This window comes from Odocoileus virginianus, chromosome 17, assembly GCF_023699985.2.
Source record: "Odocoileus virginianus isolate 20LAN1187 ecotype Illinois chromosome 17, Ovbor_1.2, whole genome shotgun sequence".
NCBI lineage: Eukaryota > Metazoa > Chordata > Mammalia > Artiodactyla > Cervidae > Odocoileus > Odocoileus virginianus.
In genome coordinates, this window is record NC_069690.1 from 4,924,940 (window position 1) to 4,997,028 (window position 72,089).

General features: G+C 44.3%; 1 protein-coding gene across 5 annotated transcripts; it reads right to left on the bottom strand.

The window, feature by feature from the left end:
• Nucleotides 1-29,767: 29,767 nt before the first annotated feature.
• MMD (monocyte to macrophage differentiation associated) lies at nucleotides 29,768-57,226 on the bottom strand. 5 transcript variants are annotated; one of them, XR_011492082.1, is made up of 8 exons: nucleotides 56,896-57,226; nucleotides 49,619-49,700; nucleotides 44,534-44,694; nucleotides 41,325-41,399; nucleotides 39,616-39,717; nucleotides 37,416-37,485; nucleotides 34,695-35,752; nucleotides 31,643-31,731 (listed from the first exon to the last, which is right to left on the bottom strand). XR_011492082.1 is itself a non-coding variant. In XM_020908557.2 (7 exons), exons 1-7 carry the CDS (start codon nucleotides 56,919-56,921, stop codon nucleotides 31,531-31,533), a joined length of 717 nt encoding a protein of 238 aa, XP_020764216.1. In that variant the 5' UTR covers nucleotides 56,922-57,221; the 3' UTR covers nucleotides 29,768-31,530. The 5 variants fall into 5 exon arrangements, 4 of the variants coding, with proteins under 4 accessions (XP_020764216.1, XP_070334579.1, XP_070334580.1 ...); XM_020908557.2 differs by lacking the exon at nucleotides 34,695-35,752 and having other exon boundaries at nucleotides 29,768-31,731; nucleotides 56,896-57,221; XM_070478478.1 differs by lacking the exons at nucleotides 34,695-35,752; nucleotides 41,325-41,399 and having other exon boundaries at nucleotides 29,768-31,731; nucleotides 56,896-57,222.
• Nucleotides 57,227-72,089: the final 14,863 nt, after the last annotated feature.

Consider the following 72,089-nt stretch of genomic DNA (forward strand, 5'->3'; position numbering starts at 1 on the left):
CCAGAAGTCTAATCGAGAGAACCAGCGAGAGAGAAGCCCAGCAGAGCATCCCACCGGTCAGTCACAGCCAGCTCTGGGGGTCATGCGGCCCACCTCGGAACCGTCAGGGCAGGGTGGGGACGGAGGAGTCACCGGGATCCGGAGAGGAGCCGTTCCGAGGTGCTGAGTCGGGGAGCGGGGCCGGAGGGGAGGTCCGCACGTGGAAAGGAGACCTGGAGACCGACTCTCCTCTGAGAGAGGGGGGAAGGAAGGGGGCGGAGCTCGGGGGCGTGGTGTCACTCGTTTGTAAGGTCTTTAAAGTGGGGGCTCTTCCATCATTTGTGTGTGGACAGGATTGCGTGTGACCCAGGTAAGAAGGGGCAATTCGTGATGTGTGATGTAGAAGTGGTGAGGCCTTGGAGTGAGGGAAGCCGGCACATGGAGAGGAAGGCCTTTCAGAGAATGAAGCAGAGGACGAGAAGGAGGAGGGGGAGGGTCCTGCTCTCCTGGACCAGACAGGAAAGAAGCTGGATGCAGACACAGGACGATGTCCCGTGTGGTCCAGGAAAGACGGGCGCACTTCCACGTGATGCCCTGGGTTTTAACCAGGAGAACATAGAGATGAGCTGGGAAAATCTGAGGAGTGAACAGAAGGGGTGGGATCAAACTGATCGAGAGAGAGAGTGGGACTCCCCGGCAGCACAGTGTACCCAGCTGAAGTCAGTTACTCAGCTCTCCATTTAAAGTGACAACAATTGGCTTCATTTCATGGCTTTCTGTGGCTATTCCTGGGAAACTTGGTATATAGAAACTGCTCCACCTGTGAGGTGCATGTGATGAGAGGAAAGAAGGGTAAGAGAGACAGCGGCAGGGGAGTGATGGAGCGATCCATGAACCCTAAGAGAGGGAGATGGAAGTGATCTCAAGAAAAGGCAGATGAACAAAAGAAAAAATAAGTCAGTTCAGTTCAGTTCAGTTGCTCAGTCATGTCTGACTCTTTGTGACCCCATGGACTGCAGCACGCCAGGCCTCCCTGTCCATCACCAACTCCTGGAGTCTACTCAAACTCATGTCCATCGAGTCAGTGATGCCATCCAACCATCTCATCCTCTGTCGTCCCCTTCTCCTCCTGCTCTCAATCTTTCCCAGCATCAGGGTCTTTTCCAATGAGTTGGTTCTTCCCATCAGGGGGCCAAAAGATTGGAGTTTCAGCTTCAGCATCAGTCCCTCCAATGAATACCCAGGACTGATCTCCTTGAGGACTGGTTGGATCTCCTTGCAGTCCAAGTTACTCTCAAGAGTCTTCTCCAACACCACAGTTCAAGAGCATCAATTCTTCAGTGCTCAGCTTTCTTTTTCTTTTTTTTTTTTTTTTTGGTGCTCAGCTTTCTTTATAGTCCAACTCTCACATCAACACATGACTACTGGAAAAACCATAGCTTTGACTAGATGGACCTTTGTTGGCAAAGTAATGTCTCTGCTTTTTAATATGCTATCTAGGTTGGTCATAACTTTTCTTCCAAGGAGCAAGCGTCTTTTAATTTCATGGCTGCAGTCACCATCTGCAGTGATTTTGGAGCCCAAGAAAAGAAAGTGTCACTATTTCCATTGTTTCCCCATCTACTTGCCATGAAGTGATGGGACTGGATGCCATGATCTTTGTTGTTTGAATGTTGAGTTTTAAGCCAACTTTTTCAGTCTCCTCTTTCACTTTCATCAAGAGGCTCTTTAGTTCTTCTTTACTTTCTGCCATAAGGGTGTTGTCATCTGCATATCTGAAGTTATTGATATTTCTCCCATAATCTTGATTCCAGCTTGTGCGTCATCCAGCCTGGCATTTCTCATGATGTACTCTGCATAGAAGTTAAATAAGCAGGGTGATAATATACAGCCTTCATGTACTCCTTGTCTAACTCAATGAAACTATGAGCCATGCCGTGTAGGGCCACCCAAAATGGATGGATGGGTCATGGTGGAGAGTTTTGATATAACATGGTCTACCAGAGAGGGGAATGGCAAACCACTTCAGTATTCTTGCCTTGAGAACCCCATGAACAGTATGAAAAGGCAAAACATAAGTAGTTGAAAGAATAGATTGGAGGTCTCCATGAGGCTGAAGAATTCCTGGCAAGGGAGGAAGATGTAGTCCCAAAGTCAGATCATCAAGTACTTGGAGACAAAGTCTGCGGTGGAATCTCAGGCTCCTGGGTTGCGGAGAGCTGACGGACGGGGCACTGGGCGAGTCACCTGCCCGCCCTCGGAAGTCGTAAGCTGAGTCCCTGGGTCACGGGCTGGAGTCTGGAAGTAGTGACTCCAGAGCCAGAGGAAACAAGGCAACAGAGGGCTGCAGGATCCGCAACGGAGCGGGCTTTGTGTTGCTCTTGTTCGGTTTTTTGGTTGTTTGTTTAACACCAAGGTAGAGGAATAACTGCTGGAAGCAGCAAGGACCCACACGGAGGACCGTTCTCCCATCAGACCCCGAGCTGCTCCAGAGTGAGGCGCACACCCTGCCGGGCTCTCAATTCTGGCCCAGAGGTGAGGGAATTCTCGGAGGACGGACGAGCCTGCTGATCACTCCGTGGGCGTTCTTGGTGGCAGAGTTAAGGGTTGGAGGGAGAGGAGGAGTTAAGGGTTGGCTGGATGGGGTGGGGGCTGCGTAAAGACGGGCCTTTACTTTTCTAAACATCACTAATTTTGCTGATTAGTTAGATGACTTACATAATTTGTGAATGACGTACATTTGTGGTCAGTCACTGTTGACTCTTTGTGACCCCATGGACTGTAGCCTGCCAGGCTCCACTGTCCATGGAATTTTCCAGACAAGAATACTGGAGTGGGCTGCCATTTCCTCCTCCTGGGGATCTTCCCCACCCAGGGACTGAACTCGTGTCTCCTGCACTAGCAGGAGAATTCTTTACCTCTGAGCTGCCTGGGAAGGCAGCAACATTTATATATATATATAAATTATCTCCTCCTACTCAAAAAACTGACTACAGAAAATTCCATTGGCCTCCAACTTTATTTTATTTTTCTAGCATTTTTAATGGCTTCCTCTGCTCTTTTAGACATTGTGGGCCCTGGATGGTAGTTGCAGTTTTGACTCTATTCAGCCCGTTTGGAAAACAAACCATTAGGAAGCACATTTGGGCTTCGTTTTGTGAAAGAAGCAAAACCCCCCGACAGTATCTATTTCATTAGCACATCAGGACCTGGGGAGAGGTGAGGCTACTCTGGAAAGAAAAGTACAGCAGAAAAAAGAAAAGAAAAATACAACAGAACTAGGAGAGAGATCAGCCAAGTCCCACAATTCAATTTTTCTCTTTCCAGACCACATCTCAGTCAGAGCAGCTGGACTCGATAAGGCTCTCTGGTTAAGATGCTGAAATTGATATTCAGATTAAAGGTAACGTGAGGAGGACTTTCTCTCTCAGGTTGAGAAGTGTTTTCTTTAGGGAAAAATAGGAGGCAAAACAAAGGAGGTGCTGAGGCTTTCAAACAAAATGCGAACAGGAGAGGATGATGGAGAAAATGGTTTAAATGCCCCAGAGAAAGGCTGAGCTTGTCTGCACAAGTCAGGTCTGCCTGACAGTCAATCAGAACTGTGTCCAGCCATCTTTGGCTCTGAGCAATAGCATGGTTTGTGACCACAGAGACCCAGCTCCTCTTCCTCTTTCTAAGAAACACTTAGAGCCATTCACTGGGGCCTTATTTAAAGATATTACATTGATAAATTAAATGGAATCATATATCCAGCTTCCCTAGCTATACATAGGAAGGCTACTTTCTTTCTACTTCAGTTGTTAAACACAGTGAAACAATGGACAAGACACATTGCTCTAAAGAACTGCTTTTCCCTCTGAATTTTAAAATTGCAATAATTGTAACACTGAACCTATTATTGCTATTGTTGACTCTAAATCACTCTCTTGGCATTGGCTGGAATTCTGTGTGAAGTCAGTCTTTTCTTGGCATCTGCCCAACAGGCTTGGTGATGCAGCCTGGTCTAGAAAGTGGTCTTACAGCAACTGTGATAATTACCACCCGGATTGAGATGCTCCTGCATGTCAGTTAGGTGCTGTACTGGGCATATGTTATCCCCATTTCCCCAGCATCTCTGTGAGCGAGGTAGCAGCATCCTGATCTAATGGATGAAGAAACTGAAGCTTAGGAGTCTTGGCCAAGACTGTTTTATAAGTGATGAAATGCATAAAATACCTGCCATGTCAGTGGTGAAGCATAGCTAACCCTTGATTAGAATCTTCTGAAGAATTTTAAACTCTTTTCAAACTATTTTTTAAGCTTGCGTCACTGTGATCAAACACCAAAGGCATACCGTTGAAAATGGCAGGTGGAAGTTCTTGCCCATCTTACGTTTCTTTTTGTGGCGGCGCTAGGTCTTCGGGCTGCACTGGGCTTTTTCCTAGCTGTGTCTAGCGGGGGCTTCCCTTGCTCCCCGTCACCGTGGCTTCTCTGGAGCACCGGCTCCAGGCGTTAAGAGTTCAGTGGTGATGGCTCGAGGGCTCTGAAGGACACAGGTTCAGTAGCTGTGTCGCTCTGGGTCAGTCGCTCCAAGGCATGTGGGATCTTCCTGGATCCCAGACCAGGGATCAAACCCATGTCCATTGCATTGGCAGGCAGATTCTTAACCACTGGGCCACCGGGGAAGTCCAGGAGGCAGACTGAAAAAAAAAAAGAAAATTGTTTACTTGTTTTGGTTGTGCCGGGTCTTTGTACTGCGTGCAAGCTGCTTCCGGTTGGTGTGGGCGGGAGCTCCCACAGGAAGCCTGATGGTCACAGGCTTCTCATTGGTGGCTTTTCTTGTCGTGACGCGTAGGCTATAGGAGCACTTCAGTGATTGCATTTCGTGGGTTCAGTAGCTGTGGCTCGCAGGTGCTAGAGCGAGGGCTCCGCTGTCGCGGCGAAAGGCTTTAGTCGCTCCCACCAAGTGGATCTTCTTGGGCCAGGGCTCGAACCCTTGTTCCCTGCATTGGCAGGCAGATTGCTATCCACTGCACCACCAGGGAAGTCCCTATCCTAGCTTTCTTGAACACTGCTGATTTTGATCAAAACATGGCTCCAACTATAGGGGTCTGCCCTTGGGTTTTCCCCTCGCCTTTGCCACTGTCTCTGGGCAACCTCGCTTATGCTTAAGGCTTTAACTGCCAACTCCATTCTGATGACGGAAATTCCAAGTCTTTAATTACAGTTCAGTCTCTTTCCTGAGTTCCAACCCATTTAGTCTTTGAAAACTTCATTTTTATTGGTTAGCATATACATTTTACACTTAGCAACAGGTGTAAACTCTGACATCTGAAACATCCATCAGAAAAGAAAGTCCCTGAGGCTTACACAAGAGGATGTCACTACACATTCACACAGTGACATTTCAGACAGATAAGTGCCCTTATAGCAGGGCACCAAATAGGAAAAATAGCATGAGCAGACAGCATGCGACATAAAAGGAAATGCATATGTAGAGACTGACCATCATTTGAAGCCAATCCATTTATATCCAGCTACTCATAAGATGTCTCCTCCTGGGTATTCCTAAGGGACCTCAAACTCAATACACCCCAAACTGAACCCATACCATTCTCCCAAACAAGTATCGCCTCTTCCAGTTTTCATATACCCAGACAGTCATGGCTGGAACCAGCAGGTCACAGAATCCTCCCACTCCTTCTGTCTCTTTCCTGTATCCTGTTGGTGGCCTAGTCCTGCAGAGGAGAGATTCTTGGAATAAGGTCTCCAGACCACCTGCAGCAACACCATCTGGAAACAAGTTAGAAATAACGATGTGTGGACTCCATCCTTGTTTAGAATGAGCATCTTTGGGGCCAGGACCAGCAATCTGTGGTGTAACAAGCCATCCATGTAGTTCTGGTGACACTCTAAATTGACCTTGTTTATTAGCTCTCTAATTACTCCATTCCTGAAGCTCCTAAGTCAGTTCCTCCTCTTCTCACACCTGAATGGGTACAATCATTTCCTAACCATGTACCTTTCTCCAGCCTGAGACCTGATGAGCTTCCTCCCCTTTCTTGCCAGCATGCTCCCTCCAAATGAAAATTTGATCATGTCTCTATCACACATATTAGGTTGGTGCAAAAGTAATTGCATTTTGCGATGTTGAAGTTTGCCATTTGATATTGGAACACATTCATAAATAAATGTGGTTATGCTATACATCATTTTAATGCCCATTTCTCACTTTTTTTTTTTGCCAATGACTTATTCCTTGCTGTGTATTTTTTTTTTCTTGCTGTGTATTTTATATTTATTTTAGACTATGGAAATGATGTTAGACAAAAGCAAATCGGGTAATTTTCCTTATTTGAGTTCAAAATGGGTTGTAAAGCAGCGGAGACAACTTGCAACACCAGTAACACATTTGGCCCAGGAACTGCTAATGAACGTACAGTGCAGCAGTGGTTCAAGAAGTTTTGCAAAGGAGACAGGAGCCTTGAAGATGAGGGTGTGGTGGCTGGCCACTGGGAGTTGCCAGTGACCAACTGAGAGCCATCATTGAAACTGATCATCTTACAACTACACGAGAAGTTGCTGAAGAAATCAACATCGACCTTTTTACAGTCATTTGACACTTGAAGCAAATTGAAAAGGTGAAAAGGCTTGATAAGTGGGTGCTTCATGAGCTGACTGAAAGTAAAAAAAAACAACAAAAAACCCAAACCAAAGCATCGTTTTGAAGTGTTGTCTTCTCTTTTTCTACACAACAATGAGTAATTTCTCAATTGGATTGTGACATGCGATGAAAAGTGGATTTTATACAAAAACTAGTGATGACCGGCTCAGTGGCTGGACCAAGACGAAGCTTCAAAGAACTTCCCAAAGCCAAACTTGCCCCCCACAAAAGTCATGGCCGCTCTTTGATGGTCTGCTGTCCATCTGATCCACTACAGCTTTCTGAATCCTGGTGAAACAGTTACATCTGAGAAGTACGCTCAGAAAGCCAGGGAGATGCATGGAAAACTGCAATGCCTGCAACTGGCACTGATCAATAGAAAGGGCCCAATTCTTCTCCAGGACAGTACCCGACTGCATGTCCAAACCCTGAAGCACAGGCTTTTACAACAGCAATTAACAGACTTACTTCTCATTGGCAAAGATGTATTGATTGTAATGGTTCTGATTTTGATGAATAAAAATGTGTTTGAGCCTAGTTACAATGATTTAAAATTCACAATCTGAAACTGTAGTTACCTTTGCACCAACCTAATAACTTTCTTCAATGTTTCTCCAGTGCCTAAGGGGCCCTCTTCCCAAGAAAATATAATGCAAGCTCATAGAATTATTTAATGTGGCTACTAGAAAGTTCTTTAAGTTGAAAAAGAAACTGGACTTCCCTAGTGGTGTAGTGGATAATAATCCACCTGCCAATGCAGACGACATGGGTTCACTCAGTCCCTGGGCCAGGAAGATCCCACCTGCGTCCAGGCAACTGTGCCACAAGTGCTGAACCCGCGCGCCGCGACCCCCGAGCCCACGCGCCCACGCGCCTCTCGGCGTCTGTGTCCCGCAAGCAAAGCCCCTGCGGTGAGCCACAGGGAAGAGGTGCCCCAACCAGAGGAAGCCCGCACGCGTCAGTGAAGAGCCGGTGCAACCAGAACTGACAAATTCAAAAAGAAAAGAGAGAAGCTCAAAGATCCCACATGCCACAAGTAATGCTCCTGAGTGCCGCAACTGAGATCCAGCACAGCCAAATAACTAGTCTAAAAATAAATTTAAATAATAATTATTAAAACCCTATATATCTAAGTATTATTTCAACATGCAATTAATATAACAATTAATAAGATACTTTACTTTTTTTCCCTAAATCATTGAAATCTGGTATATATCTTCACGCTTACTGTGTATCTCATTTCAGATGTTTTCATCGAAAATATTCGGTTTATATGTAGATTTCATAAAATTTGCAAGTTGAAAAAGTAGATGTACTTATTCAAGGTGCTCCAAACATACTGAAAGGTTTTTCAATGGCTGAATGGAATAGCACTTTTAAATTTTAAATGAATTAAAAATGAACTTCTCAGTCAAGCTGCCAGATTTCAGAAGCTCTCTAGTAGCGTGCGGCACTGCCACCAGCCGTCAGGTCAGCGTGGCTTGGAGAGCGAGTCTGACCCTCAGCCCGGCTCTGGGACCTGCCTCCTCTCTGGTCTCACTGCCCTGCCTCCCCGCCCTGCTGCCCTGAACAGTTCAGCACACGGAAGTGCATTTCCTGAGATACTTCACGTCCTTCCATGCCCCAGGACCTCCCCCCATGACACCTCCTTCCCCGCAGTCCCCTCTCCCGCATCTCCTTCCTGATGTGGCAAAGCCCACTTATTTTTGTAAAGTCAGCCCAAGAGGCACCTCCTCCATTAAGCTTCCGTCTCTGCTCCCCAGCACTGACCAGGCCTTCTCTGAGCTGAACTGTGTATCAACTTCTAAGATTCATATAAATACTGAATTTTATTTACTTGCTCATATTTTTTTTAATTAAAAAAAATATTTTATATTGGTGTATAGTTGAGTAACAATGTTGTGTTAGGTTTGGGGGTACAACAAAGTGATTCAGTTATACACATACATGTATACATATCTCTTGTTGCTAGCTGGTAAACTCCTGAAATCTTGTTATTCATCTTTTTCTATCCATAGCACCTAGAGCACTACCCCAATGAGCACATGATTAATACCCAAGTTTGTGCATTTTTGTTATCACATATTCTCCTCCAGGGACCTGAAGGGCAGCAGTTCACTATCACTGAAGAATTAGTAAAAATTGTAGCTATGTGAGATGATGGATCTGTTAATTAATGTGATTGTATTAATCCTTTCACAGTGTATACATGTATCAGAACATCACACGGTGTATCTTAAATCCTATTGTACAACCTAAATACATACAACTTTAAAAATATATACACATATATATTTCAGTGAAGTATAGTTGGCTGACGGTATTTCAGGTCACAGCAAGGAGATTCAGTCACACAAATGCATATATATTATTTTTGAAATTACTTTCCATCCTAGCTTGTTACAAGGTGTTGACTCTGGTTCTCTGTGCTACATGGTAAACCATTGTTGCTTGTTGCATATTTATTTTTTAATTAGAAATCTATCATTCTATTCACACCAAGTGAAACAAATGGAATCAAAATGTCATAATTTTTTTAATTAGGCAAAAATTCAAAAGTTTTCCAAAATATATATGTTACACTTATTTTTATACATGTATACAAAAGCTTTTCTACTGCACTTGATAAAGCCTTGAGGAAGAAGATTAAAAAAAAAAGAAGAGATGGAGAAATTAGAGAACATAAACTAAATAAAATGGGAGCACTGAATATGAAATAGAAAAAGTGAAATAAACTAGATAAAAGTAAAAGATCATCATATAGTCCAGTTGTTTTTTAAACATGACTGCTCATTAGAAACATGTCTGCAGCTCCGGAGGAAAAAAGAAATACCTGAGCATTTGTATTTTTCAAAGAATTTCAAGATAATTCTGATACGCACCTGGATTTTAAAAAGTGATTACAGGTTTTTCTATTATATTTAGTTTTGGTGATATAGAGTTCTATTATTTTTCTGTTGACCAACCATGATACAATGATATTAAGTGAGTAATAATAGTAATAATCACAATAGTAAAAGAGGTTTGTCAGTTTTCACAATCAATAGTCAGACAAAGAATAAATGATAATTACAATTGCAAGCCATAATGGGAACATGATTAACTTAACAATATGAAATAATTACATTAATTACATACAATTTTCCGGGGCGGGGGTCAAGCAGAGTGATGTGGTAAATGGGAACGCATACATGCACACCTTTTCATCCACCCAGCTAGTCTGCGTCTTTTGGTTGGTGCATTTAATCCATTTACATTCAAGGTAATTATCGATATGTATGATACTATTACTGTTTTCTTAATTGTTTTGGGTTTGTTTTCTTTACATCTTTTCCTTCTGTTGTGTTTCCTGCCAAGAGAAGTTCCTTTGTTGTAAAGCTGGTTTGGTGATGCTAAATTCTCTTAATGTTTGCTTGTCTGGAAAACCTTGGTTTCTCCAAAGGTGACAGGCACACTGCTGAGTGTTCCCTTCCCAACGGAATTAGAACAGAAGACTGTAAGCTCTGGTGATTGTTATCTTTCTCTGGTTTTCCTGGACTCAGTGCTTTCACTTCTCTGAATCTTGGTGTCCTCCTCTGTAAAATGGGTGATGAGCACGTGCTCAGTCACTTCAGTCACATCTGACTCTTTGCGACTCTGTGGACTGTAGCCTGCCAGGCTCCTCTGTCCATGGGTCTCTCCAGGCAAGAATATTAGGGTGGGCTGCCATACCCTCCTCTGGGGATCTTCCCAAACCTGCATCTCCTGCACTGCAGACAGATTCTTTACCCACTGATCCACCTGGAAAGCCCTAAAATGGATGATACCATCTGTGAAATGGTGATAACCTAATGCACTGAAGAATGTAAAATGTGCCATAAACTGGAGTTAAGCAAACCTAAGGTCCTATTATCGGTTACTCTCAGAAGGTCACTGTCAAAGATGAGAACAGAGGAAACACCTGCTTTATGCAGGAGGCTGTACTGCCTTGGGGGCAGGTGAGAAGTGACGTGCATGGATGAGGCGTGGATGAAGTCTCCTGCTGGCTCGTCCTGTTTCTTCACCACATTATGTTTCTGGAGGGAGGAGATGCCACTTTGCACACTCATTGTTTCTGGGGTGTTACCCAATCACTATGTCTCACTTTTTCCCCTCCAAACCTTCTTTTACTGTCCTGAGATCTTTCCATACACAGGCCGCTACAGAAAAGATTTCTAAATAGCAAGAATAACATTGTTAAATTATCAGGTATTAAGATCATGCGAGCTGTAATGATTTAGCTCAGGATACTTGCTGAGCTGGGGACTTGCCTGGTGGCTCAGCAGTAAAGAATCCAACTGCTAATGCAGAAAATGCGGGATTGATCCCTGGGTCAGGAAGATCCCCTGGGGAAGGAACTGGCAACCCACTCCAGTATTCTTGCCTGGGAAATCCCATGACAGAGGAGCCTGGTGGGCCACAGTCCATGGGGTCACAAAGAGCTGGACACAACTTAGCAATTAAAGAACAAAACAGCAAGGACAGCTTGCTGAGGTGGGTTCCCTCTGCCCACCTTCATCTCCCAAGGGGAAGAACATCACAGGGTTGGAAGGAAAATAAGATAGCAGGCGGTGAGTGTACCCGAGAAGGGGCGCCCCTCCCCAGAGTAAGCTTCAAAGGGGGTGCAATGGGTGACCCCAGAAGACTGTGAGTTCCAGCAGTGGGGGGCCCTGCCCTAGGCCTGCACCCCAGTGGTTCCTTACATGCCTACGGCTTGAGAGCAGGAGGGAGAGATTATAATGCCAGAGGCTGAGAGCAGATAGAGTCCAAAGAAGCCAGTGGCTCAGTCTCCTAAGCTCTGGGGAGCCTTCCCAGGGAGATGCTTACATTTCCCAGTGTGTCCAACAAGTAGCGTGAGAGAACTGGTAGACCTGATGGTGTCTGCGTCACGATGGCGAGCTGGTCTACTAGCCACATGGGAGGTTAGGCAGAGGAGAGGTCAGGCAGAGGCCAGCACAGTGCTGCCAGGTGCCCCCCAAGCATCTGATGCCTCCCCCACCTCTAATGCCCACTCATTGTGTGATGCTCAGAACTCAGATGCGGTCCTTGGAAGTGCTTGGAAGGAAAAGTAGAAGACATGGGATTAACCGGGACAGCTTGGAACTGGCTTGGCTGAGAATTCCGTCAGAAGGGGGTAAGGCAGGGGATAGAGACTTTTATAGATATGAAGTCAATTTATGAAGTAGGGATGCAATTAGAAAAAGCCTGTGCACAGCAATAAAGACGAAGTGCAACCAAAAATTAAATGTGTATGTTAGTCTTTCGGTCATGTCCCACTCTGTGACCCCATGGACTATAGCCCGCCAGGCTCCACTCTCCTTGGGATTTCCCAGGCAAGGACACAGGAGTGGGTTGCCCTTTCCTTCTCCAGGGCATTTTCCCAACCCAGGGATTGAAGCTAGGTCTCCTGCATTGAAGGCAGATTCTTTACTGTCTGAGCCACCACGGAAACACCAAAACATAAATAAATAAAAAAATTTTTTTAAAAATAGGGGAGAATGACCAATTTACCCTGTAGAAGGATTCCAGATAATTGATGTCGATATTCTGCCCTCAGCAGGGGCAGCCAGCTCCCCGCTCCCCAGTGCGGGCTGCACGTCTGCGTGGCAACTTTTCATTTTGGACGTGCCATGCAGCACGCAGAATCCTAGTTCCCCGACCAGAGATCGAACCTATGGCCCTGGGTTCTAGGGTGCCCTAGGAGTGCAGAGTCTTAACCACTGGGTCAGCGGGGAAGTCCTGGCCTGGTGGCTTTCTTCCTAAGAGTGCAGGGTGGAGAAAGAGGGGATAGGGTAACCTTACAGTGGAGGAAGCAATGGCTCAGCCAGGGGGACCAGGTCAATGCCAGCACAGGTAGGTCGCGTTGATAGCAGGCGCTCCTGGTACAACATGATGAGAATGGCACTTTGCATCTGCCGATTTCCCTCTCAAGGTCCAAAACCCTGTCTTACCATGTGATAAACATCAGACACATCCCAGGCGAGGAACATTCTATGGCCACCTGACTCATCCTCCTCAAAACTGTCAAGGTCAAGACAAACAAGGGAAGTCTGAGAAGCTTGCAGCCGCTAGGAGCCGGAGGAGACGTGATGACTCCGTGTATCTTGGATGGGATCCTGGACCAGATAAAGGGCATTAGACAGCAGCTAGGGAAGTCTGGATCAAGTATAGACTTAGTTAATCATGATTAAGCAATTTTGATTCATTAATTATGGCTAATATACCATTCTAGTGGAAGATGTTAATAACAGGGAAAGCTGGGTGAGGGGGTATATGGGAACTCAATACTATTGTCACGTTCTGCAAATCTCAAATGATTCTAAATTTAAAGATTTATGGGAAATATATGGATATTAAACAAAGACTAACTGGGACTTCCCTGGTTGTCCAGTGGTTAATTCTCTGCGCTTCCACTGCAGGGGCAAAGATTTGATCCCTGCCGTGAAAGTTCCACCTGTTGTACAGTGTGGCCAAATAAATAAATATATCAATTGCACAATGGAAAAGTGCTGGGCATTTATTGCTGGTGTTATCAGGGTAGGGGTGAGAGGAAGGCGCTATACAAGAATTTATCCTACTTTCCTGTGAGCCAAGTGGGAGTCAGTCAGTTTTGGTTGAAGTAACACAGAAAAGAGCTCTTATATTCCCGTCACAAATATGTGGCCCCTCCAGGGTCTGGCTGGTTCTGGATAAACACGTTTTCCACACCACCATCTCCACAATCTTTGCTCTCTGAGGTTAATAACTCTGTTGGCAGCTCTTTGGTTGTTCCTTGAGTCAGAATATCTACTACATCAGCTGGCTTCTTTTCGGAATCCAGAAAAGAGTGGGAGATTGGAAGTCAGAGTGAGTACCTTTGAGTGTCACCTGATCGCCATGCTCTTTGACTTGACCTTTCTCATTCCTTACTTCTTTAGCCATGTACTGATGATAATGATGGTCCCGGGGTAGTACAAGCTTAAATGGTGGAAGGCATGTGAAAGCATTCTGTGACCTAGAAAGGGCTGCGATGTTTTATTTTAGAATGCGCTTCTCTTCTGGGAGACTAGGACTTCTTGTGTCTCATCCCCTTTTAAGCAGCGTTCTGGTTTATTCACTGAATTCAGCTCCATGGACATTTGTGAAAAATCATTAACACGTCAGGCATGTGAGTGCCTCACCTGGGTAATGACGTCTCTGAAAAAGTTAGAAGTGGAGAAACAGGTTTGTCAGAATCTCCATGGCTTGGAAGAGTTGCATGTGGTTGGATGGACAAGCTGCTTGGGTGGGGATTATAACCCACAAGAGGCATTTGTGAGTCCTGATGCCTTTGGTTGCTAGACATTGAAAAGTCGAATCAAAATGGTCTAGATAAGCTGTGGGCTCACCTAACTGGGAGGTCCAGGTTTGGGAGGTCTTCAGGGTTCCATGATACAGTGGTTTAACCATGGCATCAAAGATACAATTTTTCCTTTTTCTGTTATCTGTAGTGATGGCTTCATCCTGTAACTAGCTCCTTTCAGGGTATGGGATGGCTGCCAGCAGCAAGTGGAGTTCTTAGCTTCCTTGTTCGTGATAAGGCAGGATGGGGAGGGCACTCACACCTCATGACCTTGGCCATCCTATCTTAATTAGCCACCCCCCACCTCCCGTCTCTCTGCATTCTTCCTTTCACAGTTCAAACTATTATTTATTTTGCTTATTATGTATTTATATGTTTACTCTTTTATAGTTGGCTCCCCCTCTGGAATATCAGCTTCATGGGGTCATGGATTTCATCTTGTTCACACTGGTCCTTGACCCACCTTCTAAGCAGAGTGGGGCTCCTCTTGACCTACAAGGGAGAGGCTGAGCCTGCAAGGGGCGGGGGTCCCCCTTTCCTGCCTCCATCCTAAGTCCACAGTGTTTCTTGCCCGGGTCCTGACCATTTGGTTGATGTCAGGATGTTACTGGGATAAAAGGATCACAGGTGCCACTTTGAAGAGGGCTTTCCAAATAAAGGCATCTTGAGTTGGTTTAGTCTGGTTAGAAAAACAGAACTGTTGACCAGAGAAATCTGGGAAAGTTGGGAAGACAAGGTTGATGGACAAATTGTCCCTGAAGTGAGAAGGGCAGCAAGGTCAAATGGGTGAAAACCAAAGTGGCATAAGATGAACAGTTTCAGAGCAAGTCAGAGCAGAGGATGGGCCAAGGTAGGGCTTCTCTCCCACAAACCTCTGTCTATATTCCTGAGCGTATTAACTGCACTTTTACATGGAGATGCTCCAAGGGTCCTATGAAAGATTAATAAGAGTTCTTCGCAGTTTAAGAGCATTTCATAACTTACAAGACATATTCCCAGACATTATCTCACTTCATTGTCACAGCAGTTCTGTGCGGTTGGCTTGATCACTCCTCTTTTGCAAGGAAAGAAACCAAACCTCAGAGCAACTTTCCAACAGCCATGCAGTTCAGAAGAGCAGAAAACTGGGTACAGACATTTTCCTTCAAGTCTTGAGTTCATGCTGCCTCAGTGCAGTTGAAGAAAAATGGGCTAATGATTTCCTAATGAAAACGCATCCTTAGGCCTAGGCTTTTTGTGTTTTGCATTATTTGTCATTCCACTTAGAATTGAGTTGCTCTGTACTTTTATATACACATGTAATTTTACATAACAGAAAAGTTTAAAAAATTTAAAGGATGGGGTTGAGTGGCTTGGCCAGCCCCCAGCAGAGGGAACCAAGGGAAGGTCACGCCCCAAGGAAGTCAGGTGCTGAAGGGTTTGGGCTTCAGTGCTTTAAGATTTGACTTTTAAAAAAGAAAAGAGAAAAGAACATTTGGGAATAAGAAATAAGAAAAATCACGTGCATGCACAAGCAGCTAAAAAAAAAAAAAACACCACAAAGGGATGAGTTGTTCCCTCCGGGTTTTATATTCTCTTGCCAGATCATTTAATTATGTTTCTATTCTTTTTTTTCCCAAATTTAATTTTCCCCCAGACTTAAATAAGGAGCAGCTGATGCTTCATAGAAGACTTTGTGGAGCAGCCTTTCATGAGGTGTTATTTGCAGGTCCTGGCTTGATGTCCATTTCTCTGTATGATTTGGGTTATTATTTCCCTCCTAAGAGGTTCACTTTCTTCGACTGTAACCTAGGAATAATACTGTTTACCACCAAATGACCTCCCAAGAAAACTGAAAAAGAAGGCAGAGTGATAGCCATTGAAGGCACTTGAAAATTTTCCAAAGTAGAATGTCTTGAACTGGGAGATGTTATTATTAGAGTATTCTTTGGACTCACCTGAGTTTGTGGGTTACTATAGTCTGGGACTCTGGCAGCCCCTGCTGCACTGGAATTAAAGTTGAAACGACTTTAGTGGTCAAGCTGCCTGGGATCTCAGAGTTTCTGAAGCTGGATGTCTTCTGGTTGATTTGGTTGGTTGGACACAGATTTCACTGCAGGAGGTATTATTTATTTGCACAGATGATTCAGGAAGCAGAGTGTCCTGAGAAAGAGATGTGGTCAGTATTTGATTATCCATGCTAAGGAGCAGATCATAATCTCAAAGAACAGGTCATCTCAAGGAGTGGGATTATTTATCTACCTTGCTGGCATTCAGGATTTTAGTTCCTTGACTACTGATCATACCCACACCCCTTGCATTGGAAGTCTTAATCACGGGACCACCAGGGAAGTTCCAAGGAGTGGGATCATTTTAATTCAACATTGCAATAATACAATTTTTTAAAAATCTCCTTAACTTTGTTGCTCAGGCTTAACTTTGTAAAATGGAAGAGGGTTGACCAAGATAGATTTTTGGGTGGAGGGAGGAAGGTCAGGTGGGGTTACTAAGCCTGGCTCAAGACTTTTCTTTGCTTTCACTTTCAAAGGCTTCAGGACAGGTGCTGTTGGTTTATCTTGTAACAGGAGGGAAAGGGGCAGGGCAAAACTTTTCAAAGAATGACATAGCCCAAGGACACAACATAAAGCAATCAGAATCAAATGGGTCCAAGATGGCAGACAGATTGACTTTGATTAGACCTTGATCCTCAATCAGCAAGCTAAATACACACCCAGTGGCCATGATAGTTTCAAGGCACTGTCAAAAGACCAAAGAGTGGGTGGTGGCCCAATTCCTGGAAATCTCCACCCCTTCTCCAAAACAGATGGAATAATCCTCCCACTTATTAGCATATGAAATTACCCAGCCCATAAAAACTAACCATGCCACATTTCACTCACTGTCTGCGATTGCCCACACTTTGTCTATGTAGTGTTCCTCTCTCTGAAACTGAATATATCCATTTCTTACCAATCACTTTGTCTCTCGTTGAATTCTTTCTGTGATGAGATATCAAGGATCTGAGCTTCATTAGGTCCTGAAACCATGTACTGGGGGTTTTGGCTGGGTTTGAGTCCCAGACACATGGGTTCAAGTCCGAAGCAGGGTTTTGACCAGGTTCAAGTCCCAGCCACGTGGGTTCGAGTCCCAAACTGGGCTTTGGCTGGGTTTGAGTCCCAGCACATGGGTCCCAATCTGTGGTAAATGGATTCACTCTTAAAGCCTGGTTTCCAAGTTTCTTCTCAAGAAGATGTTCTTTCAACACAGTGCCATTGACGGTCAGTACTTCATTTAATCATTCATTCATTTGCTTATTCAACATATGCTCCAGGTAACTCCTATGTGTGGAGTGCTTCTTAAATATCAGGTATACAAAGATTAAAAAGCATCCTTTACCTTGAGGTCTGTTGTGGGAAACAGATGAGTTCCATATGGTGTGATTAATAGCTGTCATAGTGGAATGCCTTTGGTGACTGAAGAAGGAGACCTTTCTAGACCCAGTGGAGTCAGTAAAGTCTTCCAGGAGGAGTTAACACTTGGACTTGAAGCCTCAGTAGGAATTTTTCATGTGGATGGATAAAAGTGAGGGTGGGGTGAGGGAAAGTATCCCAAGAGGAGGGCACAGCATGTACAAAGGCATGCAGGCGTGAGTCTGATTGGCCGGAGGGTACCTGTGGATCGGCAGTAGAGAGTTCAGGTAAGTAGGTTCCAGATCCAGCACCCGGCTTCTCCTGAAGGACGTGGGGAACCACTTCGGGGACCAGGTCATTCTCATCTTAGAAAGAATGCTCTGGCAGGACAGTAGAGACCAGAATAGAGACATGTGAGATTGAGGAATGGGGTGGATGACGGAGAGACCTGTTGGGAGCACTTGGAACAGGAGGGAAGGGGACAGGGCATGTCTATAAAAGAATGACATGGCCCGAGGACGTGACATAAACTGATTGGAAGCAGATAGGTCCAAGATGGTGGGTGAGTCTACCTCTGCTAGGCCTTGAGCCTCAGTGTGTGCTCATTGTAACACATTAGCAAGCTGAAGGACACACTCATGGGCACCATGACAGTCCCAAAGCTGACCGTAAAGGCAAAAAGTGGTGGCGGCCCAGCCCCTGGAAGTCTCTGCCCCTTCCCTGTGACTCCGATGGTAAAGAATTGCCTGCGATGCAGAAGACCCAGGTTTGATCCCTGAGTCGGGAAGATCCCCTGGAGGAGGGCATGGCAACCCAGTCCAGTATTCTTGCTCGGAGAATTCCATGGACAGAGGAGCCTGGCGGGCTACAGTCCTTGGGGTCACAAAGAGGTGGGTATGACTGAGCCACTAGCATTTTCACACTTTCCCCAAACAGTGGGAATAACCCTCCCACTCCTTAACCTATGGAATTACCCAGCCCTACAAAAACTGACAACCCCACACCCTGCTGCTCTCAGTCTCTGAGATGGCCCGCACTCTGTCTGTGGAGTGGGTTTCACTCCAAATAAACCCACTTCTTACCCATCACTTTCTCTCACTGGATTCTTTCTGTGATGAGACATCAAGAACCTGAGTGTCATTAAGTTCTGAGACGGGGTGTGATCTCAGTTAAAAGACTGTGGGTTCAAGTCCCCGTGTGGGTTTTGGCTGGATTCGAGTCCTAGCCCATGGGTTCAAGTCCCAGTCAGAGGTTCACGGTTTCACTTTCACGGTGAATGAGCTGAGAATGGATAAAGACCGCCACTCAGCAGGTGTTGATGGAGGAGAGAGAGAGATCTGAGCGGAGGGTATGAGACTAAGGAGCTGGTGGAAGGTGGGGGACAGATGTGAGGGAGGGGAGTCTAGACTGACTCCCCAGGTCCTGGCGCAGGTGACTGTGATGACCGGCCTGCTGGCTTACATAGGAAACAGGGAGAGAATCAGGCTTGGGAGGAAAATGATTCACTTTGCTTTGAAAAGACTGAGGTGAGTATGGGATATCCATGTGGAAATAGCCAGTATGCAAGACAACAGTGTGTTTGGGGCTAGAGACCCTCACTGCGGGCATCAGTGAGGTCACCCAGAATGAGTAGGGAGGGAGAGGAAGAAGGAGGGCCACAGAGGACCCCAGGTAACTGAGGGTTGTTCAGTCGCTAAACTGTGTCCAACTCTTTGTGACCCCATGAACTGCAGCACGCTAGGCTCCTCTGTGGTCCACTCTCTACCGGAGTTTGCTCAATTCGGGTCCTTTGAGTTGGTGATGCCATCGAACCATCTCCTCAGGAAACTGATGTTTTAGGTGAAGGACAGCAGGACAATCCAGGAAAGAAGACTGAGGAAGAGAAGTCAGAAGTGCAGTGCAGAAGCGGGAGGCAGCATGTTAAGGAGGCCAGGGCAGACTTCAGAAGAGACAGTGGACAGAGCTGTCAGGTTCCCAGGGAGAGTGAGTCTGAGAAAAGCCAAAAATAAGGGCCGTGGTTGGTAGAGCAAGGCCTGTAACATAGCTGACAGGCTTGAGGAACAGCCTTAGCGAGGAGGAGGGCTGCCCTTCACTGACGGGAGAGATGGAAAGAGCTGGGAAGGAGAACCTCCTTGTTCTAGCTCCTGAGGTCAGTTCAGTCCAGTCACTCAGTTGTGTCTGACTCTTTGTGTCCCCATGGACTGCAGCACGCCAGGCTTCCCTGTCCATCACCAACTCCCAGAGTTTGCTCAAACTCATGTCCATCGAGTTGGTGATGCCATCCAACCATCTCATCCTCTGTCATCCCCTTCTCCTCCCACCTTCAATCTTTCCCAGCCTCAGGGCCTTTTCAAATTAGTCAGCTCTTCACATCAGGTGGCCAAAATACTGGAGTTTCAGCTTCAGCATCAGAATTTCCGATGAAAATTCAGGACTGATTTCCTTTAGGATGGACTGGTTGGATCTCCTTGCAGTCCAAGGGACTCTCAAGAGTCTTCTCCAACACCACTGTTCAAAAGCATCAATTTTTTGGCGCTCAGCTTTCTTTATAGTCAAACTCTCACATCCATACATGACTACTGGGAAAACCATAACTTTGACTAGAAGGAACTTTGTTGGCTAAAGTAATGTCTCTGCTTTTTCATGTGCTGTCTAGGTTGGTCATAGCTTTTCTTCCATGGAGCAAGCATATTTTAATTTCATGGCTGCAGTCACCATCTGCAGTGATTTTGGAGCACCCAAAAAAATAGTCTCTCGCTGTTTCCATTGTTTCCCTATCTATTTGCCAGGAAGTGATGGGACCAGATGCCATGATCTTAGATTTCTGAATGTTGAGTTTTAAGCCAACTTTTTCACTCTCCTCTTTCACTTTCCTCAAGAGGCTCTTTAGTTCTTCTTCACTTTCTGCCATAAGGGTGATGTTCCTAGCCAGGAGCTAGTTCACATTCTCCGAGGCATTCTTCTGATGAGGAAGAACAGTTGGGAATGAAATTCACTGCCTACTGATTGTCAGGTCCTATGTTAGACATTTCATGCAAATAATCTCACCATAGCCCTAGGAGGGGACAGCATAATATCCCCCTTTCAAACAGAGGATGTCAAGGCTTAGTCAAGTCACTTATTCCTCTCTTTTCCACTGGCCAGGTCACAGCCTCCAAAGCAGATCTGTGAAGAGCCAGCCTTTTATCTCTCACTGGCTCAAGTTTCTAAAGCTGATAAGGAAAAAAGATAGGCTTGGGCCAGACACAGGGTAGATTTCCACCACTGAGGCTACCACAGGAGCAAGTTAAATCAATGGGCAGAAGACAGATAAGACACTGCACAAAGCCGCTTTCTTTTTCAGGAGCAAAGGTCAGCTAGGGAGGGGTGGAGGTGGGAGCAGGCAGGGGAGAAAATCTGCAAATCTCCCTCCTAAACAATCAGACAGTTCAAAGCTGCTTGCGAGGAAATACACGGGCCCAATTTTACTTCTAAGATCGGTGCTCATTTTTAAATTAATAGTTTTATAGTGTTTTAGTGTCGTCTGAGATTGGTTTTATTGCTAAAATCTGCATTTTAAAGATAAACCAAGACCCGTGGTCTTGCTCATGTGCTTTTCTGCTATTTAGGAGCTCAAACTGAGTTCATTATTGACAGCAGACCACTGGGATCTCTCTAGTCCCGAGTTGTGGGTGATCCCTCAAGGAATTCCATCGCTAGTAACACCACTACACATGTGCCCACCGACCTTACAATGGCTTCCAAAGCCCTATATATCCACCATGCAGCTCCCCTGTTAAAGAAAAAATAATCCATGACACTTGTTAAAGAGGAGTAGGCAGACTCTTTCAGAGGCTACTGCAATGGGGTTTTGGAGTAAGGGCCTCTAAGCTCAATACAATGACCAGGGAGGGGGTTATAGTCAAGGAACGGGGCTGGGGGTGGAAGTGGGGTAAGCAGTAGGTGGCAAATGACTGAGCAGGCCAGAGTAGTAAGATACCAGTGCTGGGGGATGAGGAATTTCATTAGCTCCCAAGGGTGAGGATTTTCCCTGTAACTGACCCAGCAGGATTCATGCTAAGACTGGACTAAACAGGCCAAGGACAGAGCCCAAGGTCAGGGACTTGGCAGAAAGAGAACTCCGGAGGCTGATCGAGCTCGGTCAGAGGAGATGGGCTCTGTCAGCCTCCCTGACTCCGTTGCCGAGAGTGCTCCCGCCGGCTCACAGGGCTCCTCCCGGCCCCTCTGTGCTCAAGAGGTCGCTCCCCAGGAAGGCATTTCGCAGTGGGAATCGGCCCCGAGGGTCCTTACAGTCTCCCCTCTCAGGGAGCACCTGTCCTGAGTGCAGGTCCACAGCCTCCCGCTCCTGCCTCTCTCCCGAGTGCCTTCCTCCACAGCACTTATCACCGTCTGCCATGCCGTTTACCTGTACATTTTGTTTATAGTCCCTTTCTCCCCCAGGAGACTGTCAGTCCCACGAGGCAGGAATTTGTGTCTGTTTTGTTCACTGTCTCCCCAGTAGCTGGAACAGCATCTGGCATGTCGGAGGGGCTCACGCTTTGTTGAATGCATCGGATGCCTGGATGCTGAGGATGCTGAGGGCCTCCATGATACCTTTAGGTCTTGATTATCTACGTCCACAGCAAAGGATGACAGTCCCCAGTGTCGGAAGACCCTTCCGACCAACTCATAACTTACTTTTACCAGGTGTTATTTCAACTTTTATACAATAACCCAAGAACCACCTCAGATGTTGCTCAGCCACTCATCATGTTCCATTGTTTGTGACCCCAAGGACTGCAGCACGCCAGGCTTCCCTGTCCTTCACCATCTCCTGGAGATTGCTCAAACTCATGTCCATCGAGCCAGTGATGCCATCCAACCACCTCATCCTCTGTCATCCCCTTCTCCTCCTGCCTTCAATCTTTCCCAGCATCAAGGTCTTTTCTGATGAGTCAGCTCTTCGCATCAGGTGGCCAAAGTGTTGGAGCTTCAGGTCAGATGAACCATGGACTATTTGCCACCCATAAGAATTCTAAGGTTATGTGCTTAGGAGGGGTTGAAAACGGGAAAAGGAAACCCAGAAATACTGGAACAAAGAAACCTATCTAGGAGTTTGCTGCAGAACACTTCACTTGCATTCAGGGTCATCTTCCTCAATCACCAGAAGAAGAGATGAGAGCCCCACCCTCCTTTTGTCAAAATCTTGGCTGTGCACCAATGACAAACAGAAATAGAGGCACAGTTATGGAGGACAAGGAAAGAGTGGCTTTATTTCTTTGCCAGGCAAAAGGGGAACACAGAGGAATAGTGCCTCAAGAATTGTGCCCCTTTCCAGGTGAATTATTGTTGTTATTTAGTCACGGATTCATGTCTGAACCTTTTGCGACCCCATGGACTGCAGCCTGCCAGGCTTCTCTGTCCATGAGATTTCCCAGGCAAGAATACTGGAGTGGTTTGCCATTTCCTTCTCCAGGGGATCTTCCTGAACCAGGGATCAAGCCCACTGTGGCAGGCAGATTTATTACCACTAAGCCACCAGGAAGCCCGAATAGAAAGAGATTATCAGTTTAGGCAGATGTATGTGATAAGGATCAAGGCAGTAACAGTCTACTTCAGTCTTCTGCAATTTCAGAAGGGTGGGGTTGCTGACAACATTAGGGTGTGTGCAGGGTCCGAGGTGGTCCAGTCTCCTAATCTTGATGAGTTTCTCGGGGCCCTTTAATCCTGTGGTTTTGTGGTGGCTCCTCCCTTGATTAGCAACTGTTTGAATCTGCTCTTTGGAACTCAGAGAAGGTCATGGAGGCTGGAGTCTTGCCTACAAGAAATGGTGTACAAAAAGGCCATTGTGCCTAGGAGTACAGTGCTCAGCTCAGCATCACGCCCTCTTCTCCCGAGAGGTTGTGTATAACAGGCCCTTAGTAGGCAACCACATAAGCTGCTACTAATGTCTGCCGTCAGCATCATCTTCCCTCCAGAGGCCCCACGCAGTGTTTCTTAGCAGCACCCATGCTGTTTAGGAAACCTGTCCGACTCTCCGCTGCCACGTGCCCCTGCTCATTCTTTCCCCGTGCCCAGGATATCATCTCTCCCCTACCCTGTCTCTACCCACTGCCCCCTCGTTTCTCATCTCCCTAGTAAGTCCCCACACACCCTGCAAGTCTCAGCTGAAACTGTCTACGGGGAGGACTTCAGACTCCCCTGGGCAGGGTTAATCACTCCTCCTCCAACAATAGCAGCCAATACAAACACTGCAATTAGGTTGTATTATAATTACTAATTTGTTCCCAAGTCTTCTCCCCAGGAGAACACGGGGGCCTGGAGGGCACAGACTCACCTTATTTGGTGCTGTTTCCCCAGCCACTGTCACACACCAACACAGCCCAGGACCTGGTGAATGACAGAGGGCTGCAGGCAGCCCCGACACTCCGCGCCAAAGGAGACGTCTCAGTGGGCAGGTATCTCTCACTCCTCACCCTTGCCTGGGAGGCCGGGGAAAGCCTGCTTCAAAAGCGCCTGACATACTTGAACTTCTGAGCTTCTGGAGTGCAAGGAGGCTCACGTCCTCTCAGGGGTCACACCTCTGAGAGCGGAGTTCACACAGGCTTACTCTAAGGCGTGCTCTTCCAAAGCAACAGCTGATTTTCAGACAGAGAGTTCGAATCTGGCCCAGCAGATGCAAATCTACTGCCCCGAACAAGGCAGCTGTTTAAAGGCTAAAGCAGCCATTCCTACCTGTCTGCTCACACTGGCATGTTCACTGGCCACTGTCATTTGAAAAGTGCCAGAAAACAGGCCAGCAAAACTCCACTAAGGCCTTGGAACCAGATAAAGGAGTGGAGCCCCGGGATCATCTGCCTGAGTGGCAGGCAGGAGTTTTGTCTTTTTATAGCATCTGCAGTAGGAGATCAGTCTCTATCACAGATTTGATACCCATGAGACAGTTGATAGTGGCTAAGACATGAGTTGGATCATAAAGAAAGCTGAGTGCCAAAGAATTGATGCTTTTGAACTGTGGTGCTGGAGAAGACTCTTGAGAATCCCTTGGACAGCAAGGAGATCCAACCAGTCCATCCTAAAGATCAGTCCTGAATATTCATTGGAAGGACTGATGCTGAAGCTGAAACTCCAATACTTTGACCACCTGATGAGAAGAGCTGACTTATTTGAAAAGACCCTGAGGCTGGGAAAGATTGAAGGCTGGGGGAGAAGGGGGCAAGAGAGGATGAGATGGTTAGATGGCATCACTGACTCAATGGACATGAGTTTGAGCAAGCTCCGGGAGATGGTGAAGGACAGGGAAGCCTGGTGTGCTGCAGTTCATGGGGTCACAAAGAGCTGGACAGGACTGAGTGACTGAACAACAGACAGTAAAGAATCTGCCTGCAATGCAGGAGACCTGGGTTTGCTCCCTGGGTCAGGAATATCCCCAGGAGAAGGGAATGGTTACCCACTCCAGCTGGACACTACTGAGTGACTAACACTTTTATTTTCAAACACATGATGGATGAACGTGCAACTTCAGTGGGAAAGAGACAAGGTGGAGGAGACATTGGATATTGTAGTTAACAGTAGGTCTTAATTTTTAAAACTTTCTAAGTTGTTTATCTGTAGCTTCCCTGGGTCCTGGCTGTGCTGTGGCAGCTTCTCATGCGGCCCAGGCTCTAGGGCATGGGGCTCAGTAGCTGCGGCATGAGTTTACTTGCCCCGTAGTGAGTGGGATCTTCCTGGACCAAGGACTGAACCCATGTCCTCTGCATTGGCAGGCGGATTCTTAACCACTGAACCACCAGGGGAGTTCCTAGGCCTGCTTCTTTAACAAGCCATCAAATGTGGGTCTGATAGGTGAGCCTCCGAAGTGGCATATGCAGCCCAGGCGGGGACCAGACTGCTCCCCGGGAGCGTGGCCCAGTCAACTGGGGGCCTCTGGGTGACTAACTGGAGGGTGCATGTTCCCCTCTGGCACAGAAGGAGAAATGTCCGGCTTTCCTTGCCCACCCTTTGTCCACATGCTTTGGATCTGTTTCAAGAAATATCGAATATTTAAAGAACATTGGTAACAGAGGGCACGAAGCCACTAGAAAGCCAAGGGTAACCACATGCCTCAGTTTAGCTTCAGCCACAGTCCCATGAACTTTTAAGAGCTAAAAACGGCAGGAGACTTTTTAAGAGCGCTACTAACTGTTCCTTCAGGTTGCTTCTGTTTGAAAATCTCTGCAGGTGGGCTATAATCATTTTAAAAGCTCAGCCATATGGGAAGGAAGCTAGCATTTGTCTAGTGCCAGTCATATGCCAGAATGCATGAACTAGACACTTCTGCGGTATCATTTCATCCTGGGGCTGCACCCCGAGGGAGGTCCTGGACCCCTTCTGCAGGTAGGCATGGAGGCTCCAAGGTCATGCGGGATTTACTTAAGCTCATCTTCGAGAGCCAGTCTGTCCCAGGCTGGCTGATCCATGCCAACTCAACACGCAGCTTGCAGATGAGATCGGAAACCACTCACGTTTTGAAAGAACCAAATCTTTTTGAGGGACAGCATTTCCTGACCTTTTCGGTGGCTGACATTGTTTGGGTGTCGTAAGTTTGATCTGGCACGGAATAGCAGGGGGAGCTGCCACCTCTCCCAGGTGGGGCTGAGAGCGTGTTTTCCAAGGCCCTCTGAAGCCTGGCCAGTTGCTTTGCCTTGGCTTCCAAGTGCAGGGAAAGTCTGAGGGACAGTGAATTGTGTAGGAGAACGAGAGAGCTGTTGTGTTGGACAGGGAATAGTTTTGACTCGCTTTGCAAGCGGCTAGACTGCACAGTGGCACTGCTTCTTGGAAAAATCATCCCGCTGATACATCACAGGGAAGCATGTAGGAGGAAGAGGCGCAGAATGTAAGAGGTTGGCACTGTCTGTTCCGACTAGCAAAAGCAGCAGAAAGACAGGAATGAAGTAATTCTAACCTTGTTAAACTAAAAACATTTCTCGGGTCCTCTTGGGAAACTTTATTTTGCTTCCCAAGGAAGGAAGTGAATTGGCTTCTTCGAGGTCAGTTTCATTTGGAAATTTTCCTCTTTCACTTTCCATTTAATTGGCACACAAGAAGAGTAGACATAACCTGAAAATGCCAAGCAAAAATCTGGAGGTTTGGAATGAGTCTCATTTTTAAAAGGCTTCCCTAGTAGCTCAGCTGGTAAAGAATTCGCCTGCAGTACAGGAGACCCCAGTTCGATCCCTGGGTTGGGAAGATTCCCTGGAGAAGGGAAAGGCTGCCCACTCCAGTATTCTGGCCTGGAAAATTCCATGGACTGTATAGTCCGTGGGGTCTAAAAGAGTCAGACAGGACAGAGCGACTTTCACTTTCACTTTGGGTAAAACCATTAATAAAACTTTGACCCAGGGATTGCACTCTGGAGAATGAAAACACTTAAGACTCCAGGATCCCTGGGTTTAATCTGGCTCTAACACTTATCTTGAGCAAGGAAATTCATTTATCTGTGCTTGTTTTCTAATCTGTAAAGTGGAGATAATAAAATTATCTACGCATAGGTTTTCTGTAAAGAGTGAGATAATCCACAGTACCAGTCCCCCAGACATAGGAAGTACTCAATTGTTTCTTATTATTATCTCAAAGACCCAGTCACAAATAGGGACAAAACTTTATGCAAAGATGTTCATACAGCACTGTTTACAGTAATGAAAAATCTGAATCTAAAAATCCCCAATTAGGTGAATGACTAAACAAAACAGGTTGCATGTCTGGTCTGGAAAGATGATGGAGCCATTAAAAATTTTGGCTATGAAAGCTATATAATTTTTTTAAATGTTTATAATAAGCAGGAAAAAGCAGTTACATAATTGCATGTGTGGCATATTTACAACTGTATAAAACAAAAACCAAATTCCTTAAATAGCGGGGAAAGAATGGCAGGAAATACATAATAATGGCTTAGGATGAGCCGACTCATTCTAATTGAGTGCAGTCCGCACTGAGGCTCATGGGTTGCAGAACCGAGTGTTATTTCAGTTTATTATCACATTCAGAAAAGAGGGCCAGAGGGATGCAGGATAGGCAGAATAGCCTCCCAGACTTTTATAGACTTGGTTTTACTTGGAGGATACTTGCTTTACAGGGTCATGTTTGTTTCAGCTGTAGGACGTGATCAGCCAAGGGTATACACGTGCCCCCTGCCTCTGGACCCTCCCTCCCATCCCCCCCGCATCCCTCCCCTCTCTTACTGTACTGCATACTGTACTTGCATAATAGGTTCTAGGTTCATCCACCGCAGTTCAACTGACTCAAATTCATTCCTTTCTATGGCTGAGTTATCCCACGTCTATATGCACCACAACTTCTCATCCACTCATCTGCGGACACACCAGGCTGCTTCCATGACCTGGCTATTGTACACAGGGCGGCAATGAACATTGTGGGGCATGCGTCTTTTAAATGATGGGTAGTGGGTCCTCTGAACCCTTCGGTAATCAAGTTGGGTTTTCCCCTTATTTAGGACACGGTGTCTCCTGCTTCCACGCCAGTCTCTCATCAGCTTTTACTGTGGTTGCTATGAATGTTCTGGCAGACCCTTGGTCAGGGAAGCCAGCGAGGCCAAGGAACGGAAGGCAGGCTCCAGCCAGGCAGTGAGAGCCGCATCCGCTTTCAGGGACCAGATCCACTGGGTATAAACAAGTGTGTCCTGCAAACACCTGATGCTCAATCTTTCTCGTGCACGACACCACCCTCCAGCCTGCCCCTCCCTTCCCACTCTCACCCCCAGGCCCGCTTTCCACCTTCGCTGTGAGGGTGGCGCTGGGCTGCGGACAGAACTGGGTGAAACTCAGCTCCGGCCTGCAGAGGGGCGGCCCGGGCTGCAGAGAGGGCAGACAGACAAATGCTCCCCAGGGCCAAGGGCGGGGCCGCAGAGGGGCGGCAGAGCTGAGGCCCAAAAGGGAGGGCACTTGGGGCCAGAGCCTGAGGGCGCTGGTGGCGGTCTGGACCCAGCAGGTGTTCCCAGGGCAGAGCACTGGCTGGGGGTAAAGGCCTTCCAAGCCGAGGAAGAGCGGGTACAAAAGCACAAGTACGAAGGCGCCGTGGGGCACGGGGCTAGTCCCTGGGGTTCGGTCAGGGAAAGAATAAGGAAGAGTCAGCATTAAATTAAAAGACGCTTACTCCTTGGAAGGAAAGTTACGACCGACCTAGACAGCATATTAAAAAGCAGAGACATTACTTTGTCAACAAAGGTCTATCCAGTCAAAGCTATGGTTTTTCCAGTGGTCATGTATGGATGTGAGAGTTGGACCATAAAGAGAGCCGAGAGCTGAAGAATGGATGCTTTTGAACTGTGGTGTTGGAGAAGACTCTTGTGAGTCCCTTGGACTGCAAGGAGATCCAACCAGTCCATCCTAAAGGAGATCAGTCCTGGGTGTTCATTGGAAGGACTGAGGCTGAAGCTGAAACTCCAATACTCTGGCCACCTGATGCGACGAGCTGACTCACTGGAAAAGACTGGGAAAGATTGAAGGCAGGAGGAGAAGGGGACGACAGAAGATGAGATGGTTGGATGGCATCACCGACTCAATGGACGTGAGTTTGAGTAAACTCCGGGAGTTGGTGATGGAAGCCTGGAGTGCTGCGATTCATGGGGTCACAAAGAGTCGGACACGACTGAGCGACTGAACAGTTGATAAGGAAGGAGATACACAGAGTGAGCAGATGCTCCAGGAAGAGATGAGGTTACCCTGGTGGACTAGACAACAGAATTCGAAATAAAATCTCAAGACACCCAATCTTCAAAATTAGATTTGACAGACGTTTGCCTGAGGGTTTATTGAAGTTCTAAACTGCATGAAAATTGTTTTCTTTTCCATGTGCATGCCTGATGAATTCTCAGTTCAAATTTCTTGATCCCTTTGTTCTTGCTTACTCTGACAGTGCTGTGATACAAAGTGAACTGGAGGCTTCAGAACTGGAGAGAAGCTGGGTTCCGTTCCCAGCTCCCTGAATGAGCATGAGGCAGGTAAACCTGACTGTTTCCTATCCTGCAGAAGAGGGAGAAATCCAACACTCACAGAGTTGTTACTCACTTACAGTATGTGTCTGCTTGGTAACAAAACAGCTTGTAAGCTCAATCTTACAGGATATTATATAAACTAAACCAAAAAGCTTCTCTGGGTAAAGATACATCATTTATAAAATGTATAATCCTTAGGCCCAGACTAGCATATTTTAAGCTGAAAATGTGGTTTGATTTTAATGTTTGCACTGGTTCTGGCAATTCGATTATCAAAAAGTGGACTAGAAAATTCTATATGACAGGGTACATTTGTTTTTCTTCCCATCCTGACTTTTCAAAAAAAAAAAAAAAAAGGCTAGTATACGAATTACATATGCTAGATGAGCTCAGGCATTCAAAAATGCATTATCATTTTCACAGTCATCTAATTTAGAGACAGTGGAACAAGTCCAAGTAACAATTTTATTTTAGTCTACAGCACAATTTTTTTACATACATTTTAGTGGTTTTGACAGTGGTACTTTTGAGCAGACTTCAAATGAATCCACAAAAGTTAATACACTTAAAATTAAATACACAATAAAACAAGAGGCATCCAGATGTCCAGAATCATGCAGAAGGGATGGTCTGGTTGGTGTTTTCACTGGGTACCTTGCCTATTTGGGGTTGCAAAGAGTCGGACATGACTGAGTGACTATCACTTTCACTTTTGCCTATTTAAGAATTCACCAGCAAAAGGCAGTTCTTCTGTTTTTCATTCCCATATAATTTACCAAAGTCAGAGTTCTAAACACACACACACACACACACGCAAAATAAACCCTCCTTTAAGGCTACATCAGTACAAAATTTCAATGAACTGAATTCAATATACTGTCAAACTAACAATTCCAGTGATCAAATCCATCACCAGTAAACAGGTAATATCAGCACCAGATCTAAATGCAAGGTTATGTATTAAAACACCAACAGCAGATTAACCAAAAAGCAACTAATATGTTAATCTTAATATAAGACATTGAAGGAAAACCAAAAACAATATATTAAATATCACTCCACTGAGCCAGGATATAACTGATGAACAATAGATACATGAGTTTGCCAAACAGTGCTTTAAATACTTTTCTATGAAAAAAAAGTGTATCAGGAGATGCAAAGGAAAAGTAGAAATGTGAATTTATGCATTTAGCTCCACAACTTAAAATGACTATCAAACTGGTAATATAAAGCTAAGTGACAATAACTTAACCACTGGGCACCAGACAGGCATGACCACTATTCACTGTAATTCATAACGCTCTTCAGGAGTGTTCAGTGGATGGCCAAGCCAGCAATCCTCTCTTAATACAGACTAGATACTCATCTTCTGTGGGAAAAGACCCTGAAGGAGACATGGCAAAGACATAGAGAAAAAGTTCAATCTTTTGAAAAAGTTAGTGATATCAAAATACTTTTCTATTGCTGGGAAACCAAACTAGGTCAAATACGTGGCCCAAAGCAGCACAGAATTCAGAGTCAGAGGTTGGCAGGAAAGTTTTGGAAAACTTGCAGTTTTTAAAAATTGGCAATTTCTCCATGCTTGATAAAACTATCAGAGAAGAGGTATAATGTTTGTTCATTTGTGGAATGTTGACAGATTGCTGCAAAAATTCACATGAATGAAGAAGTGCAGAGATGCGCTTCAATGAAGTATTTTTTAAAAATTTACAAAAAACTGAAGTTTTTATTTAAAAATAACCACGTATGCCAAGATGAAACATGGTAAAAAGTAGTGTTAAGTTCTGTTCATGATTCTTTAACAGCTAATGGGAAAGTGATAGAAATAATTTTCTCTTAAAAAGGAAGTGTCGCTATTGCACTGACTTTTACAATCTGACCTAGTAATTTAGAAAAATCATGTAGTAAAATCTGTAAAATTAAAATACAAAATTCTGGTTTGTAAACATCAGTTGGCCAAGTCTCTCCAGAGTCCTTCATGATAGTGGAATGGAATGAATAATTAATTCACTACCTTATTTACTTGCTGTGAGGGGGAAAATTCCAGAACACAGCTTTCATACTTTCACAGTAATTATATTCAAAAGATATAAAGAAAGTCAGTGCAGCTGTCTTCTTTTTTTCTTCCTCTGTGCAATTTTCAGCTCTTATCCCACTCCTAAGTGCCATAATTGAAATAATACTGGTTTGGAGACCTAGTACAGATTGGTCATAAATGTCGCATAAAGTCTGTAGGACTTCGGTAAAGGTATTTCCAAATGGCATAGTAATGCACTGCAGCTGCCGTGGCCACGAACAGGTGCCAGATGGCATGGGCAAATGGAATGATGCCATCGCTCTTGAAGAACACAACTCCCAGGCAATAAATTAAGCCCCCGCAGGCAAGTTCATGAAGTCCATCCGTGTTGTTCTGTCAACAGAGGAAAAAAAAATGAAAAGGTCTTGATGTTACTCTGATATGACAGCTGAAAACATCCCTGCAAATGCCCCCTAAGTCTCCTGATCTTCCAGACAACGAAGCAGCTCTGCAGACAGACTCCTTATCTGGAAAGATGAACTACACTTAAATCGACCTGGATTACCCTCTGAATCGGCCATCTGGATCTCACCAAGCAATCAGGTTATAGCTCCTGTGGCAAAAAGCAGCATCTTCTGCTCAAAAAATCTATAGTTTGTTTAAGCAGACTGCAATCGTATCTAAAATGAATGGTCATTCATTTTAATAAAGTACAGTCCCTGGCTTTCATCTTTCTCTTGAGGAGCCTTCTTCCCTACTAACGTACACTCAAGCCGCTCTGCTTATAACCCACATCTCCAGCACAGTTTTCACTCCCTTTGTCTTCCTCAAATTCTGTTCTACATGAACCGCTTTTCTCAGACCCTTCCTCTGCTTCTGGGAGCTTGTGGCATAGCCATTCGGAAAACCACTGCTAGGAGTGACCTCTGAGATCATAGAGCACAATACAGTTCCTAACCTTCTAGATGCTCCAGGCCTTTTTGTCTTTGTGCCTGGAAGTTTTTTTTAGCTCAGCAGGAAACTAACAGTCAGGTGTGCTTTAGCACAAAAAGCAGACTTTATAAAGTACTCTTGGTTTTCAAAGAACTTGACTCATCTCCAAATGAGACGGGGCTGTGTAAATGACAGGCGGAGAACAGAGGCAGGGCTCAAGATGCAGGTGGACAAACTCCAGGGTTTCTGGAGACGAGGAACCGGAAGGTCTCAGGTGCTGCAGGGTGAGTGGGAACCTACAGCAGATGGTGGCAAGTCTTGGAAGGGACGACGGTGTGGGTGTTCCAGAGGCCTGGGCCCTGCGGCTGCGACCTTGGGAGCCTTGGAGCAGGTCCCCACAGCAAGTCCAACAGGGGACATGGAGAGCCCCGGTGCTGTGGCCTGCCTGGGCCGAGGCTAGGGCGATGGCCGCGCTGGACACAAAGCCAGGCATGGGGACCCAGGCTGGGGTGGGGGGTCAGCCCCATTTTCAAAATTCACATGAGCACCGTGGTGTCTGCAGGATCAAACAGTGAGGAAGGAGACTTCTCAGACCGCTCCTTAACCTTGGTAAGATGGAACCTCAGTCAGATTTCATTTTACTTAAAAAGTAAAGCATAGCAAAACAAAACACCAGACACATTTATTATTTCTTAGAGGTCATAAAGCAATTAATATACATTAATAATACAAAATTCCCTGTACGTGTATTAGGGACATTTTCTTTAGAGAGGGTTACGTTTTCCTAAGGGAGGGGTAGGATTCTTACAGGAGCATCTGACCCCCCAGTTAAGAGTCACTCATCTAACACAGCCTCCTTATTTTAGAGATGAAGAGACTAAAGTCAGAGAAATAAGTACTGCTTTATCAGCTTTCAAAGAACCAGAACATGGTTAATCTTAAAACCAGATTATGTCTGCTTCATTATCAACACCATTACTATGTTTCTATGTCCCTATTAAATGTTTGAAACATTCATTTAATCTTCACAACCCTAAATTAGGTACTATTTTTATCCCAACTCCACAGATGAGAAACCTAGAATATATAGAGGTTAAATAATTTACCCATGGCCACGGAGCTTTTAAGTATACCAGAATCAGGATTTCAACCAAGACCAAGGTGTTTTGTTTCCTGAAGTTATAGTCCTTTTTGTGGGAGGGAGGAAGGTCTTTTAAAGATTGATGATTCATTTATATAGTGTAATGCATAGATATTAAGTGGACTGTAAGGTTGTGTGAAGTGCACACTTCTATGTAACTCATATCACCCTTATCAAGCTACACAAATATCCTAACACTCCAGAAAGTTCTTTGGTACCCCTTCCCAATCCTAGACAACCCCTTCCACTAAGGCAACCACTGTTCTTGTTGCTATTATCACAGACTAAGCCTCTCCATTCTAGAACCTCACATAAATGGAATTATACTGTATGTAGAGTTTTGGGTCTGGCTTCTTTTTTGCTCAATATATTTTCGGTGCTAGTGGTGAAGAACTCACCTGCCAAAGCAGGAGATGTAAGAGGTGTGGGTTCAATCCCTGGGTCAGGAAGAGCCCCTGGACGAGAAAATGGCAACCCACTCCAGCATTCTTAACTGGAAAATCTCATGGACAGTGGAGCCTGGCAGGTTACAGTCCATGGGGTTACAAAGAGCTGGACATGACTAAAGCAACTTAGCATGCAAGCACACACATATATGCATGCAGGTGCTAATGTATGTAAGTCATTCATTCCTTTCTATTACTTAGCATTTCACTGAATTAAAAAAAACAATTTGTTTATCCTTTCCATTTGGGGGCTATCATGAATAAAATTTAATACTTATACTGTTTTACAAGTCCTTTTGTAGATACATGTTTTCATTTTTGCTGAACTATAAATATATGCTTAATTTTATAATAAACTGCTAAGCAAATTACCAAAGTGGTTACATTTTATATTTTCCCCAACAATGGATCGAGGTTCTAGTTATTTCACATCCTTGTTGGTATTTGGTGGTGTCAGCCTTTTTAATTTAACTATTCAGTATGGTGTGGTGGTAAGCTTTTAATTTTCATTTCCCTGATTTCCTAGATGACCGGTGACATTGGACAGTTTTTCAAGGGTTTACTGGATACTTGTATCTCTTTTTTATTACTGATTTAGAGTGCTACAGTATTTCATACACATCCTTTGTCAGATACATAAAGAGAAAGCAAATAATTTCTCCCAGCCTGAGACCTATTAAAGTTCATTGATCTTGTTTTCTGCAGTATCCCATCTATTGTTGTGATCTTGCTAGGATCACATGGAATACTTGTTTTGCTCTGCGTGGTCTCTCCATTCTGGCTGGTTGGAACTCTGGGGTCTCCAGTACTGGGCTCATTCAGTGATATCCACTTACTTCACAGCCTTTCAATAGCTATCTTCAGCCAGGGTATGCAGCGTCTTGCCTTGCACAAATGCCGCTTAGTATCTGGGCAAGGACTCAAGGAAATCCCTTTGTAGATTTCCGGAGACTCTTCTCTGTGAAGCTCCCTCGTCTCCAGGACCCTGCCCCAGCCCGGGGAGCTGAATTGCTGGTTTGCTTCCTCCACCCAGACGGCTGCTCCTGGACTCCAAACAGGGAGAAAACTGCAGTGCATTTGAAGCTTATCTTTTGGTTTCTCTCTCCTCAAGGATCATAATCCTCTATGTCTGTGTCCAATGCCAAAAAATTGTCGTTCATGCACTTTACCCACTTTTATTGCTCTTTGTGGTAGAAGGGTGATTCTGACATCCGTTATTCTGACTGCAACACCGAAAGTCTGAGTCTTCATCGTCTGTACTGTTCCTGTTCCTTCAGATGGCCCGTGTGGTTCCTTTTGTCCTGGTCTCTGTCCCGCTCACAGGTTTCATCACAGAACTTGTGTTACCTCCATGGTCACACCCCTCACATGTAAAATCACATTCAGACGCTCCTGCTTCCCCATCTCCGGGACTTCCTTCACGCCGTGTCCACACTCCGGGACTTCCTTCACGCCGTGTCCATCCTCCGGGACTGCCTTCATGCCGTGTCCGACCTCCGCGACTGCCTCTTCACGCCGTGTCCATCCTCGGGGACTTCCTTCACGCCGTGCCCGTCCTCCGGGACTCCCTTCACGCCGTGCCCATCCTCCGGGACTTCCTTCACGCCATGCCCGTCCTCCGGGACTTCCTTCACGCCGTGCCCGCCCTCCGGGACTTCCTTCACGCTGTGTCCATCCTCCATGCCACCTGCACCACTCTTTCATCTCTTGGCTCCTACTAGTCCTGAATCAGCTTAAACAGCACTTCCTCTGACACCTCTGACAGGTGCTCCCAGAGCAGGCTGCACCTTCCCCAGTCAGAGACATAAAACTTGATGGCCGCTTCTCATTTTATATGAACTGTATACTTTTCTGCTTGATTCCAAGTTCTGTCAGGGCAAGGGTGGGAATTTTCCTGTTTGATCAACATGAACAGTAGTCACCTGTTATTGTACCACTTGAAAATGTCCATGAAAGATTTACACTAGTAAAAATACTGGATAAACTTGTTTTTACAATACCCAGAGGGAATTTACTTGAAGCTTCACTCTAATGATTAGTAACCCATCAAACAGACCTTGCTCTGGGTGTCCTCAATCGCCTTCCAGGCAGATTTTCTCACTTCCGTCTTTCACCTCCCTCCTCTCATCATTCCCTGTTGCCTTTACCAACTAAACTACATATATTTTTGGTGCAAGGTAAATTACTAAAGTCATTATAAATCTCATATCTCAAAGAACATATCTTGTTACAATCTCATAAAACATACCCTCTGAAAAAACATAAGCAAACATAAATCCTAAATCCTTTACAGGTATTTTTGTGACCAGGGTGAGAACTATACACAGAAAAATTCTTACAGAGTACCTGTAAGCTCAGGAGTGAAATAGGTACATTTCTGACCCTTGCAGGCTAAGAAGAGAGTTCAAGTAAACAAACCATGACTTCCTTAATTAATACCCGTAGCCAGTGCCCCAAAATGCAGAGTATAGACTGGAAATACATAAGCTAAAGGCACAAGGGACCAGTGGGCGGGATTGTGAGGTCGTTACGTTACTGTTCCAAACTGACAAATACACATGGATTTCTCAACACTGATTAGTCTGACTGGGGGTACAAAACATACGTGCAACCGACTCCTACAGGTAATGCCTCGCTTCCCCTCCTTAGAGTCCCCAGGAAAATTTCAGGCAAAGTTAAAAAAAAAAAAGCACTTTCTTGGGAATGAGAAATAACATGACTTAAAAGCGAGTGAAAGGAAATGTAAGAGTGAAGGGATTCAAGGAATATCCAATAAAATGTTGAGCCAAATGACCTTTTGAAGTCCTTCCAATGCTTAAATTTTAAGAAGTCATTAATTTAACTGTTTACAATAGCCAAGACATGAAAGCAACCTAAATGTCCATTAACAGAGGAATGGATAAAGAAGATTTGGTACATGTATACAGTGGAATATAACTCCACTATAACTGAGTAATGTTTTTAATATTACTCAGCCATTAAACAGAAGGAACTAATGCCATTTGCAGCAACATGGATGGTCCTGGAGACTGCCAAACTGACTGCAGTAAGTTAGAGGAGAAAGATTTATGACATCCCTTCTAGGTGCGATCTAAAAAGAAATGAAACACATGACCTTATTTACAAACCAGATACAGGTCCACAGACTCAGAAAAGGCAGCTGTGGCTGCCAGGTGGGGAGGCGGGTGGGAAGGGACGGGAGGGAGTCTGCACTGAGACGCACACGCTGCTGTGTGTCAAATGGACCCGGAGGGGAGCTGCTCCGTGCCATGCGGCAGCCGGGATGGAGGGGCGCTGGGGGGACGGACACAGGTACACGCAGGGGCGCTCTGCTGTGCGCCTGAGACTTCACAGCACTGCTAACTAGCTATACTCCAACATAAAAAGACTTTTAAAAAATTTACCCTTGTCCATGGATTTAGGTTTAAGACACTAAGTAACCTAAAAATTTAACTTCAGAAATAAAAGCTACAGATTGCTTCTATAGACATATTAAAAGTCATAGTGATTGGAAAGAAAATAAGGTGAAATAACTAAATTATGAAGAAGCTTCTTACCATTGATGTTACCACCAAGGCAGGAGAAAAGCCCATTGTGAGATAGAAGAAGAGCTCAATCACCTTATACCTGCAGAAGAGAGAGGTGTCAACTCAACGTAATTTATCTATTCCTACAACACTCACACCATCTCCTTACCAATTTTTTTTTCTTTTGAAAAACAAATTAAACTCTTAATGAAACGTATTTCATTTCAAATGAAATGTATTTTCCCTATAGGAGACCATTAAGCCTCTTAACTGAAATACTGTAGTTGAGTAACAATGAACTAATATTTCTTTCGGGATTGTTGTTGTTTAGTCATTAAATCCTATCTGACCCTTCTGTGACACCATGGACTCTAGCTCTCCCAGCTCCTCTGTCCATGGGATTCTCCAGGCAGGAATACTGGAGTGGGTTGCCATTTCCTTCTCCAGGGGGTCCTCCTGACCCAGGGATTGAATCTGAATCTCCTGCATTGGCAGGTGGATTCTTTACCACTGAGCCACCAGGGAAGCCCTTTCAGGATTGATAAGGCATCAAATTCTACATGATACATGGAAAATGTTCTTAGCCAAAAGTTATCATTGGATCCAATTAACCATGCACTTTCCCTTTCTAATCTCAGTGTTTGCCTTCACCATCATTCCAATTCATCACTCTAAGACACTGAAATTATGAAGCTGCATAAGGACTAGCTTGGCACCTCCTCTATCAGTGGCCAAGGGATGCGGGCCTTAAAGAACTAAGGGAATGTGTTTCTGATTGTCTATTTTGTATCTGCACAAACTCTTAATTTGTAAGTCTCATCACCTTAGATGCAGATTATCTGAAAATGCTATAAAAACATACTGTACTGAAATTCAAGTTATATTTATGCCTAGCCAAACTACACTTTTCCTCGAAGGCAAGGACCAAAGTATATTTATGTTTGGACCTGCAGGGCCTAGACCAGTATTGTGGCACCATTTAGGTTTTCCCTAATACCTGCCAAACTGAATGGCCAAGGGTGACTCGCATCTTGTTCTTAGTGTTTTGTACTCAAAGTTCACTAGGAAGTAATCATATCAGGGAACTGGGGAAGAATGTGGGTTTGGTTTACATCAGAAGGCCTGAAATAGGAAAAAAAAATAGTTGTCTTACTTTAACTTCCTATTTTATCCAAGGGTATAAATTAGGGGTTTGAGTCTGAGAAGCAAACTGTTCCCTTGGCTATATATAATGCATAACACCACTCAGAATTGCTAATTATGGTCAAAAATGCACTTAAGTGAATATCAAAGTTAGAGAGAAGTTAGCTAAAACTACTATTTTCTTCTGAAAAGAGAAAACAATTTATTACTTTGTGATAAGCACACGTTATATTCAATTCTGAGGGCTATTCTGCCAAAAACAACAGATAAAGAATTTAATAAACTGTATGCAAACAAATGATTTCATAGTTGTGAGTTTCTCAAGTTCAGGCATATGAAATGATGAAAAGAGCCATGGAATAGGAACTAGGCCACCTGGGTCCTAATTCCAGATGTGTCACTGATTTCATGCATGTACTAAATGCTCTCAGTTTTCAAGCATGAAGCAGAAATAGATGACTTGAAGGTCTCCTCTAGAACTAAGATGCTAAATTTCAATAAGCTTTCTTTTTATACTGCTTCACACACTAGGACCTATGAATAACAGGTTAAAAAAAATGTGTTCCATGGTGAGGATACTAAGAGTTTGTATACCCTTCCAAACATCCCCCTTCCCAGGAGTCCTAGGTTGGAACAGCCTCTGGGTTCCTAACTAGGTCAAGTGTTATGCTGGGGGCTTAATATCGATTATCTTCAACCTTCCTAGAAACTTAGACAAGCAGTTATTTTTCTCATGTGGTAACTGTAAGTCACAGAGGATCAGGCTAGTTTGCAGATACTGGCTGAGGATGTGAAGTGAAGTCTGACTCATTTCGGAGTCAGAACTGATCTGCCACTGCAGATGAGGAGAAGTCTACTTTGTCCCTCGGCCACATCATGTGCTACACAGGTCCATTCATCTGTCTGCAGCAGTCTGCCCGCCAATGAGAAAGAGAAAACGGTTCTGACGATTTGTTAAAACAGTATATATTCTGTTTATGTATTTCTACTATTTTGAAGTGCAAATATAAAGTAAATCATACCGTAATGCAGATAAAATTTAGGAAGTTAATTTTAAAGGTATTAAATGTAAATTATTTTCTCTTACTTTTCATGGTAGAGAAATACATAAATGGTTCCTCCAGCTGCCATGAGCCAGATAAACCAACGCATATGAGATGCCAGGGGTCCAAGTTCACGGAGATTTAACCTAAAAATGTAAACATGACAACAGAGAACAGAAGTGATAAATGAAAGGAATTCATACAACCTGTGTGTTCCTCTAGTCCTGAAAACTGAGAGCGAAGGTACGAGGATAAGATCAGAAAGAAAAGCACTCAACATGTGGTGGAGGTATTTGGGAAACTGGGGTAAAATTAACAACTTAAGGATAAAATTGTTGTTCAATCTTTAAGACTTAGAATCAGTTCCAGTGTGGTTTACAAACAGAACCAGCTGAAAGGAGACATGTAGAGGTGAGTCCCAGCACACCGTGATACCCGACTTTCCTGACTAGGCGGGCTGCTGCAAAGGCACTTGCTTTCTCATTCCTGACTGCGTACTTGAGAGCAGACTGTTTACAAAGATTACTGAGAACAAAACCCTGACCCGGATCACACATACACACACACACACCAGATAGCTAATACACAGACCAAGTATCTCTGCCAAGAGAAAACATCAGAAGAATTAGCCCAACATATGTCATGTAAGATATTTTGTTAGAATTTAACCATGGACTCCTGTGAAGCCTGAATTTAAAATGCCACAAATTCATCTGTACTAAATTCTGATTAAGAATAGATATGGGGAAAAAAATGTTATTCTGAATGACTATTACTATAAAATTAATATTTCCAAATGGAAAAGGTACCATCTGCATATCGGAGACTTACATGTGAACAAACTGTTTACTGTAATATCTGTTTCCTCAGTCTACATTTAAAATTTTTATTTACTTATTTTAAATTGAGGTATACTTCACAAAAGCCTCCAAGTATTCTGGCTCCAACATGATGCAGACCTATAATTTAGTAACAGGTACTGGGGAGAGACAGCACTTACTTTTTTACTACAACACATAATTAGGTTTCTTTTGAATGATGGATGCCACATTAGTCAGAATCCAGAGACTGGCTTTTTGTAATGACTATAGTAGTTGACGGCATAATATGAATTTCCTAGTGGTTAAAACTGGACCACACCATGGTAGAGGAAAACTAATTTTTCTTTAATTACGGATTCAAAACAGCAAAAGACTCTATCTTGTCTATACCAAAAAGACAGGAAGAACCAGGACACTGAACTGAATACTAGGCATTTTAAATAGCTAACTAATTAGGCTAGCTCTCTTATTCATATAGCTGAAGAAACGAGAGACGCACTCCACATATAGTAGCTACTGCGCTGTGAAGACAAGCAGTATAAATTTCAAAAGTTAGCTTGTTTTCTTTATATATATATTTATAGCATTTCCATTTAAACAATTAGATGTCCAAGCATTCTGAATAGCAGAAGCAGAGAGGAAGAATATGGAAGGCAAAGGTAATATATTTCCAAAGTGAGCGTGCTGCCTACACACAACTTTGTAGCACTTCGTTCAAACATTCCAGTGCAGATATGTATTCTGAATGTCAGCAACCTTCTTTCCTTAAAATCTGCAATCTGACTCAAGCAAATCAAAATGGAAAAGGAAAAAAAAAACCATGTATGGATGTTTTTGGGGGTGGGGGGCAGGGCAGGAAGACAGGAGGGAAGAAGAACTGAGAATTCTCTCATAAAAATGCTGTCTTCAGAAACAGAAAAACTGGATCTTACCACGGCGCGTAGGACGCAGCAATGAAGAAATAGATGACCATCCTGTCGCACATGTGAAAGCAATGCTCCACCGTCCTGCGGGGGAGACACATCAGACCAAGTTCTCAGGAAATGAGAGACCGGAAGTAGGGGTTATCACGCCGCTAGGCCACGACTGCCACCGTTCTCAGTTCTCATGGCACACGTAAACTGGCTTTCAAAGTCACACGGCTTTTTTTAATAAGATGAAGCCACAAATAAAAGCTTTATTTTATTATTAAAGATTACACATACTGAAGATCCTCTCCATGTAGGAATCCCACAACAATCAGAAACTCTGAAATTGTTAAAAAATAACAAGCAAAATCTGTGCTTTCTGATGTTTTCCACTTCTTTTAGATCCTATCTAACAGGAAAATGAAGTTCCCTGAGGGCAGACCACCTCTCAACCCCTACCATAGTGCAGGGCACAAATCTGTGAAGGCTCAGTAAAATACTCCCTCAAGCCACAGTCTTTTTAGAAAGTCTCTGAAGCAGCCTTTACTCCAAATACCTTAATGCAGACAGTAAGCTGCAATAAAGCAAATTTAGAAACTAATTTAGGAACAGCAACGACACAAACAAGGGTGAAAAAAGGTGTATCTGCTGTCAAGAGGGTAGCCACGTGCGCTTCGAAGCAGGTTTTCTCCTTCCGCAACTGAAGGGTCAGGCAGTGTGCACGATCTGACTCCCTGAGGTCTATGCGCAGAGCAGATAAGACAGGACCTGCCGTTCGCTGAGGGAACGTAAAAAGGACAAACGCACTGCGCTGTCTCTAATCCACTTCCGGCCCAAGGGGTGGACACGATGGGTTGGTGGTTCACCAGCATTAGACCTGCCTCACCACACACACTGCAGCGGCCAGCAGGCCGAGGGTGTTCAGCCAAGCAATGCTGGTCACTACACTAATGTTCTCAAGCCTGACTGCCTTTCAGAATCTCCCGGGGAAGCCACAACACAGTCACAAACTCCAGTCCAGAAGACGCTGACCTAACAGGGCTAGAAGATGAGGCAAAGGTGGAGGGAAGAGGGGAATCTCTTTTTTTAACTGCTTGTACGACTGTGATTCTGAGCCAGTTCTGGCCTTTCTAATTCTGCTTTCCAGATGGTGGCAGCACCCAAAGTCAAACTGCAGCTTGTTCAAGACCCACCCCCCAGGGACTGCCCTGCCGGCCCAGGGCTGAGACTCCACACTGCCAGCGCGCGGGGCTGGGCGTGAGCCCTGGCGTGGGAAACTAGATCCCACCTGCCATAACTAAGAGTTCACCTGCAGCATCTAACGCCTGGTGCAGCCCCCAAAATAATAAACAAATAAAATATTAAAAAAAATAAAATCTCACCACCCGCCTCTCTGACACTCACCCTCCTCACAGGTAAAACAGAAATAACAACATCTCTATCAGAGTGTGTATGCACATTAAATGAGATGATGTAGCCATGTGATTAGACAGCACCCAGCACATAGTAGGTACTTAACCAATGCTCATTCCCTTCCCCCTTTTACTTAAATTAAGGATATACTGGGATATTTTTAAGAATTCAGAGCAGAAGTCCACCCATAGCTTATGATTCTAGCAGTGCTACTGCAAGGTTCCAGAGAGACTGGTTTCTCTTACACCTTCTTCTCAGGCCCTGGCAGGGAGGCCCTGAATACTGAAGCAGGTACCTACAACTCTTTATTGATTCAGAAATCTAGCCAGCAAAGCCAAGTCAGACAAGGCAATCACAGGCACTGCACTATGCCAAAAAGATAATGAGGTGCTCTGGCCTCTGCGACAGCGTGTCCTGAAGAGTCAGGACAGGCACTTTGCAGGCTTGCCTGAGTGCGTCCCACGGCTCCTTCAAGATTCAACGCTGGGGTTTTAAGCTCAGAACTGTCAGCTTCTGGGTGAAGGTAGCAGACTACAAACTATAAGCAATAATGTGAAGGGTGCGGTGGAAGTAAACCTCAGAACCGGAGTCAGAGGACGTGGGACGATCAGATTCTGCTGGTTACCAATGACTCAGGCCAGTCAGGGCGCTTCTCTGGTCTGTTTCCCCAGGTGAAAATGATGGGGTTTGGATTAGACGTTCCTCAAGGGTCCTTCTGGTTCTAAAGCTCTGATCTTTAAATGTGAGGAAGCTAGCAACCATCTCATCGCTAGCAGAATCCCAAATCCTGCTTTTAAATAAAGCGTATCTTTTTAACGTTAGGTTGTCCAAATAGCTTGACATTTCTTTGAACATTCTATAAAACCAAAAATTACCTTCTAATATTACATCAAGTCACTTTAGGTATCCTCTAAATCTTCCTTTCGGAGAAGAAACTTTGCCCTTTGGGGTTGTGCAGAATCTATTTCATAAGCAACTAAACGGTGTGCTCTACCTTTGTATTCCCCCATATTAACCTGTCACTCAAAGGATGAGTGCTTTTATGTCCTTTTCGTTGGGAGGCGAGGGACCACAGTATTGTTTGGAAAGCGTTTAATAGCTAATAAGTAGCAACATACGTGTGTTTTGTTTGAGTAGATACACTGGACCTAATTCTGAAAGCTGAACTTTGCAAAACAGTAACCCGAGCTGTAATGTACCTGCAGTCTAGCTGCAGTGATTGTAATTCTTAGTCATTCTCACATGCCTCATCTCATTCACCTATCACAACAGCCCACCAATCGGGCATTACCATTCTCATTTTAGTGATGAGGAAACTGAGGCTAGGTTGTAGGGCTGGGACTCAAAACCCAACTGATGAGTCCAAGTCCAGGGTACTGCCCACCACCCCGCAGCTACAGCGGAAAACAGGCGTCAGGATTCCACACGGTCAGCCCCAGGGAAGCATCATGGGTTTGTTTGCTTGTTGGCTGGTTGGGTTTTATTTCAGCTGTGCAGCGGGGCTTGCAGGATCCCTGAGCAGGGACTGAACCCAGGGCTCCAGCAGTGAGGGTGCAGAGTCCTAACTGAGCTGCCAGGGAATTCCCAGCAATGTGGATTTGTCTGTTTTCTGAACAAAGACAGGCCTTTTAAAGATACACGTGGGGGTCCTCAAACTCCTTCCAGTCCACAGAAAATTTCCTGAGCAATGGGACAGCTGAGTCTGCCAGGAAGGGAAATGTCCACTCCTTGCCTCCCCTGCCCAAAGCATGCCAGCAAGAGAGGCCAACCTGAACCAGTTACTCTGTGTGACCTGTGGAAACAGCTGCCATTCACGGTACCTTAAGTGGCTCTTTTTCCATGCTACGATGTGGAATACTGTGGAAACAATGAAGAGGGCGCAGAGGCCCATTCCATAAATCCAAGCTGTTATCTTTTCCCAGCAGTCATCAGAGAGCCGGTGAAGGAGGGCGCTGCCCACAATGGCTGGAACAATGAGGAACTGAGAGAAATGGAAGGAAAAATAAAAATTCAGTAAAACACTGAACTGAGAACTGTTAAAAATACCCAGGTTTACCAGGGACAACTTTAGGAAGATCACTTTAAAACAAATTTCCTTTCCTGGATAATTAGAACAAGAACCAGCTGACGTTTTGCCGCAGTGAGAACAGGTACTGTGTTTAGGGCCCGGAACCTGTGCCTGCCAATGGGGACAGTCAGGCAGCAAAATTACTCAACTGTTGCAAAACAAACGTCCTCTAACCTAATTTCGCTACCAAGCATGTACCCAGATTTCCCAGGGATGACTTGATCTTTAGATAGTCTTTCCTGTTTTCCCAAAGTGCTACTGAAACCCCAAATTTCAGCAAAGGGTAACTAAATGAATCAAATCAGTAAGTATAATGCACATACCACACTCAAATCATTTGTCCAATCATAGGTCCTCATTTCTAGTCGGGATGTCTACATTCCACCAGTTTGGGGGCTACTGCAGAATGAAAGGGGTGAGAGGGTCTTTGGGTTATCCCATTTTTTGAGATTTATTTACCTATTTGGCTATGCCAGATCTTGGTGGCAGCATGCGAGATCTAGCTTCCCAACCAGGGATTGCACCCAGGCACCCTGCCCTGGGAGGATGGAACCTCAGACACTGGACCACCAGGTACGTTCTCGGGTTATTTCATTTTTAATAGTACCTTTCAAATAGACAAGGGTAATCCACTCCTACCGAGTCAAATAATTTTAAGAGACGAGAATCTTAAGAGGGAATTTTGCTTTTGCACCATATTTTACACTACATATGGACACAAAGTGCAAAGTCTAGTCGTAACAGTATGACTAATAAACATTTTATAATAATAGAACTCATCCAAAGAAATACTTTATTAGATACCAGACTAAACATACCTGGCAAAGAATGCAAACTTTAGAAATCTCATCTATTTTTGTCTCCAACACCTATGTTTTCTCTCTCACAACAGAATATTAAATCCTCCAGACAGGATCAGCGCTGAATTTCAAATGCTGATTATAACGGCCCAGAACAAAAGGTGAAAATTAGGGACAACAAAGTAGTTTTTCATAAAACAAACTTTAATTTATTTTGAGATTCTGTCCTTTCTATTTTTTTTTTTATGTTAAAGTATCTTCCTGTTAATGAAAATTTAGATGGAAGTTTTTTGTCGATTTTAGAAATTTTAATGCTCTCTGAAATCCAAAAATCAGGGATACAGTTTAGTAAGTTTAATAAGATGACATTTTCTGTTCTAAAAAATTAATGTGTATGTTTTGTCAGTTTTTCCTTAACTCTGGTTTATGTAAGTGTTCCTGATGACCATCCAGGACAGATAAACTAAAGGATTATTCAGGCCTATTTCAAGAAAATATTATTCTTAAAGGTGACCTGTGCATCTCAACAACCAATTATATTTAAATGCTCAGCATTATGCTAAATAATAAGCACTTCACTGGTTGCTTTTATAGGTCAGTATTTTGAAAACTATCAGGACACTGTTTTTCTAACTTTTATCAGTACTTTGTAGTTGGTAAATGGATAAAATGATAGCTGTATACTGGAACAGTAAGTGAAAGAAAAGACCATATAAGCTGTTATTCAAACTTTCATATCCCTTATATCCTAATCCTGATGTAGACTTAAATACATACACACACATACACACACACACATGCTTATTTTCTTAAGGGCCTATGGACAATTATCTTAAGAAATAACTTTACTTTTAGCTCTGTTAAATTCATCAGACATTTAGTTAAGAATAAACAATGGAAACAACCCAAATGTCTATCAAAAGATGAACAGATAAAGAAGGTGGGATATATATAAACATATACACATACATACATATATACATACACACACACATAACAGAATATTATTCAGTCCTAAAAAAATGAAATATTGCCAATTTGTAGCAATTGGAGGGACCTAGAGATTATCATACTAAGTGACGTAAGTCAAAGAAACATATGATATCACTTATATGTGAAATCTAAAAAATAAAATTAATGAATCTATATACAAAGCAGAAACAGACTCACAGACATAGAAAATAAACAGGAGAACCAGAGGGGAAGGGGAGTGGGGGACAGCTAGTACTATGGGATTAACAAATACACACCACTAGACAAACAGAAAAGCTCAAAGGTTTACTGTATAGCAGACGGAACTATAGTCAACATCTTATAATAACCTATGATGAAAAAGCTGGCTTAAAACTCAACATTCAAAAAATGATATCATGGCATCTGGTCCCATCACTTCATGGCAAATAGGAAGAGAAAAAGTGGAAACAGGGACAGACTTTATTTTCTTGGGCTCAAAATCACTGTGGACAGTGACCGCAGTCATGAAATTTTAAGACACTTGTGCCTTGGAAAGAAAGCTATGACAAACCCAGACAGTGTATTAATAAGCAGAGACATCACTTTGCTGACAAAGGTCCATATAGTCAAGGCTATGGTTTTTCCAGAGTCTTGTACAAGTGTGAGAGCTGGACAACAAAGAAGGCTGAGCACTGAAGAATAGATGCTTTCAAATTGTGGTGCTGAGTAAGACTCTTGAGAGTCCCTTCTACTATAAGGAGATCAAACCTGTCAATCCTAAAATAAATCAATCCTGAATATTCACTGGAAGGACTGATGATGAAGCTGAAGCTCCAATACCTTGGCAACCTGATGCGAAGAGCCAACTCATTGAAAAAAACCCTGATGTTGGGAAGACTGAAGGGAAAAGAAGAGTAGCAGAGGATGAAATGGTTGGATGGCATCACTGACTCAACAGACATGAATTTGAGCAAACTCTGGGAGATAGTGAAGGACAGGGAAACCTGGCGTGCTACAGTCCATGGGGTCACAAGAGTCAGGTACGACTTAATGACTGAACAACAACAAATGAAAAATAATCAGAAAAATGTGTATATATATATATATATGTATATATAAATAAAACTATCACTTTACAGTGCCATTGAAACTGACATAATATTGTAAATGAACTACACTTCAATTAAAAAAAAGAATAAAAGATGGATATCTAGAAAGTACAGCTAACAATCAGATTAGGCTGTGTATTCTTTAAGTTTGGACTCTACACATTTTGACCCTCTGGTGTTGTGAAGCTCACTTCACAAAGTGTGTGTCATTAATGCAAAGACAGGGGTCAGCTCAAGTCTAGAGAACTTCACCAAATCCTTCCTGGCCTGAGAATCTAAGCCACAGGTCCAGGGAAGTCTCCACTAGTGAGGTTACTCCAAATTTCATTACTGAAATCCAGGGCAAGCATGTATAAACAAAGCAGGTAGAAACTACCTACAAAGTAGGTAGAAACTCTTTTCTAAAGAAAAAATATTCAGCAAGATCTCAGCATTTCAATTATTTAAATAAAAATCTTTTGAGCACCTAAAGAAAAAGGACAGTGATAAAAGAGAATAACATTTCGATACCACAAGTAACATTTGAATTCTACTACTATAATACTAGGGCATGGCAACCCACTCCAGTGTTCTTGCCTGGAGAATCCCACGGACAGAGGAGCCTGGTGGGCTGCAGTCCACGGGGTCGCAAGAGTTGGATGCAGCTGAGTGACTGACACTTTCACGTCGCTTTATTATGATACATAGAACTGATACTTTGGAAAGTCTGATTTCTGCTAAGTAATGACCACACAGCATTGTTCTATTAGATTGCGAGGGAATCTACCCAAACTAGTTTATTTCAGGCTTATTTGGTATCACGTTCCTTTATAGAAAACACTGACTATTCTTTGCGGAAGGGGCTTAAAGAAACGAAAAGGCACAACCTGAATTCAAGCAAACTTTATTCTAATAACATTTATATGTAACCTACATGTTATACCAACACTGTCTAAAATAACTGAATTAGCCTGTTCTAAACACTCTTCACTAAAGGGATAAATTGATCACTGTCTTTCATCTTCAGACTATATACCAGCCACCATTTTCCCCTCAGAAAATTTCACTAGATGCAACTTTCAAATGGAATAATGAAATCATAGATAAAAGGAAATTTATAATGACACAAGAAAATGCTAATAAAATGAAATTAATAGGGAAACTATGAAAATATACACATAAACACAAACACTGGGTTTCCCAGGTCGCTCAGTTGGTAAAGAGTCTGCCTGCAATGCAGGAGACCGGAGTTCAGTCCCTGGGTCAGAAAGATCCCCTGGAAAAGGAAAAGGCAGCCCACTCCAGTGTTCTTGCCTGGAAAATTCCATGGACGGAGGAGCCTTGCGGGCTACAGTCCATGGGGTCTCAAAGAGTCAGACACGACTGAGCAACTTCACTTTCTAGGTAGTTTTGCTTTTTTATGTATTTCTCAGTATTTTCCATTTTTCTTAAAGTGAACATGCTTTGCTTTTAGAAGGAAGAAAAACTGAATTCAGGAATTAAACTTTTCTTTTACAGTGAGGACTAACATCTGCTCTGAGAAGCAATGGCGACCGTGGGGATGGGAAGGATGTGGCTACCTGTTTTCGGGGATCACTGGGGGAGAAAATCTTTCTCAGCAAATGGTGAACTCTTCTTGCTAAATGAACTCAGCTGACTGTCTTGAAAAGGTAATTCATTTCCTTCCAGGGGTGACAGTCTTTGCAAATAATTTCGTTTGGTTTTTCTTATAGCTAAACACTTACTTTCTTTCAAAGAAGATCTTATCTGAGAAAGCAAATTCAGGATCAACAGAGCTGACTGTAGGTCAGAGCATTCAAAGTATCTGACAGGCTCACAGTTTCTGGTGACATGACCGAGTACTGATACTAGGTCAGGAAAGGTCACAGGGATGGGTGAACTAGATTAACGGGGCTGAGATTGACAGAGATGATCGCCCCTTCTTCTCACCAAAGTGCTTGGGAAGCATGGAAATGGCAGAAAGCTTGTACTCACCGCATGTGTGTAACAATTAGCAGCATGTTCATAACAAGTTGGCTTGTAGCGGCCATTGGCGGGGGCCCGGTGGTTCATGAACCTGTAGAAAGAAAGACATCCCATGAGAAAAGCTCAGAGTGTGTAAAGAATGATGGGAAAGCTTGTCAGAGGTTGTCTGGTCTATTCTAACTGAAGAGGTGACTGCTGGAAATACCTAGTTACTGGAATAAAACCAAAGCCACAAAGCTTTGGTGTAAACTGAACCAAAGCCGTGGTCTAAAGTGAATGCCCTAAGTTAACTGGATTAGTATTCTTTCAATTCATTCAAAAAAAACCTACCAATCAAAAGCAAACAAAATTCACATCTATCCCCTTCAACTGGTACTCTTCAACTGGGTTAGTTTAAAAAAAAAAAATTAAAATGGCACAACCAAATCTGAAATCGAAAAAATCAAGGTCATTTCCCTAAACTTTACAAATACCAGTAACCACGATTTAGTGTGAATTCAATGCATTTGCAAGTTCCTATTTTGTCTCTCAAAATGTATAAAGCTTTATACATGTAGATCTTTAAAGGCTTCATCCCATTATCAGCAGGGCTGCCAAACTAGTTTCCCTGTATTGCATTACCTGTTCCAGCACCAGGGAGCTTAAATAAATGATACTTGGCTGCCTCCAGGCCACTTGAAACAAGGGGTTCATTTTCACCTGCATTCTTCCTGAACTAAAAGAGTTTGCTTCAAAATCTAAATGTGACTAGCGCCTGACGCACTGGCCACAACACTCATGAGTGCACATGCGCAGTCGTGTCTCTTTGTGACCCACCCCAGGCTCCTCTGTCCATGGGATTTTCCAGGCAAGGGTACTGGGGCAGGTAGCCAGATCTTCCCAACCCAGGGACTGAACCTGCGTCTCTTGCATCTCTTGCATTGGCAGGTGAGCTGTTTATCACTGAGCCGCCTGGGAAGCCCAAAGTGTGCCTGTATCTAAGCACCAGCATTTGGTGTGTGTAAGGTCTATACCATACAGACAGACGTGTCCATGTTCCAGTCCCTCTCTGGGCTGAATTTGTGGCAACCAGCAAAGCAGTGAAGAGCACCAATACCGCTGTGCATTACAGAGAGAAACAGCTGCCTTCTGTTTCAGCATGTGGGTGAGGGTCCCCAAGCCCAACTCACACCCCCGCCGTGTTTCACGAAAGGAGTCTGGTTTAGTCTGTGTTCTTTGGAAGGAGTGAGATATAAGCTCAGGCAGGTAAGAAGGCAACTGTCTGAAAGCAGCAGATGCAGAGCACACAGCGGTGAGGGCACCGTGGTGGCATCTGGGTCTGAGCGCCCTGGTGACACTCAGGTCTGAGCATTCAAGCAGCATTCCTGGGCTTGGGGCCTGCAAGATGTCAACAGGCTTTGCACAATAATGGAGGTTTTGGCTTGAGTTAGCTGAGGGGGTGTGGGTAGGGGGAGGAGACGGTATTACTCGTCACTAATGAGTTCTGACTAGTCATGTCTTATCAATTCACACAATGGAAAAATGGTACCAGGCTAAACCGAATGGCACAGACAGGTTGCCAAAAACTGACTAAAACACATGGCCAAGCAATTCCAAAGTGTCCAGTTTATGAACAGAAGACCAGCCAACACTTTCTCCCTGAATTAAAGAAGGGCCTGGTATCCCTAGAGCAAATGAGTAAAGATCAAGTGGCAGTCCCTGCCAACCCGAGGTTGAAAGTTTGAGTGGAAGATCGCCTAGGGAATGGATTTGGCACTGTGAAGATACCTTCCCTGGAACAGCAATGGGCAGCTACCTAACTAACATGCAAAAAGATACACATACTGAATGGGATTCATCACATGGCTTGGAAACTGTTAGAGAGAAGTGTACAGTTAACAGCTTCAGAATTATTTCAAGATATTCTCACACACAGATAAATAAATCTTTTCTCCCCTGACAATCCTTTAAATAATTTCACTAATTTCCTAAGGGACGAGACTGTTGCTATACGGCAGTTATTAGTAAAAAGGAAAATAATTACACTCTTGGGAAGGAGGCTTTAAAAGTGTCCCCAGCATTCGAGGGCCTACCGATTCTCAGCCTGAGACGTAATGACAGGGCTATAAGCAGCACCCCCCACTAGGGACTGTAAAGAGCAAGGCTCCAGGGCGGCTGGGGGCAGCTTAAATTGCGAGCTCTCTGTGCAGGGCACGCTCAGTAGGGTTTGTCCACCCACCATCAGCCTGCAGACTAAAATAGCAATTTATATCTCTGGCAGCCCAGTCTAAAAATAGTCAGGCTATAACACAGAGACAGGGATAGACTTTAAAAGCAAGGAAGCTGAGTGGCCATGTGTGTTAACATGTTTGTGCCCACCTGGAATCACTCAGGTTAAAAATAAACTCAGAAGTTGCAGAGAAAAATATTCTGCCCATGTGACTTAAGGTAGTTTCTCTTTAAAGGCAGGGTCAAGATCCTGGCAATAAGGAAAGGGAAGAGCAGGTATGCCAGGCTCTGTCTGGGGCCCTGTGGGATGGCACATGGTTCTGCCGGGAAATTTACATTTTTCCACTTCTCTCTGATACAATCATGCCTCCCATTGCCTCTTGAAGAAATAATTAGAAGAAATTAGTCACCCAAGACCTACAGGAAAAGCAGATGTAAAATGCAAATAAACCCCACACACTGAGGCTGTTCTTTTCCCCCAAAAAAGAATGAGGAAGGTTCTCAAGAGTTATGGGAAACAGCACCCACTTAGGCAAGACACTTCCACTTAAAGCAAAGCTGTCCTGATGGCCATCCAATGCTAGAAAACACTCTAACACCGGGTGTGTTGCCCACGCCGGAACAACAGAAGCCGCCCCCCCCCCCCACCCAAAGTGTCACAACTAGAGAAAGCCCACGCGTGCTTGCTAAGTCACTTCAGTTGTCCAGACTCTTTGCAACTCTACAGACAGCAGCCCGCCAGGCTCCTCTGTCCATGGGATTCTCCAGGCAAGAATACTGGAGTGGGTCGCCATGCCCTCCTTCAAGGCACCTTCCTGACCCAGAGACTGAACCCGGGCCTCTTAGGTTTCCTGCACTGGCAGGGGGGTTCTTTGCCAGCAGTGTCTCATGGAAAGCCCGGAGGAAGCCCCTGTGCCCCAAGAAAGGGCCCACATGCTACAGCGAAGACACAGCACAGCCTCCCCACCTCCCCCCAAATCTTTAGCCCAAAGCAGGGCCTTCTGAAGGTAAATCCTCAACGCTCCATCAGATCTCAGAGCCTGAGATCAAATCTGAGAAGCTGTCCTTGATTCCTGTGTTCCCCATACTCCACATGCAAGTACATCTGTGCTATCTTCAAAATATATTCCAAAACAGTCCCACTCTCTACAGTTTCAAAGTTACTACCTTAAATCAAGACATAGACTTCTCTGGTCTGTAAACAAAGGCTCTGGTCTCCCTGCCCGCCTGCACACGGACTCTCTTCTTTACCCAGCAGCCACGAGTCTGTTACCACCAGATCACATCACACGCTAAGCCCAGCTTAAAACCTGTCTAGCTTCCCAAAGTGCTTGGGAACACCACCTCCTCTGTGGGCCGCAAGCCCTCCCGACTTCTCCAGCTGGGGGCTCCCTTCCTCTCCCTCCCTCCAGCCAATCACAGCCTTTCTGCTCCTCAAACCAACCAGGTCTGATCTGACTCAGAGCATCTGTGTTTGCTGTTTACTTCTGCCCAGAACATTCTCCTCCAGTGTGCCCAGCCCTCCTCTCACCTCTCAAACTCAGCTCAACCATCCTACTTAAGTATCGATTCAGTGGAGCCCTTATCATGGTTAGTAAGAACTGGAGTTTTTGAACTTGTGTATTTTTTATTTCATCTTTCCCCACTGTAAAGTGAATTCCATGAAGGCTGCCTTGTCTACCTTCTCATTTCCAGGCCCAAACACAAAGTCCTGCTGATTGTTGGAGCTTAATAAATAAGCGTTGAATGAGAATAAAAAGACAGAGATTTTGCCTGCTGCTGAAGCATTTTATTATCCTAACTGAGAGAGATCCTGTCGTCAGTTAGTTTCACTGCAGATTTCTGTATGCAATAAAAACAAGCAGTCTTAGAGCCAAGAGACTCCTCAATCTCGTGAAAACAAAATGGACAAAGGATAAGACCATGAACATTTCAAGGGCTCCTTGAGCATCATTTGATGGAGCAACAGAACTGATCCCTACGACAACCTTACGATTAGCTGTCCTGTATGAATAAGCATGATGTTTAGGAAAAAGTGTCTGCGGCCAGAGGTGGAGATACCGGTGGGGGACATTTAACTTAATTACTAAGTAAGGGAAATGGCACATATAAGGAAACTTCACTGTTCTTCAGTGTTCACCGAATTTCAGTGTATGATTCAATGCTCTGAGAACTTGGAACAAAAAGAGGCCACAGGCAGCGCTGGAACACTTCCTAATGCTTTAGAATAAGATGCCTTACCACATATTCAATTTGAAACTAACCAGCGGTCACGAGGCTGGAGCTACGGAAAGCAGTATCCTTCTCCTTGGATTTCTGGTTGCCAGGCTCGAGAAACGGGCACACACCAACAAGACAGCAGTGAGCCTCTTTAGAAGCTCTGGGTCCTAGGCCTCTGCACTATCTCGGAGATGTTGTGTGTGGGCAGGGAGACAGAGGTAAACGGCTGCATGGGTGGCAGAAAGGGACATGAACCCTTCTATCTGCCCCTTTCCAGCTGTGTGATGATGGCAGGCTCTCTTTTATTCTCTAAGGCTCTTCTATTAAATGGGTAGAAAGTTTGCTTTTCAGGGTTACAGTTAGAGATGAGATGAGTTATCTACAAATACCCAGCTACTGCCTGGCACCAATAGGCATTCAACAAACGTTAGCAAGTATTCTAATCAGTCAGAGATGCTGTGAAAGGGAGAGAATGACTCTGTGTGGGGGTGGAATCAAGTGTGAAAGGGATAGAGCACAACAGATAAAAGGCGTCCCAGTGGGATTTTTCACATCCTAAGATTTTTGTGGAGCCATGCCTGCATAAAGCCCTCCACTTACTATACCGGGTTAGGCGTCCTTACAGCTCTTCTCCAGATAAGGCAGAGCTCTGGAAGTTGATCCAAAGCCACAGTGACCGCCAAGTTTCCATTATGAACAAGCCAGCAGGGGGTTCAAGTTTTCTTATAATTTAGACACAGCCACAAAGGATGGGCTAATGAAATGTTTTTACTGCAGTCAAATGCTCTCCAATGGAGTCCTGGTGAATCTATCAGAAGGAACACAGGGGCTCAAAGATAAGTGTGTTCCTTTTTCTAGTTCCTCTGTCATTTACAACCTGTAACTATCCTAAATGCTCACAAGATGGATAACAAACACAGCTTTTAAGAGGTGCAGAACAGTACTCTCAATATGTTAATGTACAGACCACAATATATTACTTATTTGCAGACTTTATTTCTAAGTTCAAACTGATTTATAGAAATATCTTTCCAAACAAGAAATTATGGGATCATTCATTCTGCAAAGAAAATCAGGGTAGGTCTAGATGTCATCAAGAAAATAACTATGAAATATCCACTGACATTGTGCAGTTGCTGCAGAAATTACAATGTCTATGCTATACCAAAAGAAAATGCCTGTATTTTTAATTTTTAAATGAATGGAGTAGAGCACAAAATCACATTACAATTGTGATAATAAGGACTGGATAGATTCATGTCCAGCAAAATAGAAGAATTAAGTCAGCTGAGATGGTAGGATCTTAAATAAAGATGTGTTTGTTTTTCATTCCTCTTAACATTGCTAATGTTTGCACAACAAACAATAACACAAGTTCCTTTTTTTCCTTCTTTTTGTGGAGAAGAACGGAAAGGATAGAAAAGAAATAGAACTCTTTAACAAAAACCGGTAAATGCACAGAATACTGCCACTGTTCCCGGAAAACAGGAAGAGCACAGATGTGCAGAGAAGTAAAACCAAATCAAACAAACCACACATACAGGGTTTTGCCAACCATTGCTGAACCTGTGTTACATCCTCCCGTAAAGCCCCTCCAGTCCTCATGGCTGACTTCATGTTCTAAAGCCAGAACATCATGGTTCCCTTTTGCCTTTGGAAGAACTGATATGATGTTCCCATTAGGTGAACACCGCCAGGCATTCAACACCCTGAGTGATAAGCAATGTTCAAAAGTTAATCCAAGTCTTCACCCTGATCACCCCAACTCTCACTGTGCAAATGTCACTCTGGAGAAGGAATGAGACCAGCAGAATAGGTGAGAGGGTTTCTAGGGATTAAAGCATTGGAAAGAATGGGAAAAAAAAAAGCGTACTTTAAAATCTTGTAATAAAAAGCAATGCCTAAAAACTCAACAAAAACCTTGGGAGATTTCATTCTTTTTTTTTTTTTTTTTTAAATTCCCCCCTGGCCACTGCACACTAAGCTAGCCTGCTCAGGGTGAAGGCCTGGGAGTGGGGATGCCTGCCTGATTCAGACAAAGGGATGGAGAGTTACCATAAACATACGAGAGGTGAACTTTCACCCACTTACACGAAGGAGAATTAGGGGGAAATTAAAAAAGCGCAGAGCTTCCTCTCGAATTACTGCCAGCCTCCATTCATTGCTAGATGGCAGAGACCTGGAGTCAGGATTAAGGCTACGGTGTCTCCCCAGGCTGGAGTTCCCACCGGCCCTCCAACACAAGAGCAGCAGGCCAGCCTTCCGGGGGGCCTCTTCGGTTCCTCGTTTCCTAACCCAGGCGCCTCAACTGCAGTTCTCACCGCCCAGAAGCTAACCTGCCCCGGCGCGGTGCCCCAAAATAGCACACGCTGGGACTTGAACCCCGAGAACCCCGCAGGCAAGCCTAAACCGGCGGAGCCTGCCTCAGTTTCCCCCACCGCCACGGCCAAAGACAAAGCGCCGGAAACCCTCAGCACCCCGGCTGGGCAACCTGGCTCGGGTCCGGGCGCCTCGGGGGCCCCCCAAGCCCGGTCAGGGGTGCAGGCCAAGGCTGGGGTCGGAAGATCCGGGGCCGGTGCCTGCGGCCGGCGTTCAGGTCCCCGGACCAAGCAAGAGGCTGTCCCTGCAGGGCGAAGCCGGGCGGGCCACCGACGCCCTGGGAGGGCAACTGGGGTCCGAGGGCTGGGCACTGCAGCCCGCAGCGAGTAGCGGGGACCCGGGCCGGCGCGAGCCCCGCTCCCGGAGCGGGGGCGCCCGGGGACGGCGGGGCGGGCAGTCCCAGGAACACGAGAGGAGGAGCGGGCGGGGTGCCGGGCCCCACACGCGCGGGCGGCGGGCCCGGGGCGCTGGCCTCTCACCGCTGGAATCGGCTCTGGAACCGCATCGATGCTCCTGCTCCTCCGCGGGGGCCGCGAGCTCCGTCTCGTCAGCGCCGGCGGCCGGGCGCGCGGCCCGCAGGAGCTGTGGCGGCTCCGGGGGCCGCCGCGGGCCCGGCGGACCGCTGGACCGGGCAGCGCAGACGGGGCCGGGCCGGGGGTCGGGACCGGGCCAGAGCCAGACCGGGCGCCTGGGGGCGGGAGGGCGGCCCTTAAACGGCCCGGCCGCCTCCCGCCGCCTCCGGCCGCCCGGCCCCACAGCTCCCGGCCGGGAGGCCCCGCCCCGCCCGGCGCCCAGCCCCCGGCCCCGCCCCCCTCTGCCCGCGCCCCGCCCGCCTGCGTGCTCCCGCGGCCGCCCGAGCGTCACCGCGCCCAGGGGCCAATCAGCGCCCGAGCGGAGCCGCGGCCGCGCTGCCATTCATTCCCGCGGGGCCAGGCGGGGGGCGGGGCGACAGGAGAGGCGGGGCCTCCCGGTGGGGCGGGAGCCAGAGGGCGACTCACGGCTCCAGGGGTGGAGTTGGAGCGAGAAGATAGAAGGGCCCGGTGACAGGAAGGAAAATGGTAGAGGATGTGAGGTACGGCTCTTGAAAGAGACTGTGGTGAAAACAGCAACAAACAAGGACCTCTGTCTGTGTTCTAGCCCTGACTCTGTGTCTTTCGTTCTTCAGTATTCGTTTCTTCATCCCTCCGTTCCTTTATTCCTTCTTCATTTTCAAGGTCAGCTACCCCGAGGCTGTTATGCGAGGTTCTGGGGTAGATTTTTAAAATCTTTCCTCCCCTGTCATGTAGGGATGCTTACATGTAATCCTTTCATTTATTTGCTTAATCCAGTTCAGTTCAGTCGCTCAGTCGTATCCGACTATTTGCTTAATCCAAGCAACTTCTAAAGAAACCCAAAAGTAGATTTGAATCAGGGTCCTGTGCCAAAAATCTAAACTCAGGGCTTCCTGTAAGAGGTTCAAAGAATATTTAATGAATGACTTTTTTTTTTTTTTTAATTTGGGGGTCGAGTTCTTCTGATGAACTAAGCTATGTACAACTTTTAATCATCTTCAAAGCCCTCAATGATACTTTTTCAATTTTTATATATTTATTTATTTAGTGCTGGGTCTTCATTGCTGTGCAGGCTTTCTCTTGTTGCCCTGAGTGGGGGGCTACTCTCTAGTTGTGGTGTGAGGATTTCTCATGTTGGGGAGCATGGACTCTAGGGTACAGGGGCTTCAGTAGTTTCTGCCCGTGTGCTCAGTACTTGTGGCGCCTGGGCTTAGTTGCTCCGTGACATGCGGGAACTGACACGGATCAGGGATGGAAGCCGTGTATCTTGCATTGACAAGCGAATTCTTACCACTGAACCACCAGGGGAGCCCCTGGTTTTCGTTTTTCTTTTTTAATTTTAATATTTTTTTTCAGCTGCATCACATGGCCTGTGGGATTCTTGTTCCCCAACCTGGGATCAAACTTGTGCCCTTGCAGTGGAAGCCAGGAGTCCCAAATGGCTAGGGAAGTCCCAAATGGCTGATTTCTTGATTCCTTCGCTAGATATGGCTCCCTCCAGGTATCCTGTCCACACCATCACTGACACCCCAAACTTCAGGCTCTCAAGGGGACAATAGGTCAGCCTATTACGACATGCAGTGGGAGCATTGGAAAGCTGAGAAGTAGTTCACCCAGAATTCTGGTTTCCTTTCCTTTAGCACCTTCCAAGTTGGCTGGATCTAGAAGGGTGCTTTCTTCCATAGTTATTCATCAATTTCCCAGGAGATAAGCATTATCTTACTCACTTCAAGGATAAGGAGGCTAAGAAGTTTAGAATCTTGCCCAAGGCAAAACTTGGATTTGTTCCTAGCTTTGTCTAACATTAAAGCCTCAGATCCTTTCAGCCCCAAACTGCCTCTCCCTAGGTTGTAAAGTAGTATATTTCTTTAACTTTTTTTTTACTGAAAGTCAGAAAAATGAGCATGGATTGAAGGTTTACTAAACTGCTCTGTCCAGCCACTGGGTTAAATGAATTGGTGGGAGAGAGAAAGGTCACAAAGGAAATACCTAATAAAAACAAATAAAAAAAATAACAATATGAAGTAACATGGGAAGTATTGAAAAAACAATGAACCAGCAGATGCTAGGTCACATCCTAGCAATGATTTAGGAATGTGCAGGAAACTAAGACACCAAGTGTGGTGAGGCTAATTAGGGAATGGGACACATGAGAGAAGGAAGTCTGGCGATGCATTTTTAAAGAGATGATGGGCATGACTTGGCACACATCCTTTCGTAAAGTACAATAGCTTGGAAAACATAGGAGATGTGGTCAGAATGAGGAAAACTTGTGAATGGCCACCTAGGTTTAGAGACATCATTATGAATGGCATTTACCAAAGTGGGGCAAAATGAGTGAGATAAAAATTAGATCAAATCAGAATAAAATATCTTGACCTATAGTGGTCTCTTCCACAGAAATATTGTAGGAATATAATACACAGAAATATTAACAAACTAAAAATGGCTTGTGTAAACAATATGATCACAAAGTAAAATCAACCTCATTCTTGGTGACTCTCCCAAGTGAAAGCAATTCTTGAAAGATAAAAATAAAAACCATGACAGAGTTTAGGATTATTTACATAAACACCTGCCCCTCCTCCCTTTTTTTTTTACTGAGGTGTCCATCTGAATCTTTTCTGTTATTGTTTTCATGTTTTTGAGGAGAAATCCTGAGTATGTTTTCAGAAAAGAGGTACTAGATTCGACTCAGAGATTAGCATTTTGAAGTGAAGAAAATGGAGTTTTTCACATTAGCAGGATGTGACATTTTTGTTGAGCTCAGAAATATAGTAGTTCTTCTTTCTGCAAAACAGCAGACAATTATTTGCATAGCCTCTGCCTGGAAGAAAGGATTTGCGAAGGAGCAGATGCCAGCTGCAGAGGAATCTCTTGGGAGAACACCTGCCCTGCTTGCTGAGGGCAGAGTTCCTGACCGGATGCTGACCGTACTAGGAAGCACCTGAAACTTAGTCCTTCAGCTGCCGTCATCCAATCAGAAAGTAGCAGACAGTGGCCCCAGATGACCAAGGAGGTTGCCTGAACTGATTGCAAGTCTTATTCTATGACTGGCTTTCAGTGTATCTCTTTACAAATAGGACAATGTAAAGCAGTTATTAAAATGTAAATGCCCCCATCCTTTTTTCCCTTTCCTGAAGACAGGAATGCTATCTTAGTCTTAGTTCCTAATGTTTTGCCCACCTTTCCTTATTGTCTTCGTCCCTGCTCCAAGCTGCGTATGTTGAAATCCTAATGCTCAATGTGATGGTATTAGTGGGGTGATGGGAGGAGGGGTGAGAGGTGATTAGGTAACCACCACCCTATGAATGAGTTTAATACCCTCATAAAAGAGCCATGAGAGAGATCTCTGGTCCCCTTTCATGATGTGAAGACCCAAGTCAGCAGTCTTCAACCCTGAAGAGGGTTTTCATCAGACCCTGATCATTCTGGCAGTCTGATCTTGGACTTCTAGATTCCAGAACCATATAAAATAAATGTCTGTGGTTGATAAGCCACCCAGTCTTTTTTTTTTTTTTTTTAACTAGCCCAAGTAGACTAAAACCTGACCTTCAAGGAATACCTGTTTCTTTCATGTCCACTTCCTAGACTTTCACAATGAAAACAGTTGGAGAAAACAATGGAAAGAAAGATCTAGAGAGAAAAAAGAGACCCTGGCAGAGAGGCTATATTGGTTTACAAGACGGAAATGAGTGAGAGAAAAACTTTCCATAATCTGGGGGATATGGACCTTTATTGACCCTTGTGCCTTCAATCAACTAAAGCTTGGACTCTGTTGACCTAACTCCCAATTATGTGCTGAATTCCCCTCTGCTGAAGGCATGAATATCAATATATGAATATGTACCCTTAGCTTAAAACTTGCCCAATTTTGCTGTTCTTGGAAACACTGCATTGGGAAAGAGCCACAGTATTTCCCTTGCCTGCTGTAAGTAATCAATCCTTCCTTCTCCTGCTATTTGGCTTGTCTGTGTCTTTTGTCCCCACACCAAGGTGAACTCAGTTTTCCAATAACAAGTTTTGGCCCCGATGGGATATCTTACCTAACCTCTTTGGCTTCTTCCAACTCCTAATAGGCTATGCAGTGGGCTACGGTAGGTCACTTGGGTGAATCTGTCTGTGTTGCTGGGGGACTGTGGGGAAGGGCATAGGAGAATCCCTCTTGGCACCTGATTGTCAAGTCTGTGCACAACAGACAACTGTGGACATCTTGATTTAAGGAGTCGCTTTGGAGAGGTGAGTGACATTTATTCCACAAGTTAACTTCAAGGCTCTGTCCCCATCTCAAGGTGGGAGAAGGAACGATTCAGGAACTGAATAAGTAATCAGATTTGCTCTGGTTGTCTTGAAGAGTCTGACAGGTCCGAGAGGTTGTAAGACATCCCTGCCCTCTGAGTCCTGGAGGCTGATCAGGGATGCCTGATTGTGAAACCCTTCAATGAGACAATCTGTATTTCTCTTGGTTTTGGCCCTCATTAGGGGGTTCTGGTAGCTTAAATTATTTCTAGAGGAGTGCCAGCTTGGTATACCTGAACAACCTGCATATACACTTAAAAATGTTTTTCAACTTTTTATTTTGTATTGAAGTATAGTCAATTGTGGAAAATCCTTAAAGAGATTGGAATACCAGACTACCTGACATGCCTCTTGAGAAATCTGTGTGCAGGTCAGGAAGCAACAGTTAGAACTGGACATGGGACAACAGACTGGTTCCAAATAGGAAAAGGAGTACGTCAAGGCTATATATTGTCACCCTGCTTATTTAACTTATATGCAGAATACATCATGAGAAATGCCAGGCTGGATGAAGCACAAGCTGGAATCAAGATTGCTAGGAGAAATATTAATAACCTCAGATATGCAGATGACACCACCCAGAAAGCGAAGAAGAACTAAAGAGCCTTTTGATGAAAGTGAAAGAGGAGAGTGAAAAAGTTGGCTTAAAACTCAACATTCAAAAAACTAAGATCATGGCATACAGTGCCATCACTTCATGGCAAATAGATGGGGGAACAGTGGAAATAGTGACAGACTTTATTTTTGGGGTTCCAAAATCACTGCAGATGGTGACTGCAGCCATGAAATTAAAAGACGCTTGCTCCTTGGAAGAAAAGCTATGACAAACCTAGGTAGCATATTAAAAAGCAGAGATATTACTTTACCAACAAAGGTTCATCTAGTCAAAGCTATGGTTTTTCCAGTGGTCATGTATTGATGTGAGAGTTGGACTATAAAGAAAGCTGAGTGCCAAAGAATTGATGCTTTTAAACTGTGGTGTTGGAGAAGACTCTTGAGTCCCTTGAACTGCAAGGAGATCCAACTAGTCCATCCTAAAGGAGATCTGGGTGTTCATTGGAAGGACTGATGCTGAAGCTGAAACTCCAATACTTTGGCCATCTGATGTGAAGAGCTGACTCATTGGAAAAGACCCTGATGCTGGGAAAGATTGAAGGCAGAAGGAGAAGGGGATGACAGAGGATGAGATGGTTGGATGGCATCATCGACTCAATGGACATGAGTTTGAGTAGACTCTAGGAGTTGGTGATGGACAGGAAGGCCTGGCGTGCTGCAATCTACGGGGTTGCAAAGAGTTGGACACGACTGAGTGAGCTGAACTGATAGTCAATTATGGAGAAGGAAATGGCAACCCACACTATTATTCTTGACTGGAGAATCTCATGGACAGAGGAATCTGGTGGGCTACAGTCCATGGGGTCTCAAAAGAGTCGGACACGACTGAGCAACTAATCACACACATAGTCAATTAACAATGCTATGATAGTTTCAGGTGAATAGTCAACACTTAAATTATTAATTGAAAGAAATTATTACTAACTCTCTAAATAAGGAAATTTTCACTGGGCTAAGAATGGCTCAATCTGTGTCTCCATCAACCCCTACTATAGACCTTTTGGAGTTGAAGATAGATCCTCAACCAGGATCTGAGGATATGGGAAAACAGATATTTTCTCCTCAGACATCAAATTAAGGTACATTCTGAGTCATTGGAAACTGTATAGCTATATCCCAATGACCAATTTTTTTTTTTTAGTAACACTGTCTGGCCACAATACCAGCTAGGTGACTAAGAGAAATGGCCAGAGGGTGGCTCATTAAATTACAACACCATTTGTCAACTTGAAGTATTTGTAAAAGGAAAGGAATAAAAACCCCTCCACCTTTTTGGAGACGATTAGAAAGTGATTTAGGCAATACCCCATCCTAGACCCTGAGGACCCAAGAAGTGCAGTAGTAATAAACACTTAGGTCATATCTCAGAATGTTTCAGGTATAATATTAGCAGCAAATTTCAAAATATTGCAGCTAACACTCTCATCTCCCAACTAGTTGCACTGGTCTTTAGAGTTTTCAAAAAGTAGGACATGATGGAAGAAGAAAATGAAGACAAACAGTGGACTCCTCCAGGTATGGGTAGTGCTCCTGCCCCCAACATGGGACATGAAGATCTCCAGCAAAGGTGACACCTAGTCAATGAGCTTACTGAGAAAGAGGGATACGGGTAAAGAGGATGCTCCGACTGTTCCGAGAGAGGGAAGGCCTGAACTCAACAGCCTTCCTTTCAGCTCCCAGTAGCCAAAGAGAGCTGGTGGGCCCTGGGGGTTCCCCAACTGTGTCTTCAAAGCACCATCTCAGTCTTTCCTGAGGAGCCCTTTTTTACCTTAGAAATAAGGGAAGAACCAATTGAATTTTTGTTAGATACCAGATACATTCTTCGTGTTGACAACTCCAAGGTGTTCTGCTCTCCAAGAGGGAATACAATCTCAAATGAGTCTCATAAAAGAAAGATACTAGGAAATCTGACCCTGGAATGCCAAGATGGGGCTCCTTTGACATTTTAAAACTGGATTTGCTACTCAGTAACAACTGGCTTTCTAGGAGGCTTCTCAGGTGGTGCTAGTGGTAAAGAACACTCCTGCCAATGCAGGAGAAATAGAAGATGCAGGTTCGATCCCTGGGTCAGGAAGATCCCATGGAGGAGGGCATGGCAACCCATTTCAGTGTTTTGTAAATGGTTAGGATTGGCTAAGATTAGACTGAATTTAATTAAGTAAATATATTTTGTTATTCAGAGTAGGCTGATGCAACACTGAGGTTTGGATTTTTCTCTTCTGGGAAACAAAGTTTTCTTAGAGTGTTGAGTTGCTCATAATAGTTTATCAGTTTCTTTGCCTTTTGAGAGATCTGATTGGAACTTTCTGTATTTGCCAATGAGATCTTTTCTTGTCACTTTGGTTAAGTGAATGGGTATTTCACAGTGACCTCTAATCCTATTTGACTAGGTGTTTTGAAATTTTTTGATATTTTTTACAAGCTTCCCAAATACCAAATGCTAATTAAAGTTCTTTTGACCAGCTAACTTTGGGATGCTTCAGAGAAATCCTGGGGAATCTCGGAGAGAGACTAAATTAACTAGGTTTATTTGGTATGTTAAACTATGTGGAAAGTGTTAGTCACACAGTCGTGTCCGACTCTTTGCAACCCATGGACTGTAGCGCACCAGGCTCCTCTGTCTGTGGAATTCTCCAGGCAAGAATACTGGAGTGCGTAGCCACTCCTTTCTCCAGAAATTATGTGGGGAACATTGTAAAATGAGCAGTGATAAGCCTTCTCAGGTTATGCTGTATGGGTAAATGTTGTTAATATAGGTATTCTAAAAATTATATGAAATTCCTAAAAATCTGGTATGTGGTGATAAAATATAGTATTATCAATCATAATTCTAGCTATTATAGCCAAGTTTCTTTGTCAATTGATTGTGATCAAATATTTAATCATGCCTTTAAAGTCTCTTGCTATTCATAGACAGCTTTTGTTTAACTCCAATGTTTTTGCAAAAGTGTTTTATCTTTAAGAAGATTCACAGGAAGGACTTTTTGACAATTATTTGTTTCTGATAAATTTCAGATCATACTGCTGAACTGGGTAATAAATTAAAGCATCTTAATGAAAACCCCAATGGCTTCATAAAACTATTACCAGAAAGGATTAGTTACCTTATGAAAAGTTTCAGTACTGCTAACTTAAAAGAGCCTACATGGTCCATTAACCAGACTTAATTTTGCAAGCAAATTAGTTTTTATTTGGCTATACTTGGTAGAAATGAGGGTGACTTTAGAAAGAAAAATATTATGTTTCAGTGGATATTAAATTCTAGCTTTGTTAACTAAGGCCTGTATTTACTGCCTAAAACTCACTTTCCAGATAGTTCCTTGCTGCTGTGTTATAGTACTGTAAAGTTTAATTGAATTATTAAAGTGACCCTTATCAGAAGGGCTGCTACATTGGCCTGGTCTATGCACATGCCTGCTGACCCCAGACGGCATCCACACCAGGAGTGAAAAAGACAGCAGCAGTGATTGACAGCTGACCTGGGAATCTGGACCAGGACCAAGACCCCTCCTACTCATTTAACTGAGCTGTTTACCAAATGTTTGTCTCATTACCAACACTGGAAGTTCCCTCAGTGTTTAGGATGGAAAGGAAATTCTCTAGTGAAATTGTCACAGAATATAACTACTCATGGTCTGTATCATGGCTTACTTTAAGTCTACTGCTAGAAGCACATGTACAAAATTTCTATGACAATTCAGTATAGTTGATAACATGTATAGTCGATAACATTTTTCCCCATTAACATAACTCTAAGCTGTTCACTGAGTCTGATTAGTTTTCCCCAAATGTGGATGACTAGGCAAATATATGATGGAGAAAGCAATGGCACCCCACTCCAGTACTCTTGCCTGGAAAATCCCATGGACGGAGGAGCCTGGTAGGCTGCAGTCCATGGGGTCGCTAAGAGTCAGACACGACTGAACGACTTCACTTTTACTTCTCATGTTCATGCATTAGAGAAGGAAATGGCAACCTACTCCAGTGTTCTTGCCTGGAGAATCCCAGGGATAGGGGAGCCTGGTGGGCTGCTGTCTATGGGGTCGCATAGAGTTGGACACAACTGAAGCGACTTAGCAGCAGCAGTAGCAGCAGCAGCAGGCAAATATATGAACAAAAAGGAAGCCTTGCATTGAAGGACATGATGGAGTCATGGCAGGCAGCAAGCACCCTTGCATGTAGGGACAAATATTTTGATCTATCAAAAGATTTGCAATCAAAAGATAGAAATTTTCCAACTGAAGAGGTTATTGTGACTTGCACGTGATTTAAATCAAACTTTACACTGACTAGAGTGGTCTGTTTTGTGACCTGTAAGCATGCATTGTACATCTGCTTTGGCTGTTGAGGAGGGGAAATGCATTTAGAAATAAAAAAATAGAGGACATTTTTATTCACATAGAGGCCTTAAGGAATTTTACCCTGCAAGCCTTAAAAGATGGTAATCAGGATGCCAATCTGCTGAACTCAAATGTCTCTATGATTAAAAAAAAAAGTCCCATGAAAACATATGGCCCTTGATATTTTAACAGTCTCTCAAGAAAGAACTTATGTTATTATATAATACAGATGAAATGCTACTTTCTTATACTTGATGAGCCTTCTAATATGATTCAACTTATGACATATATATAAAATCAAATCTCATCTCTAAATTATTCCCTTCCTGTATTTAGTTGCTCAGTTGTGTCTGACTCTTTGTGACCACATGGACTGTAGCTCACCAGGCTCCTCTGTCCATGAAATTTTCCAGGCAAGAATACTGGAGTGGGTTGCCATTTCCTCCTCTAGGAGATCCTCCCAACACAGGGATCAAACCCAGGACTCCTGCATTGCAGGTAGATTCTTTACCATCTGAGCTATCTGGGAAACCTCTTCCTAGTTTAGGGGAAATATTAGAAAACTAGTTTGATTTAGGGGCGTCTTGGCTCATATCTCTACATTGCAAAGTTTCCGTTAATTGTCTCTCTTGCTGTGCCTCTCCTATACATGCTAGAATAATCCTATTCAAGTGAGGTTCAAACGCTACTGCAGTGGACTCCAAAACTTGACTAGCTTGAGCATCAAGAGTTTCACTCATCTAACTCGGGATACTACAGCACCTATTCTCAGCGGGAAGCAGTTACAGAAGACTGACCTTTGGTCCTGTACTGCTTGAGACTGAAGAGTGATGTATCTCAAGGGGAGATTTTGTAAGCAGATAAGGTTCAGTGTCTTTTGGCTTGATACCTACCAAGAGGCAAACTCGATTTGGGGGTAACAGAGAGAGTACAGCATATGCAAAAGCATGATATGTTTTAAGAGCTGCAGTTCCACATGCTTTAGGTCAAAGACATTTGTGGAGAATTATCATAAATGAAGATGGAGTCATAAGAAGCGTTCAGATTAAACAAAGGGCTTATGTGCTAAGCTAAGGAGATTTGGCATTTTTTCTGAAATCAGAAGAGACCTGTTGAAAATCTTTAAACACACAAGTTAAATGGTCAGTTATAAATGATGAAATTTGTTTGGAGAACTGGAGGGGTGTGGACAAGATTGCTGGTTGTCTATATCAGTTCTATCCAGTGTAACTTTCAATGATGATAGAAATGTTCTATATCTATGCTGTCCAAAATCATGGTATGTAGCCACTTATACTACTGAGCACTTGAAATGTGGCTAGTGCATCTGAAAAACTGAATTTTGCTATACTTAATTTTACTAGATTTAAATGTAAATGGCCACACGTGGCTAGTGGCTACCGTTTTGGGCATCACTGTTATATATCATTTCCTTTTTGTCTGTCCTAAGAGAGACCCAGTTTTTTAGCTGGGCTCATGGTTGCACAAAATAAAGATGCTTTATAGCTAAGTGTAGGCCATATGACTATGTTCTGGGTAATGAGATTTGTGAGCTGAAGTGCAGTTGCTGGATGATGGATGAGGGACTTCCCCCTCACCCAGGTCCCTTTCTCCACAGACTGAACTGCAATGTAGGGGGGTATGTGGCAGAGCAGGGCAGAAAGATAGAAGGAACTGGGCCCCCATGGTCCAGAGTTGTCATGACAGCCAGACTTTTGAGCAACAGAAAAATAAAGTTTTGTCTTATTTATACCACTCTTATTCTGGGCTTCTCTCACATGCAAGTTATTCTAAAGGATACTGTGACTAAAGCTGGAAATGGAGCGAGCAGGTGTAACATGATTAGAATAGTCCAGCCAAGAAGCGATGCAGGTCAGAAGTAGAGTAAAGCCATTGGAAAGCAGAGAAGGGAGCTCATCCAAGAAGGATAAAAGGGCTCTTTATACAAAGCCTGAATCTGTGAAAACTCAAGGAGGAATCGTTCCATCCATGACTGCTTCTGTGAGCATTAAGTTAAACTCACAGTTCAGTACTGTTTAAAAATAGAAATCTAATGAGTAAAGAGAAACGAAAATAGGACATATGCTCTTCTCCACACTCAGTTCAGGTTGGTAGCAATACAGATAAAATTAAATCAATGTAGTACCCTTACCTATTCAGAAACTTGAGAAATCTTTGGATTAAGTTCCTGAGAGCTAACTTACAGTAAAAATCTTAGAATAATTTAAATATCTGTCTTTTGTGCCTATAGATCACCAACTCCATGTCAACAAAAACATTGATGGCAGGTGCTAAAAGATGTCTTAATGAAAAAGTAAGATTAACTTAAAATGCAGTATGTCCATTGCTTGCCCACAGTTTCTTAAGACAATGATATTTTAAGCAAGTTAAGCAAGTTTTCTATTCTCTTTTTTACACTAAATCTTTGCATCAAAAGCTGTTTCTTCACATTGTAAAAAATTCTGGTTGAATACAGCTTGATTAGGAAAGATCTTATACTATTTTGAATGAAAAAAGGAACTGTCACCCTTACTATGCAGGTCAGGCCTCCGGGCCCAAAACAGTTTTTAATCATATAGACTATCTGTGTTTTATGAACAAGATGCCATGAAGGTCCTACAAACCAAAGCTGACCAGTTGGATCCAAGAGAGTGGGGCAAGTAGGCTGATAGTCACCACTTTCATTGCCTTGATTTATGTCTCTGTTTCAAGAGTACTTGATGTCTGGCAGAGATGCTTTGCTTTGAGAGATATACAATAGTCAACGGCTTCAAACTGGCTCTGGTTTGACCACAGGAATGAGCCCGTTCAGGTGAAACCTGGAGGTCCTTGACAGTCACCTTTGCTTCACTGCCCTGCTAAGATGTCCCCCAAAGGGGTGGATTTGTGCCCTGCTGGGCACAGTTTGTGCCATGAGCAAGGGAGGCTGAGGGCCTGCATGTGCCATTTGTTCCTAGAGATCCCTGTCCTCCCCAGTTTCTGATGATGCACCTGCCTCTTGTCCCTGAAGTCCCCTACTTTCCTCCCTTCGGAGTCATGAGCGCCTCTTCCACAGTCTCTGGCCACTGAGTAAAAGCCTGTCTGGCTTGTGCCAAGCTCAGTTCTGTTACTGACAGCGTGTATGTAAGCAGGAAACTATTTCCTGTCTGAGGCAGGTGACTTTGGTTCCGATAGGTTTGCGGGTGTTTTTCTGAAAGCTATTCCTCCTCCTTTTTTGGGGGGGGAGGGGTGCTATGCTGAGAGACTTGTGGAACTTGAGTTCCCCAACCAGGGACTGAACCTGAGCCCTCTGAAGTGAGCACACAGAGTCTAACCACTGGACTGCCAAGAAATTCCCCTGAAAGCTATTCCTTTGAAGTGGAACCAAGGGCCTGTGTCCTCCAGGACACACCTCCCACCTCCTTCTTGGTGGAAGGATAGATTCCTTACTTTAGTAACTGCCAGCTACCCAACACAGCTGGCTGCTGGATTTACACTGACTAACCTTTTGTAATTTCTCACTTCTGCTACTTGAGTCTCCAATTCCCCCCTCAACCTCCACTGGCTCATCTTCCCTTTAAACACCCAACCCTGCACAGGTCAGATACCTCTGCACACAACAGAATGGGATTCAACTCTTTCCCTTACTGTCAATAGCTAGTGGCTCAGCTGGTAAAGAAACTGCCTGCAGTGTGGGAGACTTGGGTTCGATCCGTAGGTTGGGAAGATCCCCTGTGTAAAGTATAGTTCGGGCTGAGGCAGAAAAGAAGGAGAGACAACCTCAACGGAAGTAGGTTGCCTTTATTCAGGCAAGGAAGGGCGACAGTCAGCCTAAAGACCAAGCTGAGTGCCAGAGGGATCAGGGAGGCTCCATATTTAAAGAGAGGTTTGTGGAAGCAATAAGGGAAACGTTAATCAGGCGGGGTGTTTTGGGTGTCCTTCAGTTGAGGTGTCATTTGTAGTTGGGCGGAGGGTGATAAATCTTCTGGGCAGGGGGTGAAAAATCTCTGGTAGATGTCAGGGTTGGAAGATTTCTGGACAGGGGGTGATAAGTCCCAGAAAGATAAAACTGGCCTGAAATTTGAATTTTAGTTAACAACAAATAATTTCTTAGTATAAATTGATCCCACGAAGTATTGGTTGTGTTGGCTGAAAAAATAAATGCACAACTTAAAGTTCAGAATTATGTTTTATTTGGTGAACATATTGAGGACTTAGACCTGAGAGACAGCCACTCCATATAGGAGTTTTTGCAAACAAACAAAAGATAGTCAGGACATGAATAGATAATTGCTCATTAAAGAAAAAACAGACATCTCAAATGAATGAATTTAGCTCTTTTCTATGCTTTGGAAGATGCAAGAGTCTGAGCTCATTGAAATCATTTCTTTGATATGCACCTAACTATCTAGGGCCAGTATCCTGTTTTTCTTTATCCTGAATCCTCTCAGGGTGAGAGACAGGATGGCTGCAGGGACTGATGGCTTGACGACTACAACATCCTTTCTCTACTCATATGGCAGGGAACATTTTCCATCTACCCTTGTTTATTCATTATTTATCTGAAATTTAAATTTAATTTAACTGAGAGTCCTGTGTTTCACCTGCCAGCCCACCTCAGAGTTACTATGTCTCAAGATCCTCTTATTCCCTGACTTAATAAAGCAAGCATCTAGTATCTTGTGGCTCCCCCCATAGCTCAGCAGATAAAGAATCCGTCTGCAATGCAGGAGACGCAGGAAACATGGGTTTGATCCCTGGGTTGGAAAATCCCCGGAGGAGGACATGGCAACCCACTCGTTATTCTTGCCTGAAAAATACCAGGGCAGAGGAGCCTGGCGGGCTACAGTCCATGGGGTCACACAGAGTTAGACGTGACTGAGCAACTAAGCATGCCATTATCTCATAATTTATTTACAGGAAATTCAGGTTGTGTCTGCTTGAGTTGCAAAAGAGAAAGTGTGTTTTCTCTATAATTTAGTGAGTTTTGTAGTTTTGATGAGATGGTAAACATTTCTGAAGTTGGGAAAACCCCACAAAAAAAATTCCATTTATAAACAAACCTACCAAAGAATTTAAGCTAGATTTTAAATCCCTCTGCCTTGTATCACAAGATACAATTGATCTTACTTATATCAGAGAATCAAACAACTGGCTGGACTCTCGAGATATTATCTATCTGACCCATCTCTTAGTTGTGAAGTAGATTTCTTCCCAGTCAGTTAAGGGTTCCTTGCACTGCAATCACGGCTCTTGCTGGGGGTTGGGAGAAGGCTGTCTAGGCCCAACTTGGCAGAATAGCAAAGGTTTGGTGAGGCAGAGAAGTGGGAAGACTCATGCCAAGGCTGGGGATAACCGGCTTGGGAGTGTGTTTCCACTCAAACAGAGCAGAGGGAAAATAGATACTTTACTGGTGGAGACTGGTGCTTCCAGTGTTGACTCATTAGTGAGAACAAAGGAATGTGAGTGTTTTCTGGCAACACCTGTGACCTTGTAAACAGAGGGGGGAGTAAGGGACTGCAATGGTGATGGCGTTGCCTTTTTCTGACCGACTGGTCCAGCACCACTGATCAAAGCTGTAGTTCTCAAACAAACCCTAAGGAATGCTGTACTGAAAAAAGCGCTCCATATTTCCACAGCCTCTTCACCTACTTTATTAACTTAGTTACACTGCAGCAACAGGTTTTGGCTGGAGGCAGGACAGATGTTTTGTTATTGGCCATCCTCTCCCTGACCTCCATTTTATGAATGAAACTGTTGAGGTTCAATCACATCAGGATCAGTAGAAGGTCACACAGTTAATGAGACAGCTGAGCTAGGACTCCAACAAGGTTCTGGATTCTGAGTACGGAATTCTTTTCTGAGCAGGAGGGTCTGCAGAGTTGGAGC

Coding starts and splice junctions, on each gene's coding strand:
- MMD (XM_020908557.2), bottom strand. CDS start 56,921: ATGCGGTTCCAGAGCCGATTCCAGCG. Junction 37,486..39,615: donor GTATTTCTCTACCATGAAAA/GTAAGAGAAAAT, acceptor TCTCTTCTGCAG/GTATAAGGTGATTGAGCTCT. Junction 31,732..37,415: donor CCTTGGTGGTAACATCAATG/GTAAGAAGCTTC, acceptor CTCTGTTGACAG/AACAACACGGATGGACTTCA.